Source organism: Erithacus rubecula (assembly GCF_903797595.1).
Source record: "Erithacus rubecula genome assembly, chromosome: 3".
NCBI lineage: Eukaryota > Metazoa > Chordata > Aves > Passeriformes > Muscicapidae > Erithacus > Erithacus rubecula.
The window spans coordinates 117,154,183-117,226,092 of NC_136689.1; the positions used below are offsets into that span (position 1 = coordinate 117,154,183).

Sequence of the window (71,910 nt, forward strand, 5' to 3'; positions counted from 1 at the left end):
GTTTAAATTTGATATCTACTTCTCCATTGATACACCCCTTGGATTGTAGCTGGTTTTGGTTCAGGGTGGCATTTCAGATGAGATGGGTAGAAGAGCAAAGAGTGAATACCATTGTTAAATGTTTCCTATCTGTGAATAGCTGCTCAGAAACTAAATTAATCCTTAAGCAGAGCACACTAATGCCAACCAACTATTTTATTGCCAAGAAATTGGCATCTTTAATCTGAAAACTTTGTAAGAAATATTTGCTTTAGTGACTTCATCTCTTTCTACTTGCAGAAGACTCTGAAGGATTTGCAGAAAAATGTCACAATATGCAAACCATATCTGAAACTTGAAAAAATGTGAGAGTTGTCCTGAAATCCATTCAGACATTTTAAGAACTGTCAAAGATTTCACCCTAAATTTAGCTGGTTTAGGAAGACAATGATAATATCTCCTTTAACATGTTGTGCCAAGGTGTGGGGAAACAAATATGTTGAGTTTCGCTCTGTGGATATCAGTGTCTGGAGGGAAGAAAATGAAACTTTCTTCTGATTTCTTCAGACAAGTTTATATAACAATCAAAGGACAATAAACTTGCTAAGAATTTTTATTGAATGGATTATAAATATGGTCATATTTCTGAAGAAATTAAACCATTATTAAAAACCCAGGAAGCAACATAATGTGATACATTGAGAATGTGAACAAAAGTTTAAATTAGCCCAATCTTCATACATGTAAATATTACCACAGTGAAAAATTAGAAGAAGGAATCAGTCCACAAAATACCTAGATTATTTTTAACAGAGTAGTACAAAATTAAATGCCAAATTGTGGAATGGAGATCTGAAGGACAGCCCAAATTTAGGCACAGGTTGAATTTTTAAAGTGATAAGATAATGTGCTGACTAAAAAGGCCTATAGTTAGGTAATTTATTATCAGGGAGATAAATTTTTGCTTGTCCCTGAAATATTAGATGTCAACATCTTTCAAAAGAAGAAATTGTGATAACTAAATCATTAGGTCTTGTCCAGCACAGAAGTTACATTTTGCTTCTTAAATAGTTGTTCTAAGTCAGAAAGTACATTTATTCCATTTCAGGTCAGTATCTATGGGTCACAGAAGTGAATGAAACAGGTAAATCCATGTAAATTAAGCTGATCATATGTAGATTATGCTGTGATACCTTGCCAGCTGCTATATAAATATTCATACAATCTGTTCTTTGTCTCTTATTATTGCAAATAAATGTGTTCAGGTATCAGGCTATAAACCTTCTGTCCTCTCTGAGAGACTATCCTCATGACTAAGATGTTAAAGCTGTGGGGCTTTGGTGGGGTATATTTTTTCCTTTTTCTTTTTATGTATTTTTCTTACCTCTTGCACTGTAGCTAAATGGAATACTTATGGATGATTTTCAAAACTGCCCTTAGGACATTTTGCCAATAAAGAGAATTCACTGGCTAACCAGGCCTGGATTTTATAATTTGAAAAACCTGTATTGTATTGTTTTAATATTTTGTCAACTGCCTCATGTATCTCAAGGTTTTCATGTACTTTCATCTGGCTCTGTTTCAGAGAGGGTGAATCTTCCAGGTGGATGTGGTCATTCTCTAACATATTGAAGGTTACTTGTATCAGTCTTTGACAAGATTTTTTTTTTTACTTGACTAGATTGCTACAAGTTTTAATGACATTTCAGTTTTGCTATCCTGCAAATATGTTGTATGCTTAATGAACTCTGTTTCTGTTTTCCTAGAGTACTTCCTCAAAAACTAATTTTTCTGTTTAGTTAAGACAAAATGAGAAAACCAATAGTTTTGAGACAGTTTATCTGGTCAAGACCCTGTTTTCAGAGGCCTTACCAAAAATTTTGTTAGCTTGTTTTGTTAGCTTCAACTAACAATTTTAGTTGAATAAGATGTCTATCTGGATCCGTATAGGGCTCTTAAACTGGGGCTCAAACCTGCTGCTTAAAACTGCTAGACATATTCTTCTTGTTTTTAAATGAATTTAACTAATTCTCTCTGACAGCTAAAATCCAAATCACCAACTGAAATGTAGATAGCTGCATTAGTTCCTAGTCAAATATATTTTGTTTAGTGTTTTCCATTAATGGGGTTTTTTTTTTGGGTGGGGGGGGGGATTTGGAACTTTGCAGGGTGAACCTCCACTGGTTCAGAAAACTCTTGAATATGTAACAAATATTTGAATGTATGGCCTGTGATATCATTCTGTTGCTGCAATAAAAGAATGTTCCTTCTCAAATATTTTATTAAGAGAGGTGGAACTGTTGTTTCCTGTAGCTGAATTATTTATAATTTTTCTCTGGCTTTCCCAAATTTCAGGTATTTATCTAGTCATACTCCCCCTTATCTATTTGGCCCCCTTATCTGTTATCTGCAGCATCCTGGAGTCTCCTAAGAAATCTGAATTATGATCAGGTCATCTTAAGCATCCTGAGGACTTTTTCCTTCCTGAAAAACTTTCTTTCCATTTGACACGATTATCTTTATCAAACAGAGTGCAGAAATCATTTATCCTTAACGCTGCTCCTGGTCCTGTGTGCCCAAGGCTTACCCTGAACTGAAGCAGTCAGCCAGGATGCCAGTGCTGCCCCTCCCCTGCACTTCTGCAGCCCCTTGGACTGTTTTCTCCACTCCATGTCTTCACTTTGTTTGAAATATCAGTCCAGCAGATCTGAGCCTGTGGCAGGACTCCCTGAACCAGGGATTGCAGCTGGTTGCACTTAACATTCTGCCCTGCACTGGGCTCTCTGGCTGTTCCCTATGACAAAGGACTTTTTTCTAGGAATTCCTCCTAGAATTTCTAGGATACAAATATCTGAGCATTATTGCATAATTATCCCTAAACTAGTTTTAAAATCCTGAGTACCCAGGAAAATACTTACCTCTTTAGCATGTTAGCTAAGATAAGGTGCAAAGCTTTTCCTTGGTCCCATAGCTAAAAGATCTAAATCCTTTACCAAGGCCTGAACTCCTAGATCTTTTTCTTGGTCATTTCAGCAGAACCAACTTATTTCATTCTTATAAAGACCTATTCCATAATTATTTGGATGAGTTTTTGGAGAGTTTGGTTTCAACTGATAGATCAAATTTGATTCATAAAATGGTATTTTTAATGCTTCAAATTGAGTGGCTTGGCATTATTAAAATCTGGTGGCTTTTAAACTTACATAGTTGCTATTCTCTAATCATAATAGACAATACAGGGAAAAAAACCCCAACAAAACAACATAATTTTGTCCCTAACTTTCTTGCTGGAATCTGGAAAATTGTGGACTCTAATTCAGAACAGCTGGTTCCAAATATGTCAAGTTTTGGTTGACTGCATTACCATTAAATAATATTGAAATAAATGGTTTAACTCAAAGAACCTAAGCAATCTGATGCCTTATTTGGTAAATAGTCTTGTGTCTCCAAAGGCTAGAATTAGATTCAGCCTTAAAATAAATATTTAAGAGCCCAACAATATTTTTAATGATTTTAGTTTTAGAAGTTGCTCAGAGCTCTCATGCTGATTCTTTTGTTCAAAGAGCACCAGCTCTAGTTTCATGCATAAGTGCTGTGGCATGCCTCTTCTGGTTTTTGCTAAACAAGGAAAACAAAGAATTGATAGACAATACATTAATATCCAAAAATAACTTTTCCTTGTCATTACATGGGCTTTTGCATTGACCTTTATTAGGCAATATTTTTTTATGTTTCAAAAGCTCAATACATTTTAACTGATAAAAATCTGATCAAGTTCAGCCTATTGGTTTTCTTGAATTTGTGCCAGCTGTGTGAGCTGAATCATTCTGGTTTGAGTTATTCACAAATAAATAACTGGCAACAGCATTTAGATTTAGTTGGATGACTAAAACAGTGAAAGTGCTTTAGAAAGACACCAATACATTGTTGTTCAAAGCTCTGTTCAAGTCATGTGAATTGTCAATAAAGAGAGAAAAGCATGTGTGAAAGGAGGAAAGGCAGAAAAAAAAAGAAACTTCAAAAATTTCAGTCCCAAGTTTAGAATAGGAGTGAGAGGATACTCAAGATGGAGGAGATTTAGGGAGAGTGTATTCAGATGATGATCTCATGGCAAACCATTCTGAATTGCTTTGGTTTGGTCTTTGTGACAGTGGAGAAGGACACCAGCTGTTGCATCCCTGACAGGGGTATTCTGTTAAAGATTAGAGCTGTGCAGGTTTCTTTCAAATTAAAATTATTTATTTGGAAAATGTTTTAATTTTAACCTTTTTTTTTAAAGAACTATTCACCTTCCATTTGAATGGAACACTACTTGAAATATTTTTGAATCCTATAGGTAAAAAGCCTAAAAACATGTTAGGCTTCTTTCTTATTGCTTCCCAGGCTCTTATTTCCCACCTTTAAAAAAAAAAAAAAAAAGTAAAATAAAATGCCTCTACCTTGTTATACTGTTGCCTTTCTTCTGCCAACTGTTTCTGTAAGGCTAATTTTTTTCCTCGCCTTCTACTGATATGTGTTGTTGCAAAGAACAGTATGGGGCAATAGCAGGTCATTTTTATGAATCTCTGGAGCTCCAGGGATTAACCTGGTTTCCATTTGAAAACCTGCCCTAGCAGCAGTGCAACCATGCTAGGGCAGTCCCATCTGTAGTTCATAAATCCTGGTAGTTTCAACCAATCTGACACTTGTCTATGTTATACCTAATCTACAGCCCAGAGACACCACTCAAAGATAATTCAGAAGTGAGTTGACATAATATACAATCTTTCTTGCCACATCTGTATGCAGCTGTCTTCTCTGTGTCTTCCTCCTACAGATAACTCTTGCTGGTCTCTTGCTTCTGCAGGTGACTCTTCCTGGTCTCTCCTGGAGAGTTATTTTGGTTTTGCAACTTTCAGGTGCATGAACTTCAGTGAAACATGAATAATATTTCACAACTCATCATAAAAACATGCAATCCTCATCACTGAACTCAGCCTTTGGTTATCAAGTGAATTTGTGGTACAGATTTTAAGCAAGTCCCAGGTGCAGAGCTTGTGTTACAGAGCCAGCTTTTATCTGGCTGTGCTTTCTGGTGAAGCCCTCACTGAGCTAATGCAGTTGTCTGGATTTCAGCACTGTTGTGGTTACAGCTTTAGGCTGGCTGTTCCATGAGCTGGTTCCATTCTCAGCCAGAGAAGGACACTGCAGAGGTTGGCTTTGTCAGTGCAGAAAGGTTCTGCATGAGTCCAGTTTGGAGCTCTGACAGATCAGCCTTGGCATCAACCCTGCTGGACATTCAGATGAGAGTCATTCTGCAAGAGACCTCTGTGATCATGTCCCTTGGTGTTTAGATTCCCAGAAGGCTTATTTATTCATGACCTCCATTGTGTGAATGTCTCAGGCAGCCCCAGTCTGGGATTCTCCATAAACTAATAAATATTGCCTTGAGTACTAGGCAGCATGCAGAAGAGCTACAAGGACTTCTCCTCAACACTTACCTCCAAGCAGCAATATTAAGCCAGAGCTAACACCAAAAACTCAGCTCAGCTTAACCCACCTCCATACGGGTTACTCTGAGGCACACATCTTGCTTTCCATAACCTTTCTCTGAGACACTACATTTTCAAATCTTTTCATAATTTGAATAATGGAATCCTTATTATTCTAGATAATAAGAGGCCATTACATGTCTCAGTACAAAAGTATAATATTTGCCATTTTAGGAAGGATTTTGTAAATACCAAACATTTCCTGTGTAAAGTGATGCAGAAAAAAAAAGAAAACACTGAACAAGCAGAAAGAGTTAACCTGATTCCACTGAGGGAGAATCTGCCTGTGAGAAATCTCTACAGCAGACTGAAATCTAGCTGCTGTTAGTTTATTTGTTGGAAGAAAACCAGACCATCATTTTGCCCACTTCCCAGAAGAGAGTGTCTGTGGGTGTTCTCTTTTCTTTCTCACCAGTAATAGATGAGATCTTGCAACAAGACCTGACTGCTAAAGAGGCTACCTCAAGAATCTATTGTCGTGGAAAACAATGACATCAGCCCAAGATCTGTGTTGTTGCTCTTGCACCCTTCCTGTGGTGCAACATCACTAAAGAATAGTTATTTGTTTCCTGGAACAAGAAATACAGCAGAATTACTAATTCTTTGCTGGATTGTTTTGCTTTCTTACAGCCTTTTTTATTCTAACCTCTAATTATGTTTCCCTTGTGTAAACATGGATAGGAGTAGAAAAATTATTACAAATATTGAGTTCTCCAGGAACATGTGGTATGAAGATGATGGGAAGTGACTTCTCCTACTTGTACATGTGTGTCCCAAAAAGATAGTATTCCTCTATTTTGGAAAGAGATATGTAAATTTATGTGAATCTTTTATCCTATATGACAGAGAGCCAGCACCATGACTTTGACTGCTAAAAGAAACCTGGATTAATTAATCTTTGTAGCAATCCTTATAATAGCTGGATACCTGACATGAGCAGGTAAATTCACTCAGTTCCTGTCCTGAGTCTGTTATGAATCCATGAAATAAAAACACACAATCTTTAACTGGGTTTCTATCCCCAGTATAGTTTATTCTGCTTCCTCCTGGTGCAAAAGGCTGACTTCAATGGATCATTGTTATTAGCAAGTCAGCAGAGAGCAAAGCAGGTTTCACTGTAAGAATGAAGGTAATAGAATGAAAATGTATACAGTGACTGAAGTACAATTAAAACACACAAGAACAGTGTATATGGTGTGGAAGGTGAAGGCTCAGGAGCAGGATCATCCATTGGAGGAGATGCTGGCTTTCTGGCAGCCAAGATGTTTCAGTGGATATATCACAGCTTGCTAACTGTCATCATTCCCTCCTTTTTCCATCTTTCATCCTGGGTAGATAACTCAAATTCACTCAAGTTAGAAAAAGGTGATGACTATGATGAAAATGTAACCACTCAGAAATAGGCAGCAAAGCAGAAAATATTAGTCTAGGCTTTCAGCCTCACAAAAGTAACTGAGTTTGACAGACACAATGTCACAAATTCTAGCCCCCAGAAAGCCAGCATCTCCTCCAGCTGACAAGCCTGATGATCTTCCTGGCTTCTTTTCAGTAGTTATGTTCTTGTCACTGTCATCATCTTCCTGAGATCAATTAAGGTCATTAATGCATGAAGGATGGAAAAATGAGTGGGTAAATGGTGGTGGGCAGGGAAGGCTGTTAAACAATTAGTGGTGTAACTCCTAAAAGCAATGGTGCAGAGTGCTGTTGTGCTGTCTACTGAGGAAGTGGTATAAAACATCCTGGGGTTGGTCTGCATTCAGCAAAAAAGGCAAAGTCTTTCCTACGATAACTGTGGTGGGAAGTCTATGTCTAGCATAAACTCTCCATAATGTACTAATACTAGAATTTGTATCATGGAAGTTGTGTTCTTCCTTCACTGACCCTTAGAATAAGCTGGAGTGTCATTGTATAGCCACAGGCTTTTTATTCAGCAGCACTCCTGCTTCCTTTGGTGCATCAGATGAACGATGCTCACTTAATGAACTATAATCCAGTGCTGTTTTCCCTTTGATACTCAGTGTGTGGCCCTCCAAATGATTTAATACATATTGTCTTGAAGACACAGCTATGAATTCTCTTAGGAGTTTTTCTCACTACAGTGCATGCATGTGTTCCACAAAGTGAACTATTTTCACCGTTGTTGTAAAAGAAGGGCTGTTCTACACAAAGGGTACATTTCAAAATACCTGCTGATTTTGGTTGCCTAATCTGAGGCGTGCTGGATCTGGTTTGTTCAAGGCACTTGCAGTGAGCAGTCCTTAATATGCAAAAATGCAGATCCCATTACTCTCAGTTTGAGTTCTCAAGGCTTTTGCAAGTAATAGCCTGAGATGTCCAGGCAGGTACAGTGAAAATTAGGAAACACGTAGTTGCAACCATTAAATGCAGTGGAATTCAATTCTTCATGGTAGTATGAACAGAGGCATTTTTCTCTTCCAGAATCCCTGTCTCTTACACACTGTTTTTAGATACCAGCAGTAAGACACAGGAATTCTGAAAGCAAAAGTGTCATTGCCTCCACAAACTCTAGAGACAAGGGCTACAACATCTTAGAGGGCTGAGAAGACATGGGGGAAAGGAGCAGGAAGGCCACAGCACAGAATTCTAAGGTCCCTTTGACACACAATGGCAAACCAGGGCATGTAGTCACATTATAAAGATCAACACAATTCCAAACAGGAGGCAACTGAGCTATGGGTGTGAGGTGACTGTCTGCAGTGTGTGCTTCAGATGTTCCAACGTTGTCAGCTGCTGGAAGTCACAAGGAGAGCAACTAGTTGAAGGAACAACAGAGGAGCTGAGCATACAGCAGCATCAGAGAGGATAAACAGAAGATAGGACCTGTGCAAAGAGAGACAATATCCCAGATGTGGATGGAGGAATAACAGGACCAGTGGTTCCTTCTGAGCTGGAAGACAGGGAAGGGAGCAGAAAGATGCCTCCACAAACCAAGAGAAAATTGTCAGCAACCTGCTACATCACTTGGACACGAACTGGTGACCCACTTAGTGGGCAAGGGAAAGGCTGTGGATGTTGTTCATCTAGAAAAAAAGATGAGATTCCTGGTGGACATGTGCCCCTGCAATGGTGAAGGCTGACTGCACACTGGCCAGAGTTAGCCAGAGCATGGCAAGTAGGCTGAAGAAATAGATTATTTCTCCTTACCTAGCACTGATGAAGCTACATCTGCAGTACTGTGCCCAGTTTTGGACCTTCCAGTAGATATGCCAGAACAAAAGGAAAACTAGAGGGGTACTAAGGTAATCCAGGAATATGGAACAAAGCAGGATGGAATCATAGAATCATAGAATCATAGAATCATAGAATCATAGAATCATAGAATCATAGAACGGTTTGGACTGGAAGCAACCTTAAAAATCATCTAGCTCCAGCCCCCATGCCATGGGCATATATTACAGGAGACTGAGGAACCAGGTCTGTTTAGCCCCTGGAAAACACTAAAGGGGAAGAAAGAGGGAGCTCTAATTGCAATCTCAAAGTACTTAAAAAGAGCTTAAAGAATGGACACAGACTCCATCATCACAGCACAGCAAAGGAACAAGAGGCAATGCCATATTGTGAGAGGGAAAATTATTTACGTGAGAATATTTGGGTGTCATGTAGAAAGGCTGTATCATTTTCATCCCAAGAGAATTTCAAAACTCTGTAGTCTGAACAGCTTGACTTAACTTTGAAGTTACTTTGCTTTAAGAAGATGATTGATTTCAAGAGCTTCCTTCCAAACTATTTTTTTCATTATTCATCTCTATTAGTTATCCAAGTTCTCATTTAAAGTTAGCTCCTTGTCACTACAGAGAACACTGTTCTGTTCACAAAAATCACATTTCATTGTTTCTCTGAGATTAAAGTTCTACTCTTTGACATTTCACTGTGAATGTTTATCTGGCTCTTAGTGCTTTGACAGGGATCATAGAGGAATGCCATGGTAGAAATAGAGTTGCCATGTCACCTAGTGCAGTTATCCATATTCAACAGCAGATAATGGCAGAGCCACTCTCTGCATACATTAGCCAAATTTACCTCATTCTCACTTTGCAGGTCACTATGATAGGAATAAATCACAGTAACAGATTGTGGGATTATTACCTTCACAATGCAGATCATGCTTGCAATTTTTCTATTAGTCAGTCCCATTATATGAGCAAAGATCCCCCACAATTAGGGGCAAAAAGTTTCTGGATCACTCAGCAAGTAATATTCTCTGAAAAGAGGAGTTATCTTGTGCAACGAAGTCAGAAATAAAATTATGTGGTGTGGGACTTTTAACAACTAAGATTACTTACTTGAATCTTTCAAGGATTAGTGCAAGAGGATTCCATTCAAGGCAAAGCTCATGGTTCTCACTTGCTTCACTGGGTATTCTGCAGCACCTGTGAGCAGGTGACTGCTGACAGTAACTGCTGGGATCTTATCTTTTTGCCAAGGAAGAAAGCAATTGTGAGGATGCAATTATCTCATGAACCTGAGATCGTGCAATGTAAGCAGTTTTTCACAGGCAGTGCAAAAAGCTGCATATTTGAGAGCTGCAGTTTTCTCCTAGACTTAACCCAGTGTGGCACAAACTCACAATATCATATGGCTCAGCTACCTTTAGCTCCACTGAGGCAGCAGGATAGAGGAGGCTCTGTGTCAAAAAGGACCAACCAAGCTGGTTTTAATTTGGTCAGGTTTTTTTCCCACATGCATCAGTTATCACTGTGACCCTGTGAAGTCACACATTTTTATGAAGTTGTATGAGGGAAAAATGAAAGGAAACACAACTTTAAAGAGTTTATTATTATATGGTCTACATTATGAAAATAATCAAGAATAACATACAAAACTGGTCAGGGGTTATTTTCCCTCAATGTATATTTGCAGTCTGCAATTTTTTTTCTTAAGGAAAAGAAGGTTTTAAGCATTGTTCTGTCCTAACCTATCAATAGATATCACAGACAAGAACAGTGCTGAAATTCTGAAGTCTGCACATATAACAAAGCTGGTAAATGCTTTTCTAAAATAGTGGGCCAGTAAATGACTAGTAAAAGAGATATCACACCATAAACAGAGCACCAAAAGGGAATATATGTGATTAGAGCTTATCAATGCTGACAATTCAGAAAATTGTTAATGTGCAGGCAAATATTACAGGACACATTGTAAGACTTTCCTACTGATTTTATGTATGTAATGAAGATCACGAGATAAGGGATTCTGATATTACATTAGCCATTAATATGTAGCAAAATTCCTGATATGCAATTTTTTAGACTACTGAGACTACAATTTTTTAGGCTTTAAGCCCTAAAAAAAAAAAAAAATCAGTAAGGAACCTCATTAATTTACAGGTGGATACAAAGATTTGGTATGGAATTGAATTTTTTCTCATGGCTGTAAGCCTTCAGTAGAAAACATAAGCTGTCTGCAACACTCAGGCATGAGATCTGTTTTGGCTCCATCTAGAGATTAATTTACAAACTGACTGTGATACTCTCACCTGCCATGTCCCTGAAGGCTTTGTGTAAGTGACCAAAAGGCACATGGTGTTGAGCACCTGTAACTATTTTTTGATGCTTAGGTGCCCTGCCTTTCCCAGTCATTCCTAGAATGCAGACCCCACCAAAGGACCTTGTTTCTTCTAAGTGAACTTTCAGAAAGTGACCAAATCTTTGTCAGAGGTTATAGCTTGACATGTGCTCTGATACTTCATATTCACCAGCATCCAAACCATAAACTGATTACAGGATCTGCACTTCACTTGTGGAGGCTCCAGATGGATAATGGCAGCTTTTGGACTGGGGGCTATTTTCTCTTCCCAGCTGAGGCCTGCTCTGGATGCAATACTAATGAAATTTCATGTAACAAATAGTAGTATTGTTGGATCTCAGTTTAAGCACAATTGCTTAAAACAAAATAATTTCAACACACTAGAGCAATAGCCCTCAGCTATGTGTAACTTTGTACAAGGGTGTTACCAGGAGGAACATTTCCACAGCATGTTCCTGCAGGAGCCTTTGTGTCTGATAGAGCTGTCACCACCAGGAACTTTTGCATCTCGATTGAGTCCTGAAGGTCCTAAAGACCCACAAGCAACTCAGAACACTTCTGTACTACAAATACACAGGTTTAAGTTTCAGCACTTCAGGAGCAGACTTTGCAGATGGCTAAGTAACAGGAATCCTTGGGAAAAATAATCTACGGAGGGAGAATTTCATAATCCTAACTTCCAGACAGAGAAATTACCTGCTTTTCTTCGGAGATATGCAGACTTTGCCTAAAAATTTCCATTCATTTCCCATGCAGGACAATTCACTCACCTTTATCTACACTGCTAAAAAAAACACATAAAAATAGGAAGAAAAATTGAACATATTTATTTGGTTTATTTCAGAAGTAACAGCTTACCATTGAAAAAAATGTATTCACTTCAAAAGTTCAGCTTCTCAGCAAAAGTTAGGAGAAGTTCATTCCCATTGCAAAATTTTGGTTCAGGAAGACTCAGATTGAAAACATAAGAAGAAACTAAACACAAGAATCAAAATCTGCATTCTGAAAAGTATAACTGAGGCAGAAATAGCCTCTTTTCACAATCATGCATGCTTTGTGAAAGCAAAAAGAAAGTGACAAGAGAGTGAGCAAGATCAGTAGTAATCAAGGCATTTAGCAAAAAGTGGATTTAAATCTAACTGCATAGCAATGTTTTTAATGTAACATGTTTCACTAAGGTTATATTTTAAAGATTACATGTATGCATTATCACTTATTTTACAAGTTCTGCTTATTTTACTTTGTAGATATTTCAGTACAACAACAGTCTTGCTAAAGGTTCTAGTACAGCACGCAGAACAAAAAGTCTGCAAATTTATTTCAGGTCTTTGCTTGTTACTCTGACACAACAATTGTTAATCTATACTACATGTATAGTGAAGAATCAATGAGCTCAGTTTAAAATAGCATGTTAAGGGAAGGGATAGAAATTAAAATGTTATTTCATAGCTTTTCACAAAACACAGGGGTAAACCCTGTAAGAAATCAAGCCAATTTAAGTTAAAATAGTCAAATAGTGAGCAATGGTCAAAAGAAGGTCTTGTTCATTCGAACAAATTAAAAAGAGCACAGCTAAGAAGGAGTACTCCAGGAATATTTCCCCTCTGCTGGTCCAGACCAACTCTCACTCCAGCTTGAAAACTGCTGGCTCAGACCTGGCTCTGGACACAGTTCCCTGTACAGATAGGTACCCAAACTGGTATTTAAAACATTCATACAAGCTCAGTCCTGCAGGACTACAGCAACCAAAATTTTCTCCTACAATTCTCTTACTGTGCCTGTCCAGAGTAAAGTACATTTTGGCAGACCAAGGAATCTCTGTATTTAGATCAAGTCTAAATTTATTTAACATCCATGATAGATGTCTATAGACCAAAAGATACTCAGGCCAGTAGGATAATTCAAACCATATGTAATGCTGACTTCAAAAGAAAGCATAGCCATTACTCAGAAAAAACTCAATTTGTCAGAAGTGTGGGTAATTTTTGCTGGAGAATTATACATGTGAATTTGAACCATCTCAGTCACAGAAAATTATTGAATATGCATAGACAACCTCACTGCAGCCTATGACTCCCTCATGAGGGCAAGAGGAGGGGCAGACACTGATCCCTTCTCTGTGGTGAACAGGGACAGGACCCAAGGGAATGGCCTAATATTGTATCAGGAGAGATTTAGGTTGGATGTTAGAAAAAGATTCTTCACCCAGAGGATGTTTGGGCTGGAACAGGCTCTCCAGGGAATATCCATGGATATTCTGGGGGATGGTGCTGTGCAGGGCCAGGAGCTGAACTCAGTGATCCCTGGGATTCCCTTGCAACTCAGGATACTATTCTATGATTCTATGGTTATATGATTCTGTGATTATTCACTTTCAGTTCTGATGGCTTCTCCCACAAAACAAGCATGGATGTGTGTATTAGGAGATTTTGTATAAAGAAAAGCCTCACCTACTGTATTTCAGAAGTACATCAAAATTTTACAAAAAAGTCTGTTGAACTCAAGTTAAAAAAATACTTAAAATTAGAAAATTAAAATTGACACCAAAAAAAAAAGGCTCAGTATTACTAGTTAAACGCATTCTCTTGCAGTTCAGTTGTTAAATAATAGCTAGCAAAAGAAGCTTAAAGAAAGTCTGTTTTATCTATAGGTACATGTATGCCTAGAGCCTTCCTTGAATCCCATTTTCCTACTTGTCTTGGCTCACTGTATCTTATTTCTTTTTATCTTGGAGATCTTGTTATAATGATGTGTGAAACATAGTATTAGTATCAAAAAATTAAACATGCATTGTGCTGAAATTATGAGGTACTACTGTGTTATTCTATTCATGAGATATTTGGAGTGATCAGGACTTGAAATCTTCAATTGGATTTTATAGTGCAATAAAGAACATAATATTGTGGATAACAGCTGCTATCAGACATGTCAGTGAGGTAATCCTTGCAGAGCTCCTAACAAAGTGCAGCAAGAGTGGAAATGTGCCACGGACAGCAGTCCATGACAGAGCTGCAGGGCCTGGGCAGCACACACTCACCAGGAGACATCCAGCACTCCAAGGGCTGCCAGAGCAACTCAGGATGGGAAGCATGTAAAGCATGTGGCATGCTGGCTAGTTAAACTGGATTTACAGCCCCTCTGGACTGCCAACACAGTGCTGAGCAAGTGAGGAGTTACACTGCTGCTTACGCCTCCCTCTGCTCCCTTTTCCTCCTCTGCCATAGACTTAACTTTGCATGTGACTTCCTCCCCAAATACACCCCATGGGATTGCACATGCCCTCATTTTTCACTGTTTTCCTCCAAGTACCTACTTGTTTCATCATGAAAGATATTTGCTGCAATTAATATTTTATATGAAGAAATACTTAATAGTATTCAGACTGCAAAAACACATGCAAAAGCAATTTTTTTAATTTTAGAAAAATAAATCAGGGAATATCGCTTACAGCTCAGGACTTCAAAAATTTGCTCTTATTTGCAAGATGGCCAAGAACACAAGTACTTAGCTTTTACCAATTAGGCTAGAAATGGCTGGTGTGATCATCTACAGACAGACTAAAAAATTGCATGTAGAAAATTGTTTCTGAACATCCTGAACATCTGAGCTCAGTACTTTTCCAGGCTTTTCACTCATGAAAAAGTGCAACATGTAAAAGCTTATATCTAAATCTGCATGTTTTAGGGATCTAAAATGGAATAGTCTGCTGTTGAACAAGTGCTTTTAGAAAAAATCAAGTATGCCAAGAATGGGAACATAACAGAAGAGATTGGACACAATCATGCAAAAGATCCAGAGAGACAAATTCTTACTACAACTTAGACCTGATGAAAATGGTAAAGCAGAACATTTTGCATGGAATTTGGGAGATTAAGGTTTAGTTCCATTCTAAACTTGACTGTTTTCAGATTCCTACCAGTCTGCTCTGCAGTTTCCTAATCTAAACTAAAAGTTTTTGATCTTCTGTCTGCCTTAGACTTCTGGTGCAGCTTCAATAAGGAGAAACATGCTGAGATTTTCTCACCTACAGCTCTGTGGCAAGGACAATATTCTGGAAAATTGGATGTGGGAGGAATGATTTGAATAAACTCACTGCCTAAGTGTAAGCAAACCTGTAGGTTGAAGCAGGAACACCATTCTGCTTGCTGGGGACCCAACATGGACAGTAATCATTATTCAATTCTTGAAACAGCACATGGGTCCCAGTTCTTAGGAGAGAGCTGCCAGATCTGGGTTCCAAACAGACAGAAGCAGCAAAGCCCATAAAGGTATATGAAGTCCTACCATCTCTCCTGAGCTCTGCTTATGTGGAGATTTGGGTGATTTACCCCTTTGTGCACTGTGCTTGGACTTTGTAGTCCAAGTTCCTTGTGAAGCACATAACACCATCACCATGAATGTCATTCTGGGTGGACAGACACCTTAGAACAAGGCTCTGACTTGCATCCCTCAAGCATCTGAAGGCCCTGCATTTAGTGACTTCTGCTGAGCAAGAGAGGCACCAGGACTGCCTTCAACAGATCTCTCAGAAATACAGCATATGCTTTAAAGAAAAAAAAAGAAAATCCAAGGCTTCTATTTAGAAATGACCACTAACAAAGAATCTGGCACACCGCTGGTTAAGTGCTCCAGTGTCTAATTATGTTCCATTAAAACTGTTTGCTTAAAGCCCAACATTTATCTGGATTCAATTTCAAGACATTTTATCCCATTATAGCTTTGTTAGATCAAAGAATTCTCTATTATCAAACTACTTTTCTTCATGGAGGCAATTATAGGTAGATACTCATTTTTGTAACCATGTCTGCCTTTAAAGTAAGGTCTGTGAGTATTACAAGGCATGTGCTTGATTTTTGGCACAAGAACTGGATACTGCATTTGGCACTGGTGTCAGCACTACTGGAACAAAAGTAGTATTGCCTCCCCCATACCATTTGATATTCCCTTTTTAATGCATCCAAGAATTGCATTTGGCCAAGTGGGGGCTTATGTTCAGCTGACTATCCATCATGCCTCCGAACTTTCTCTCGAAACACTGATCCTTGGGATGGGCTCCCATTCTGTTTCCAGATGTATGACTTTACACTTGGTGATAGTGAAACAGGCTGTATGAGCTGGATACCAGCAAAGAAAGGCATATCAATTAACTGCAAAGTGTATAAACCTTAGTATGCCTGAAAAAATTGTGATTTGTTAGCATTTCAGTCTCCTGTTGCTTCTCCAATAGCTATTAGGTAAAGCTTCTGGCTTCAGTTCTGAAGAACTAACAGGAAGATGTTGGTCATTCTGAAAGGGGAGAGGAGTTCACAGAACTTTTATTTCAGAACGTGTCAACAGCTGGCAGTTATGGGCAGTGAACTAGTAACATGTTTCCAAGAACCTGAACTTCATCATAGAATGTTGACAAAGGACCTGAATTATTTTTTGTTTAGTGATTGTCTTTGTCTGCTATGTTTTTAACTTACATTGACTCATAAATGCTCCAAAATGCATGCATTGAGTATGTAGGCTGTGCCACATTTCTAGTGCAAATTCTGACCTTCTTCTGACAGATTGTGAGCTGTTTCTGTAAACACCCAGTATGGGACATACCTGAAAAGCAACACCAAAAATCCTGAAAGCTATCCTATAAAAGGTGACCAATTACACCAAATTACTGCCTCGAACACAGCTACACTTTAGTATGGTTTCTACACCATGTATCAACACTTTCCAGCTGTTACCTGAAAGAGGATTTCAGAGGTGAGCAACAAAAATAAGTTGCTTAAGTACCATGAAAACTGAATTAACATTCTTCTTACTAATGCTTTAGCCCATGTACTCCTTTAAACAAAATCTGGGACCTATAGGGCACTCTTATCAGACAAGCAATGTCCTATAGAACTGATTAATTTAATAAGCTAATATTTTATGCTCTATACCTATCACACAATGTCTGTGATCCATTTGTATGGCTTCATTATGTTCACAAAATGCTTGTCTGTTAAGATACTAGAACACGTGTGAGTCAGAGGAAAATAAGTGAAAATGTTGTAGGGAAGTAGTGGATAAACTACCAACTGAAGCAAATAAACAGGGATATCAAGGTCAACAGACTTTTCTTGGGAACATCTCCCCCTCAACATGCAAAATCCATCACTCATTGGTGCAGCTCTAAACTGAAGTAAGACTGCAGTCTTACAAAATCAATTTCATTAATTATGAAAAGTGATTATTGTAATTGTCACTGTGAAACTTTTCCCTTAATCCAGTAACTTTACAAAAACGCTTTCCTTCCTTGTAAAAGAACTTATCATTTACTTTGTGAAGATGCCCAATGGCATACTTTTATGGCTTCCAACTCATTCACTCATTAAAACTCTTTTAAGCATGTAGTCCCAGTACTTGCACTGAATAGTGGCAAAGAAATGATATAAAGAAATTATAATTTTTTCTGATTTAGTGCAGTTAGCTTAAATGGACTAAGGTGTTGGTAACTTTTGTATTTAGACACAAGCAGCTGTGTTACTACATTTTGGAGCTTGACTCACAAAAGAGGAATTATTAATTCAGGTTTTAGAACCCTTTTGGTTCAAGTAGCTGAAAACAGTGACCCAGTGACTGGCACTCAGCTCTTTTGCCAATGTCCAAATGCATTCACAAACAAAAGCACTCAACTATTTTTAGTTAAACTGTCATCATAAATTTCCATGTTATTTAAAAACTAGCCTCTAAGAAACTTTAATAAACTAGCGTTAAGTTTTATTTAAACAAAAGTGCAGAAATAAGCTCTTGCAGAAATTGGCACAAAAATCAGTAACAGTGAATTTTATATAGAGATCCTTCACCAGTGCTTTTCATACAGCTTGCCTGTAGCTGACCTGAAAAAAAACATTTCTGTCAAGAGCAGATACAACTTGTTCATCTCACCAAATGCCTCAACAAGCTAAGACTCCTCCAGTAAAGTGCTTGCAAGATGAGAAATCAGTTTGAATGCAGTTACATGTGTTACTAGTTCCCAGCTTTCTAATCTATTCTCCGCTACACCTACACATTCATCAGCAACTGTTCATAACCTCATGAATCCTGTGCTCTCTACAGCATCTGCAGTCCTAACACTGCAAACAAATTATGTAATTAAACTGAGCTATTACCTTGAGCTTGAAAAAATATTACCATTTTGTTAAGTATTTAATGCTTCCTTGGTAAAAAATACCTGAAGATATTCAAAGCTGCAAGTAATTATCCACCTAAGAGGTCCCCAGCACTGGAAGGACATCAACCCATTGGAGAAAGTCCAGAGGAGGGTCATTAGGAAGATTAGGGGGATGGAGCACCTCTCCCATTAGGAAATGCTACAAGAATCAGAATTATTCAGCCTGGACAAGAGAAGACTTCAGGGTGACCTGTGGCCTTCCAATACCTGAAGGGAGCCTACAATAAAAATGGAGTGGGAGTTTTTACCAGGGTATGTAGGGACAGGACAAGGGGCCAGGCTTGAAATTGAGAATAGATTTTGTAAGATTTTAGGAAGAAATTCTTTACTGTGAGGGTGGTGAGGCACTGGAACAGGCTGCCCAGAGAAGCTGTGGATGCTCCATTCCTGAAGTGCTCAAGGCCAGCTTGGATGGAGCTCTGAACAACCTGGTTTAGTGAAAGGTGCTCATGGCAGGGGCATTGAAACTAGATTTTAAGATCCCCCCCTTCCAACTTAGGCCACTCTGTAATTCTCTGATCTTAAGATGTTAACAGATTACACTTGCTGCTTCCTTACATAAAAAATAAAGACTTCCACACAGCTTTCTGGTTCACTGCAGACAACCAGGAACCCTGTGCATTTAACAGCACACAGCTCAGTTCATAATTTACTGTTGCAACTCAAAACCTTATCTATTACAAATCCTTCCAAATTTTCTTCCTCCAAATGAAGGTTAAGCAGTATCTACATACTGCTAATTTAAACTATATCTCTTTGAAACATGACTCCAAACTGAACCTGGCACCACCAGTTCAGGAGAGGATCACAAGAAGAGACCAATTGAGACAACAGATTTGTTTTGTGCAAGATTGTTTTATTAACAGACCAGACTTTGAAATATCGCAGCTGGGCATCTTTACCTGCAAGGCAAAAAAGAAAAAGGTATCATTAGGCACATGCAGATCTGAAACAACTCTGGCCACGTGAAAAAGTAACACATTTTTACAGTTCATAAATTTGGCTGAAAACACTCATTTCACTGGATTTAAGATTGCAGTAGTCTCACACACAGTAACTATTACTGAAAACAGGTATTTTGAGTACCAGACCTAACAGGATAAACATTTCTACCTTGAACCATTGATACCTATACTTGATATTTAAAGACAAGCCAAGACATTGTGCATATTTCTAACATCTGCCTGCACTCTCATTTTCGGCACATTTCAGAGACTGTTTACATACAAAAATGAAAGCAAAAAGCCAACTTGGGTCTAGTTCCTGTAGAGTTTGCTTGAAATAAATTATGAAATTCAGTATGTTGCCAATCCTGATTATCAACATTTACTTTCAACCACTATGCTCTTTTCTCCCAGTCTACATGAAGGAATCAGTACTGGAAATCTACTTTTTTATTCACTTGAGATTATCACTTAAGAACTAAGTGACAAATAGATAAGGAATAAAGACAACTAGCAGAAAACTATCTACTTATAAGAAAGAGGAATAGTCTACTTCAGACACACAGGCCTAATGACATTACCTGGAGAGTACTGCCAGTATATCACCTGAACCTACTACTCCAGTTTGCCCATGGCCTCAGTAAAAAAACTACAACATGCTTTTACTTTCTACATGTAGGATACTCAAATTTTAAACATGCATTCCATTCAGGACCGCAGGAAAAGAAAGTTGAAGAGAGAAGAGTAATCTTAGTTATCTTAGATTTAGTTCGCAGGAAAAGCGTAACAACTGCTTTTAAGGATAAATTAAGTAACTGCAAGGTCACTTCCCAAATTAAAAAGGTGAAGCTCTAATGTATGCCACTCATATGGGATGCTGAGCTGCAAGTCCAGTAAAAGGCATGAGCAATGAGATGAATGAATATTCCTTGTTCCTCTGCCAATATACCAACCCTCATAGACATTTACAACAACAGCAATAGTGAACAAGAAGCTTTCCACATGTTGGAAGGCTCCTGAAACAACACTACCAGTATACATCTGATATAGAAGATGGAGGAGAAAGGATCTACATTAACAGAAAAGTTGCAGTGCTTCCATTAAAAACAGCATCATGCTCAGAAATCATACAGGAGCATAGGGTCCTCCTCACCCTTGGTTATGCACAAACTTCAAGGACACATCTGCTGGTACTGAACTTCCAAGTATCCGCTACCAGCAGCAAAATTTCTCCAAGAATAGTAGTGGGAGTAACTTAACATCACCCCAGGCACCAAACATTATAGCAATTCTGCTTCTCAGAGTTACCAGTATCTTCCCATAGCTGAGCTAAAAAGCTTTTCAAAAACACTGTCCCCAGGTAGCAAACTGTTTTCCTAAAGCTGGAATTTCCTCATGCCATGTAACTGGCACTTTAAAACTCTGCTGACTTCACAGATGAGAGATAACAGCACAAGATGCAAGGAGCTTGAACTGAGGAAATCAGCAGCCTACAAAAGAAACTTCAAGGTTTAATGCTGTCAATCAAACAGAAACAATTTCCTAGATCTCCTTTAGCTCCTTGGACAGAAAGCAGACCCCAATGAGTTCAATTTGCTGTGCCTTGGTGGTCAAGAATATTTTTAAAGGACTTAATTTAAAAAAAAACAAAAACAACCCAAAACAGCAAAAACAACATAAAACTTCCTTCCCTTCAGGAACTTTAATTTCTGGATTTCAGAAATCAATTTCTGAATCATCCAAATGCAACTACACCTGTTTTAAACTGTAAAGTCACAGCACTACCTATTTTTATGAACCAGTCCTCTGAAGCTAGAAACTCATAAGCAAACTTAAGAACTTATCTGATCAAAAAGAAAAACCAGAAGCCAACCAAAAAAACCCAACCAAACAACAAAAACCCCACACCAAACAAATCTTAACAAGCCAACCAAAAAAACCTATTATGACTTTGCAAAAATCAGTTTGGGGAAAATTTGGTCTTTATTTGAAATCCCTTCCAAACACCCTAAGACAATGAAGTGTTCTTAAATTTCAAACCAAGAAGATATTTGACTGAAACTAAGATATGGGCAACACTGAAGGTTGTTCACTGTCTAAAAAGCCAAGTGAAGTACAAGAACTCTGAAAAAGAGCTAGCTGTGAATGGCAGAGACTTCTCACAAAAGCAAGAACAGGAGAGTGACAACAATAGTAAGACATTGTTTGCAGTAGGTCAGGACCTTTAGGACTCATCTGCCACTGTTAAATCACTTTTTAAAGTGTTAATAAACATTCTCATTTCTAAAGGACAGACTACTCAAATGGGCAAATCAGTCTTTCAAAATTACAAAGTCACTATACATTAAAGCTTTAAATGAATCATTCTGAAGCTTGAACAAGCTGAAAATTTAGACCAGTCCTAATCAGACTTTTTCTAGAAAACACGATAAAACCACAGTACTTGCAATCACAAGACTTCAATCTTATTAACAGGTCATTAATAAGGCTACAACATAAAACCAAATAAGGCTTTAAAATAAGTTACTGGTAATGTTTGTATTTCCTAAACATACCAGCGACACTGACAATTTAACTTTCCAAATGTTTAAGCTTTAGTAAGACTTCTAAAATAAAACCAGAACACTGTATTGTTCAAGCAGCTTTATACTGTAGGTACCACCCAAGAATGAGTGAGCATCTATTAAACTTGAATGTCTGACAAATAATGACAGCAGCCTGCAGAGCTGAACAGTTGATTGCCTTGGGCCATATCTCACCATTAGTTCATTCTCCTTATGAGTCTGTTGATCTGGTCTTCTCTGTTCCCAGCATCCCCACCTTCCACAAAGTGGATAGTTTTCTTCTTCATACCACCCCGAGGAGAGGATAACTTGAAGGGCCAAAGGAAGTTGTTCACAACTTTGAAGTTCTTGCCAACGGTGTAAATTTCATGGATCACATCTTCCATGCAGATAATGCCAAGCTTTCCTAAAATTCAGACACAGTTTTCAGAAAGACTTCAGAGGCACTGGTCAATAACAAACTAAAAATTATCACATTGTTACTGTCATGCCTACTTATTTTGATAAACTTCAGAAAGTCAGAAACCATTCACTTTGTCATGAAACCAAATGACTGGCTTTTCCAATTAAAATGGATCAGCTGCAGCTGAGTAAAAATTTAGATGGGACAATTGGCAAGAGGCATCACTTTCAACTGTTAAATACTTGCTGCAAGCAGTGAGAAACAACAAAAAACAACCAGCACTTACTGAATCTTAGGAAAACAGACTGTTCTTTGGAGAAAAGCTAGATTAAATACACCCAAACCGCTGCAATGTGGGGAACTCAGGGAAACTCACTGGCTATTAAGTTAGGCTGCTGAATAATACTACCGCATGTTTCCTTGATGACTTTCCACAGTCTTTGGCAACATGTTATAAGTTAACTTTCCTAAAACACAGTGCTGAAAAGAGATTACAAGAGAATCCATGTACCCTCAGGATGTTTATCCACTGAACAGGAAAAGAAACACACCTGACACAGCCTAATCTGAAGCAAAATGCAAATCAAGTGCCAAAAAAGGGAGAGACTTAAGTGGTCACTTTCACTCATTCTGGCATGCAAGTGAAGAGAGCTTCCCAGAGCAGACCATATCCCAACTGTTCACCATGCTTTGCTTTTACTGAATACACTGATCACTACCAAGTTCTTTAAACAAGTTTAAAAAGTCTGTTTACCCAATCACAAAAGTCAAAAACAAAATGTCTAATATTAAAATCTAAAGTTCAAAGCTATCATGACTCTTTCATGCTACAATACTTATTTGTTACCCTAAGACCTACTGACCCATAAGGGTCAAGGAGGCTACATTTAACATTACAAATTTAACAGGCTAAAAATTTGATTCTTTACACCTTGCTTTGTATTAAACAGTTAAGACAGAAGCAGAGATCACACCAGGGTACTCCAGAGACACTTAAGGACTCTGCCCAGCTGAGCACTGATGCCCCCAAGGCAAGCAGCAGAGTTTACCAAGGCGTTTCTGGATCAGGCGGTTGTCAGTCAGAGCGATGCGCTGCTTGTTGATCTTGCCGTAACCTCGCTTGTAGATCAGCTCATGCACAGACTTCAGGTTGGGGTAACTGAAACAGTCACGGTCAATAAAAGAATTTTAAGTGTTTGAAAAGCCGCATGTTAGGATAACATTAATATCCCTGATTTGGACTTCCAAACAACTAAAGGTCATTTTAGCATGTCCTACGTGTAAACACAAAAGCAACAGAGAAGCAAATCTCACACCAAGTTCCCAAGAACACCAGCATGAGAGTGCAATCATATCTAGCAGCCACTACCTTTGAAGCACTGCCTTAACCACATTTTCAATTCAAAGGCAGGAAAGCACACAGAAGATAAAAAACTCCTACAAATCTAGCATAGCAAAATTTGCAAAACCCACTCAACACTTGCACCCTGATTAGGTACAACTGGGCTTTTCACTCACCCCCAGGCAATGTAGGGTTCAACAATCCTCAGCATGTTGATAGAGGCTTTGTTGAGTTTTACAAAGGTGCCATTAAAGATCTGCCTCAGGCGAAGAAGCTGCAGAACCTTGCGAACCTTTGGGCTGACACCATTGGTACTGGAGAAGAAAGCACAACAGCCTGAATGACCAACATCCCAGAAACACCAGGTATCACGTTAAAAAAACAACCCCAAAACACAATAGCATCGTTCCCATATGAACACACATTTCATTAATCACAAAAAGCAAGCTTAATAAATTAATTTACTACTGTTATATATTTTAGTATAATGTTAAAACACTTATTTCCATGAAAATAACTGAAATAAGTATTACATTGAAACAATTTAGAACTAGCCTTGCATTGTCCTGAGCATAATTCTTCCAATCACACCTTTTTTTATTTTCAGTTTTCTGTAACACTTTACCAGAGTAGAGTGAAACAAACACTTGAAGCTCAGCAGAATGTTTGGAAATAGGGGGCACGTAATTTTATCAAGTTAAAGGTGAGAACGAATAACTGTCTTCATGTATTTTCAGCCTTGTCTTCTTAAAAATTAGAGATTCCTTAAGACAGTAGGCAGCAAAATTATTTAGTCCTTAATTAAACACACAAAGGCATGTACAATATCTACCAACAACTTCTCAAGCCATTGGTAGAAGGCTTTATCTTGTTAAAGTATTTATGCTCTGAAAACAGAGAGATAACAGGAAAGCCAGCCCCAGTACTTTTGAACATAAAACTGCTTGTGCCTGTATCCAACCTTACCCTCTTATCCTGATGACAAATGCCAGTTTTGGCTCAGCTGGGACATAGTAATTGCCAGCTTTCCGGGCCATCCTGGCCATCCTGATCTCCTGCCTGTACATGTGCCTGTACTCCTTGTGGTAAGCCTGGGCTCTTGCATAGATGAGCTTCCTTTGTGCCTTGCGGTACTGCAATAGATTGGAAATTGCTTAAAGTCAGAAAATGCCTTTTAACACGTGAAAATCACCTGCAAGTAAAATGCCTCATTCTAGAACTTCCCCCCATCAGTATCACAGAGCTCAGAACAACCCTCAGTGATGCTCCAGGGAACCTGGCAGGCTGTAACACAGGAACCCACGTTACCATTCCTGACTCTTCATCAGCACTCTAGTGATGGAGTAATGGCTACAAACTGAAACATGGAAAATTTAGCTTAGATATGAGGAAGAAATTCTTTATTGTGAGGGGGGTGAGACACTGGAACAGACTGCCCCAGGTGGCTGTGGAAGGGCCAACCCTACCTCTGCTCAAAACCAAGCTGGATTGGATCTTTGAGCAACCTGGTCTAGTGGAAGGTGTCCCAGTCCACAGCAGACTGCAGCTAGATGATCTTTAAGGCCCCTTCCAACCCCCTACAGTTCTAGGATTCTCTGATTACACATCAAGCTCCCCCTCACACAGGCCCTGTACAAGATTAACATCAACATGACAGACAACTGTACACTTCACCCTTAACTCTGCCCAGAACTTTATCAGCCACTAAAAGCGTGTTTTAGTTGAAAACATTAAGAAAATATCAACATACTGTGTTAATAGCAACATATCAATTTCTTGCAACACATCAGTAGTAGCAGCAGCTACTCCAGCAAATAAGGCACCCGAGTGCAGGGATCAGAGAATACTCACCTTTTTTATAGCCAGAATCTTCTTCTGGCGTTTGGCTTTCATGACCGCATAGGCCTGCCGCTTCTTCAGCAGGCTCTCGGGCACAGAGGGCACCTTCTTTGCTCTGAATGGAAACAGAAACAAAAGCTTTTAGTGGCAGAAAGAAAATCAGTAATGTTACACATGATAAACATCAAAACTCTCAAACACAATGTGCGCGCAAGCCTTGCTACCTTGAGCCACTTCACTGCATCTTCCTCATCCTCACTGCTCCCAGGCCTGGAACAGCATCCCAGGACAGTTCCCTGGGACTGAACTTGGTGATTTTCTGGTTCAGAACCTGCACCATTCACATTTTGTACCAGACAAGAAACCCTGACAGACCAACCAGAGCTGTACACAACTATAACCACAAAGACTTGTCCTACTTTGCTACAACTAGCAAAAAAAAATTTCATGATAACTTCTCTCTGATTAATGAACATTTCAACACGTGTTTGAACACGAGAAGCTTATTTACCAGTACTGCAAAATTTATTTTACAGGATTCTCAACTTGCTCAGATTATCAGAGTGGGTGATGTTGGACGGGACCACAGACGGTCATTTGATCCAACTTCCCTGCTCAAGCAGGATGGCCCCAGAGCACAGGGCAAAGGATTGCACCCGGATGGTTTTGAACACCCCCAGTGAGGGAGACTGCATAATCTCTCTGGCCAACCTGTTCCAGTGCGCGACCACCCGCGCAATAAAGAAGTTCCCCCTAAACTTTAGGCAGAACTTCCTGAACATCACTTTCTGCCCCGCTCCCTCTTGTCCTGTAAGGGTTTAAAATCCTTACACGCGACAAAACTGTTACAATCACCCCGACGAGCGCCTACACCAGCACGGCGGACAATCACTCCCTGCTCCAGCCCCAACACAGCGCTGCACGCCCGCCCAGCCCGGGGGAACTTGCCGTCCCGGCCCCGCATTTCCGACGGCGCTCCGGGCCCGCTCTCCCTCCCCACGCCGCCAAGGGCCGGCGGCCGCAGCAGCCGCCGCCGAAGGGCCGGGCCGGGCCCGTGGCGGCTCCATCTCCGCCGGCCGGTCCCTCCCCTCCCACCGCTCCCAGCCGCGGCGGAGGCGCGGCGGCTCCGGGGGCGGTGTGGGGAGGGCTCGGGCTGCGCGGCGGCCGCGGATGGCGGCGGATGGCAGCGGGCGGGACGAAACTTACTCCTTGTCCGCCATGGTAGCACCGGAAGAGAGGGGCGTGCGCGTGCGCGGCGCGCTCTTAGCTCATTCGCTCGCGTAGGTGAGGGCCTGCGCGCCGGCAGGACCCCGGTTCGGACGTCCTTCGTTATGCCTGACCGCGGGCACCGGGGTGTCCGGCGAGTGCCTGAGGGAAAAGTGTCCGGGAATCGCTTCTACCCACAGGGCCGGCGCCGGCTGTGTCCCGGGATCGGCAGTGTCCCGGAATAGGCTCTATCCTGGCACCGCCTGTGTCCCGACCACCGGATGTGTCTTGGGACCGGCAGTGTCCCGGAATCGGCTCTGTCCTGGATCCGACTGTGACTCGGGACCGGCTGAGTCTTGGGATCGGCTGTGTCCCGAGCACTGGCTGTGTCCAGAGTACTGGCTGTGTCCTAAATACCGACTACGCCTCGGGCACTGGCTGTGTCCCGACCACGAGCTGTGTCCGGAGCACTGGCTGTGTCCCGAGCACTATGTCCTGACCACGGGTTGTGACCCGGGCATGGGCTATATCCCGGGCACTGGCTGTGTCCCAGAGCCCGCTGTGTCCTGAGCACTATCTATGTTCCGAGCACTGGCTGTGTCCTGGGCATGGGCTGTGCCCCGGGACCGGCTGTGTCCCGGGACCGGCTGTGTTCTGAGCACTGGCTGTGTCCCGGGCACTGTGTCCTGGGCACTGGCTGTGTCCCGGGCGTGGGCTGTGTCCCAGAACCGGCTGCGTCCCGAGCACTGGTCGTGTCCTGGGACCGGCTGTGTTCTGAGCACTGTCTGTGTCCCGGGCATGGGCTGTGCCCCGGGCACTGGCGTGTCCTGAGACCGGCTGTGTTCTGAGCACTGTCTGTGTCTCGGGCACTGTGTCCTGGGCACTGGCTCTGTCCCGGGCGTGGGATGTGTCCCAGAACCGGCTGTGTCCCTAGCACCGGCCGTGTCCTGGAACCGGCTGTATTCCCAACACGGGCTGTGTCCCGGGCATGGGCTGTGCCCCGGGCACTGTGTCCCTAGTACCGGCCGTGTCCCTAGCACCGGCCGTGTCCCTAGCACGGGCCGTGTCAATAGCAATGGCCGTGTCCCGGTCACTGGCTGTGTCCGCTCCTCCACCAGACCTGGCTTTCTCTACAGGAAGCTGAGAACGAGCTTTGGGGTGGTGGGGCTGCCACCCTGTACGAGGCAGGATTTCCCCAATTTCACCCTTAAACTCCGTCCTTCACGCCTACGGGACGCCACCTCCCGCCCGCGCTCAGTACCGCGGCGGGGATGGAGGCAGAGGGGGAATGCTGCCCGCAGGATCGTTCACCGGGATGCCGGGCAGATGGGAACCACGGGCTCCGTTTCTGCCCTGATATGTTTTCATTAGGCTGGGCATCTTTTCAGCTCGCCATACGGAATCAATGACTGCGCTGCGGAGAAGGGAGGGCGGCCCGGCAAGCAGCGCTGCCCTGCACAGCAGTTTCGAAGGCTGCTAAAGGCTGTGGCTCTTACCCTGTGCGCGCCTACCCGTGCTCCTAAAATCACCAAGGGAGACACCGGCACATCATCACACGCGTACGGGAGGAAGAGAAATTAGCAGAACTCTGAGCGGCAAAGGACTGTCCGGTGTAAAAAATCCTGTAGACAGCTGGACTGGGGATAAGGAATGCCGAGCTCTGTGTTTATTGACTTTATTTGTTGCCAATTAACAGCACGCAGAGGTGTCGCACAGCACTAACGCCTGAGGAGGTTATTGAGAGTGCTTTGGATCCTAGTTAGAGGTGTATCAATGCTCCTTTTTTTACTATAGTGTTGTTTTATGCTAACACAGACGATTGTATCACTTGATTTCATTAGCAGTATATTTGGGGGGGGGGGTGGAGGGAGAATTCAAATCAGCACGTAAAAACACCTGCAATATTTACTGACGAAAGAGGTTGTCTGCACTTTCTTCCGAAACTTTTGAACTCCAATTTCTTCTCAATCCGGGAGGCAGTGTTCACAAAACTCCAACAACTTTTCCGAAAACCGGCGGCTACTCAGGGAAGAAAGACAGCGTCGTGCACTTAAGGCACAGGGCTGCCGGCGAGCAGAGGCAGTGGGATGAGTCCTGCACACCCAAGTGTGGGAAATCGCAAGGGCACACTCGGGCCCTCATCCTCTGGAACTGGCAAATGCCCAGGAGCAGGATGCTCCGGCGCCGGGTGGCCGCGGGGTGCCCAGCTACAAGGAGCGGCCGCTGTTATCGCAAAGACGAAAATACTTTCCGTGTGCCGGCACCTGTGAGCTCCTATTTCAGTGACTGGCGGGTGAGATATCAGCGACCTCTGTACCTGGCTGCCAGACCAAGATGCCATGGGGGTTTTCTTTAGCGGTTTCTCACAGCTCAGCAGAGGATCCCCGGGCACACGGGCACCGTGCATCCCGCGGGGTCCCGGCGGTTCCGGTGCGCTTCCAGCACGAACCCTCAGCGCCCGTGCGCGCTCCTCTCGGCCCCGCACTCGAGATGGCGCTGCGGCGGGCGCGGCGCACCCCGGGACTTGTAGTCCGCACGCCGGGGGCGGGTTGGAGCCGCCGGGAGCCGCCGGGCCGCCCGCCCCGGGCCGCGCGAAGCACCGGCCGCCCCGTCCCCGTTCCCGTCGGGAACCTCTCCCGGCGGCGGGGCGGAGCGGAGCGGGGGCGGGGGGTCCCGGGAATGCGGGGCGGGATGGGCCGGCCCGGGGGAGGGGCTCGGCCGCCCGGTCCGCCCTATATAGAGGGGCCGAGCGAGCAAGATGTTCACTGCCAGTAGCGGGGCCGCGGGCGGGACGGGGCAGCACGGGGAGGCGGCGGGCAGGCAGCGCCGTGTCCGGGCTCCGTCCGCGGCGTGTGTGGCTGAGGCGGGGCGCGGGGCTGCGAGGGCGAGCGGCACGGACGGGGGGGGCTCGGCGGCGGGACCCCCGTGAGCGGAGCCTCGCTCGGTGCCCGCAGCGGGCGGCCCCGGGCAGCGGCGGCTGCAGGTCGGGGAGCCGGGCGGCCGGGAGGCTCCGTGCCGCCGGCCCCGCGGTCCGGCAGCATGAACATCCTGCTGGAGTTCTTCGTGGTGACTTTCCGAGTGCTGTGGGCGTTCGTGCTGGCCGCGGCTAAGTGGCTGGTGCGGCCCAAAGAGAAAAGTGTGGCGGGGCAGGTGTGCCTGATCACCGGGGCGGGCAGCGGCCTGGGCCGCCTCTTCGCCCTGGAGTTTGCCCGGCGCCGGGCGCTGCTGGTGCTGTGGGACATCAACACGCAGAGCAACGAGGAGACGGCGGGCATGGTGCGGCACATCTACCGGGAGATGGCCGAGGAGGCGGCCGCCGCCGCCCCCGGAGGTAAGCGGGGCTGTCCCCGCGCTGTGCCGCCGCTCACCTGCCCGGCCGGGCAGCGCTCACCTGCGGCGGGCCCCGCTGGCCGCAGGGCTGTCCGCCGCCCCGACGGTGCTGCTGCCAGCCGGAGCCGGCCCTGTGCCCGCCGCGGCGAGCGCAGCTCTGCTTCGCGGAGCCTCGGGCTCCAGCAGCGGCTTTAAAACCTGCGGCTTTCCCTAAAACACGGAGCAGCGATTGCAAATAGCTGACTCCTGGTGTACTGCAGTGACACCGAAGTAAATAGAAGTTTTGGTGGTTTGGAATTGTGTTTGCTGTTTCTGCTTAAACTACTTGTTTGAATGTCAAAAATGAACAAGAACTTTATTGCCCCCCACCCCTTCTGTTCTCTTATCTGTGTTCTTTAGTAGCTGGAGATGGAGAGAAAGATGTGCTGCCCCATTGCAACTTGCAGGTTTACACGTACACCTGTGATGTGGGCAAGAGAGAGAATGTCTACTTGACAGCAGAGAGGGTCCGCAAGGAGGTTGGCGAGGTGTCTGTCCTGGTTAATAATGCTGGTGTGGTCTCCGGGCACCATCTTCTGGAGTGTCCCGATGAGCTTATCGAGAGGACCATGATGGTTAACTGTCACGCACACTTCTGGGTAACTATAAACTCTGCCGCCCTCTTTGGTAATTGATTTTGGGAAATGATCTGATGCTGCTGAACTCCTTGAGGTTTGCACTTGTTCTTTTTCACTTGTAGGGTCGCTGCTTTGGATATTTCTTATTCTGAGCTGACTGTTCTGCTTCATAGGAATGCTGGTTTTGAGATTGTTAACAAATAGTTTTAAGTCAACTGTATCCTCGAATCCAGAGTTCTAAGTCTTATGGCCATTTCTGTAGCTTTGGATATTAAATTCTTTACAAGCAATAATCCCTGAATCTGTTTAAAAGTTGTTACTGTTAATGAATGACATCTCACTCTTCCTCACATACTCTTCTGCCAGCACATTAGCAGCTTTTTAACATGCTGTTTTAATGATGGTTACAATAGCAAACTTTCACGTTTGTGGAAAAAATCTTTAAAACCCCTGCTGAAAATGTTGTTTGAATTGCCTTGGAGGCAAATTGTTCCTTTTGAAGGCTGGGACGAAAGGCGAAAAAGATTTCTCAAGAAATCAAGCCAAGTACACTTTTTCAGGAATCCTGTGTATTTGTCCTCATAGCTTTCTCTGGGGGCTGCCTGTAGAAGTAAGACAATCTTAACTATGGTTTCTGGGATGGTACTGTCTCCACAACTAGCAGGCAAACAAGTATGTGGTCTTACTCTTTTTGTCCATCTGAACCTTGTTTTCCCATGTGGTTTATTTTTAGACCCATAGTGGTGTGGAGTTACATAAATTGGAGTGTTGAAGGAGGGCATGATGCACACTTGGGTTAGCATTAGCTGTCAGACTGAGACCATTGTTAGTATTAAAACTGTTCTTTGATTCCTCAAATAAGGTTATGAAATACACTTGCATAACAACAAAAGGATTAAGCAATCTGAAATATACTTCAACTTAAACCTTCTTTGACTGATCTTACCTTTTCATAATAAAATTTTATAAAATGCCTTATCTTCAAAACTTGAAGACCCTCCCAAGCCAACTTTTTTAACATGGAAATGAAATGCTGTTTCATAACCCTAAAGGAGCCCCTTCAAATCTGCACTGTGAAACACTTAATGGCAGAGCAGTCTCTTTCCAATGTATTGTAAAGCTTGCAGAGAGTGCACAGGAGATAGTATGTTTAGAAACTCTTTTAAACTCTCAAAGTATATATTTTAAAGCCATCTGAGAGGTTCTGAGAATGCTCATGTGGCTTCTTATAATTAAGAGCTCTATGTGCTCCCCTTAATAAAAGTTAAATTGGTGCTTAAGCCAACAGAGATGTGTAGTAGATTTAATGACTGTTATTGATGTGGCTTAAATGTTGAATTGACAGTTTCCAAGAACTCTAAATTATGACATCACCATGAGTTAAAATATGGGAGGATCCTAAATTCTCCAGCTGTTCTTCCTTCAGGCCTAAGTCATACATTTATTTGTAACAGTTTCAGAGATCTTTTTAAAGCACTCTGTGTGTTCTGAGTCTCTTACAGTAATAGAAAACTAAACTTAGTCTAGTATTGCTATCATTGGGTTTCCATAACAGTTCCATTCATCTTTAAATGTTAGCATGAAGTGACTTTTAAAAAAAAATTACTCCAAGAAGGTAGAGCTATGTCTGGACTGCGGAACTTGAGATTTTGGCTTAAGTTTTAAAGGAGTAGTCAACACCCTTTAGATTTAATTGAGGATCTGTTCATATGTAAACTTCCTGTAGATTCTGTGTCCTGCTTTGCTTTTCCTTTTATTTTTTTTTTTGCTGTTGGCAAAGCTCTTTTCCTTGTATTCCCCTTCATAATCCCAGAAAAGATTGGCTTGACCAATAGTGGGTGGACTTCTGTTGAAAGTAATACTACTTAATTCATAAGATATCATCTGAATCAGCTGATTTGAAGCCAACTTTTTTGAAGCAAGTCAATGCTGACTTAAATAGAACAATGTGTCTAGATGTGTGAAGTCTTATACAGCTAGTCTTTTCCGTGTCAGCTAAACTGGTGGTCCAAAAGCAAAGCTAATGCTCTGGAGCATTATGTAGGCTTTTAAGTATTCTTGGAGGGTGTTTAGTCCAAAAAGCTGTAAATGGATTTTGTAAAGACATGGATTTTGCATGTAATATTGCTTCAGTAGTTAAGTGTCTGTACTTTCTGGGGTTTTGGTGTCTTGTGGGGGTTTTTTTGTTGTTTTTTTTTAAAGTGGTTCAGGGGAAATTCTTTTTCATCCCAGATCATTAATCAAGCCTCAATGTGTTTCTATGTAAAAACTGAAAATAAGGCTTTAGTCCTGTCCCTTGAAACATTTGACATCAGATGAATTGCCTGTTCCCCATGCAGAATGCAGGTGTTCTGATATTGCTTTTATGTTAGCAGCTACCATCAGAGGGCTGCCCAACTTCTGCAGTAGGCAGTGACATGAAAATCTGTCACTGTTTTGCTGCTGTGACTCCAACTGGGCTGTGTACCATATCACAAACTGGCAGTCAAGAGAGCCTTAGCAGCATGCCACAGCCTAAACAGATGCTTTCCATTTTGCTGACATGCATGATTTGTGTAATCCTTCCTATGAGTGTTCTATATAAACATGTCACCACTGCATCATGTAGCAATTTCCACAGCATAAAATCCACTGCAGTATTAAAAACCTGTTATTTCATGCTGTGATAACTTGAATGCTTCTGATATTGAAAACATAGGGACAAAATCCATTCCTGATTTGAAATAAGCCAGCTCTGGTTTACTATAATTTGCAGATGCATAAAATTGTAGCAGAAGTGTAACACTATCTTTCCTGCCGGTCTGTTGCAAGAATAATAACTCGACTGAACTTGTCAATTATTAGAACTGAATTTCTACAGACTGGGAAATTTTCATTCTATGATGTGTCAGGGTTCATATTTTTAAAATGTTGTCACAATATAAATTAAAGCTGTTGCTAAATTAGATTTTAGTAAATATAGGAATCAGATTTTTTTTGTAGTTTTATAATAAAGCTTAAGTATCAGAATACTGTGGTTTAGAGAATGGCAACATATTGAGTAGAACTACAAACTCCTAACTTTGGGACAATTTGAGAGCTTTGTACTCTTTGTACTCTAATACTTTTTCTGGAAGAATAATATATTACTGGATAAATAAATAGATTTTAATACTGGTCATTGCTATTATACTTGGGCAATCCTTCTAGTTTTGGTTGCTGGGAAGGGGCAAGGGTAGGGCAATGAGCAGGTTCTGAAGTTCTGTGACATAAAGAGCCTTCTGTACAACAGGTCTACAGAACTCAGCTTTGAGAGATTAGTGATCTGTTTTTCCCTGTCATGTGGATACTCCAAATATTTCAGCTTAAAGCTTTCCTCCTACAGTTCTCTTCAACTTACCATAAGGGGGAAGCAAAAGCATTCTGCTCCAGCTCTGTCATATTAAAAAAAAAAAAAGTAAACCAAGAAACCCGTATAGAGAGAGACCAGGACCCAGAGTTTAATGACTTGTGTACTGCTTTCTTAGACTGAGTAGTTTTGTTCATTTATTTACAGCTGCTTGATTTTTAGGAAGGTATGCTGACGTGTCTGTAAGAATTGAAGTAATTTTTTAGATGGCCCAACATTGGTACAGGGGAGATAAATACTGATTAAAAAGAAACAGTACTCAGGTATTTAGGGCATTCATGAAAACCTTGAAAATTTAGATATACCTTAGGAAGATGGTTAATACAGTTACAAAATCAAGTACCCATTGATGCAGCTCCTGTACTTATTAGTCTCCTTAGACTGACAGCGTGGCTAAAATCTTGGAGAGGCTATAGTTATCTATAATGTATCAGTATTTATGTATTGTCTTTTCTTCAAGCTCCCTAGTGTTGAATAAAGCTCACTTATGCTTATACTTGGTTTAGTTCAAATGCAGAAGTGTTGCATGTAGTCTGCACACTGAATCTTCTGCAGAAGAAAATACAGCTTATGTTATTTGAAACTATACCCTGCTAAATCTTGTGGCCTGTTTGCATAATTTTTAATTATTGCTACCAGGTTTGTTTCTAGCACCTATGATCAAATATAGACACAGTATTCCACTGACAGGCCACACAGCTGTATTTAGTATTTGAGATGAGTGAACTTAGCTTTAGTTGGTTTTTTTCCTTCTTTTTAGTTTCATGATTATATACCCCAAGATGCACAATTTCACTTACAAAGTTTAATCTGCATGTTCTTGACTTGTTTCTTTGAAAAAATGTGCCGGATCAAGTTAGAGCAAAACATTTGTATGTGATTCAAAAGTATCATCAAAACTAGCTCTTCCTTTACTCAGTAATTCCAACTCCATGCCACCAGTAAATTACCCTGGACAGCACATGTGTTTCATATACTGTGGTAGCATGCTGGGTAGTGAGTATGAAGGAAAAAGCAATCATTCTCTTAGCTATGGAAACAGTCATATTAGTCATACTTAAAACTTGTAAGTACTTTGGTATGGTTCTGCTGTTCATGTGTTTTTGGGTTAATTTCGCAAAAAAAATAGAGGGAATCTATCAAATGAGAAGGCATATTTGCCAGATGCAGGCCCTAGAAAACTGCACCTTCCTATTCTATAAAGCAGTGTACTTAGCGCAAAAATGGAAAATAAAGGGGTGGATATATATTTCTGGAGTTAAAGTGGGCACAATACTGCTGGTTCAGAGCTTTCCTCATGGGTTTATTTTATGGTCTATGAGGACTAGCATTGTGTCAAGCACAGTTGTCAGTCACCATCATGCAGTCTTTAATTTTATATCGTGTATCTTGCAATTTATGTATATCTGTATCTTAGCTTTGTAATCATGTTTTAGTTATAGTGATCACTTTAAAAACTTTCATGTTTTTTAAGTTTTTCTCATCCCCTTTTTGATGGGGATACCAGCCCAAACCCTTTTATTAGATGCCTGTATGTCTGAGCTTTGACCATAGTACCAATGTTATACAAGTTTCAGAGCAGTAATGGAAGAGGATAAAAATGCAATGTACTCATCTGAAGAGTTAACATGCATAATTGAGCCTGTAGGGATGGGGTGGTAGGTAGGTCGTAGTCTTATGCAGAACGCCTCTTCATTTGCCTTGTGTGGGAATCATGAGTTTGAGCATCTATAAATGGGATTCTACAGTGCTACCCACCAAACTGTAGTTGTTCCACATGTTTCTCAGCTCTAGTCCCTAAAGTCTATTGAGTCCTGGTTCTTCATTGTGTACTGTATACTGATGATAAATAAGTAGTTACATATAAAGGAGTGTGAGCAGAATAAATTACAGCACTCTTGGTCAGTTAGCAATGCTCAGGGCTATGGGAAAATCATATTGAAGATTCTTTGCATGCGTTACAACATCAGCCTTCCTACATATACTTTCTGTGCTAGAGCATCTTCCTTGTGTGATGGAGAACACTGACTTCTTTTGTTCAAATGACAGCTGAATTTGTTCATTTCCCTTCCTTCCCTTCTCACTGATGTAAAGTATTTGATTTTCTCAGCTAACAACTCTAAAATGACCTTCCACAATGTTTTACTTGAATTGCTTCAGTTACACCTAAGCTTTTGTGACAGCTTACCTCAGACATACTTTGGAATATAACTTACTGCACCATTTGAAAGGTGCACGAATCTTAAAGTCTCAAGGAACAGAAAACATTCTCACATTTTGACCCATGGATTGTTTGTTGCCTATAGATTTGTGTCCAAAGTGGTAGCACAAAGTGTGATCAGATGTTTACTTCTGTGCACTAAACTGTATTGAGCTTGAGGAATTTAGGTGAAAACTTATGTTTCACAGCAAAGCGTTGTGAAAGTTCACTTAAGGAAAGGGAAAGTTGTCCAGAAGAGACCATGCCAAGACTACTTGAAACATACCTGAAGTATTAAGTGGCTTGCAATTCTATGTCCATCTAAAATGAAGCTGGAGTTGCAGTGTAGCTTGCAGAGCTAAGGCACTTGGGATAATCTTGCTATTTAATCTCCTGTGATTTTTTTCTGAGGCTTGGAGACTTTGTCAGCAAACTGTGTGAATGTTTTCAGGATTGCTAATCTCTGAAGGCATGGTCCTGGATGAGTGATCAGTGTGATGGTTATATTCCTCCTTATAAACACAGTAGGTCAGCTGAATAAGCAAAAACCTCTGACCTGGCTTTGGTCTGCAATTATGCAGTTCCTTGTGAAGGATGTGGGGAGGCAGGAAAACCTTGAATGTGACTATGGTCTTTGTTAGTATGGTGCCTAACCTTGCCATAAGTGGAGAGAGTGACTCTTCTATGTTTCAGTGAAATACTCATCTAAAAGACCATGTGTATGCCTTTCTTCTCCTGTAGAGGTTAGGAGGGCAGTGGAGTTTAAAGTTCCAGATTCTTCCATCTTGCAGGTAATATCCACCTTTATTTTATGAAAACAGCTAAGTTAATATTATGTCATTGTTACTAACTTTCTAATAACCAAGTGGCCGTAGCAGAATTGTTGAAGACACCTTTGTGCACTCAGTGGAGAAAAGCAATCCTAATTATGATGCAGCCAAGTGTCCTGCTGCCTAAGACCTGTCTTAACTGATCTGGATGGGTTAGCAATCCTTTTTCATAGCCCTCAGTGTCATCAGTTACTCTGGCTAGACAGGCTGAGGAAAGATGAATGTTATGTTTTCTAGCACCATCTCTGTCATTTTAGCACTGCACTTCTTAAATCTTTTCTACTTTTATCCTTATCAGCTGTGAACTATTATTCTCTCCCAATGCTTCTCATGCTTTGATTTCACTTCCGGGGCTTTTCTGCTGGGAGGAAAGGTTTTTGTTATGTATCTCTAGTACTAAATCTTTCCACAATTCTCTGTATGTAAAAGCCAGTGCATCACTCACTTGATAAGCCTTGCTCCCTTTGACCTTTGAGGTTTTCTGGTTATTGACACTGATGGTAAAACTGAGTTACTGATACCTCTGTCTTTTGTGAAAAACGGCAGATGCCTTTCTGTAAAGGCAAACTGAAGCTGATTTACATGTGATGCTATATGCTTTTATATGGTCTTAGACTTCTTTGTCTGCTAAAAATTGAGTCTTTCAAAATGCAGTTACAGTGTAGGTGAGCAAGCATAGACTTGGAGATTAGTAGAATCTCGGGGGGTTGAGAGTTTAGTTTGGAAGCAGATATGTCACAAATGGGAGGAGATTTACATCTGTGCTTTCACTTCTGAATGAACACTGTTCTTGTAAATAATTATATTAGTAAAATGATTTATATGTCAGTCAAATTAACAGTTGATACGAGTGAATTGTCACAACTGGGATAGGAGGGCATGGTAGGCCAAGGAATGCTGGAACAGCTGTGGAACTGAGGTTGCTGACTTGGTGTGAGCCTTTTGAAATTCAAGTTTGTTTGGCTGTTGAATTCTGCACCTAAATGTGCCCTGGTGCTTGTTGCTACTGCCATCTGTTTGAACTTGTGTGACAGCTTCTCAAGCATTCCCCTTTTCAGTGTTTTTTTGAAAAAGCTCATGAGTGTGTGTTTTAAAGTAACTTGTCCAAAAATTGTGTTGATCTAGGATGAAACTAGAAGGCAGCATAGTGATGGTAGTCTGTCTTGTGGGATCATCCCTTGAATCTGCATCTTACCTTGCACTAGTTTTTATATTCAGCTGATGTTTGGGTGAGCTGCTTCAGCTCACTAATTTGTCTGCAGGGTGGAAAACAATTTTCTTGTCCAAGTTGATCCATTTTTCTATTTGGAGACTAGAACCACCTCATCAGCATTTCAGTCTTGGAGTAGCCAGTGTGTGGGAGAAAAGGTGAAGAGGAATAGGATAAAATCACATAGCTGAACAGGGCCTCTGATTATCCTAGTAAAACCTCATTCTTGGACTTTTTTTTGGTAGGATTTATATCCTCATAATTAAGTAGTCATAAATGATTCCAGGCTGTAGCAAATCCTCCACTGGCATAAGTCTGAATATAATAACTTCAAAAGCGATGGCAGTATTTTAATTACAACTATTAAAAACCCGTAGATAAAGGCAAGCTAGTTTTCTGTACACATCAGGTAATGTTGTGTTTAAAGCTTTAGCTTTAGCTGTGTTTAGCTTTACCTTGAAACAATGCTATGATTGCTCTGATCTCTGTGCCTACTGCACTGTTTGACTTCTCTGGAAATCAATTTTACCAACACAGAATGTGGGAAAAAAAACCAGACTGGAACCATGTTTCAGCCTGTGGGAAATAAGCATAGTTTCCACAGACAGGCAAAGGAAATATTTCTTTCTCTCTCTGGAAACTCACTCCTAAGAAAGTGAGTAGTTTGCTGGTGTTTAAAATGCCTGTGCAAGCAGAAACTTTGAACATTGCATTAGTTGCTGGTTTAGTCACTGTATTAGCTGGAGTCTTTTGATCATTTGTTGGCTTATGAAGCAAAAATTTACCTGCTAAGATTATTTGGTTTTTGTGCACCCTTTTTTGGGAGGGTGGGGAGTAATATGAAACAGGAACACCTAAGCTTTTAAAAACCTAAAAGCTTCATGCATTTAAAAAATGTTACTTCTTGTTCAGTGAGTTATTTTGCAGAAAGTCAGTCTTTTAGGGTCATTCTGTCTCCTAAAGAAATACTAAAGCTAAATCTCTGTTCAGCTGTATCATCCTCCCTAGTTTTGTTTCCACTAAGTAACACTGCTATGTGGAAAGGGAAACTTTCCTTCTAGTCTTGTTCCTCTTTTGAGATACTTGATTGTACCATAATTGTTTTCCTTATTATGAAGGAAATTATTTGAAACAATGACTTGGGGACTGAGTTAGGCAGGATGAGTAAAATGACTCAGCTTTTATCTGCCTGCATGTACTCTAGCAATTGCCTTGTTACAGAGGTACTAGCCTTAAGGTATCTATGAAATGACAGTCCTTTTCTGCTTAGCCACTTCTTAAAAAGCCTACTACATAAATCATAAAACATGAATGATGACTTCATATTTTTGTAAGTAGTTCTGACAGTACTGTTCTCTAGTAATGTTTTGGAAACCTGTAGACTAAAATACCAAGTTTTACTAAATATTCCAGGAGATGACTAAGCTTATGGCAAGCTGGAGAAAAATGTGTATTTAAAAGTTGGATTGTGTTCTTGTTCACTGAACAAAGTATTCTGAGCTCTTATCTAATAGTTTTTTTCTAAAATTAATTTGTTATGTGGATTTTTCACAAACTCATAGGGGCATGTTTTCATTTTTGTCAAGATTATCAAATAGCTGGCAATAAATAACTGTTCTCCAAATGGTTGGACATTTGCTGCAAACTTGTGCTAATGAAGGTGAGGGACTAATGTGTTTGTTACACTAATGTCAACATAGCTCTGAAATGCTGCAAGTCCTTTGACACAGCCATTTGTCAGTATATAAACAAAGTAGAATTTCTAGTCACTTGACTTCAGCAGGGCTTAAACCACCTTTTGTGGAAGGGAGTAGGCAAGTGTTAACTTCCTGTTTCACTTGAGTAGAAAAACTCTAAAGTAATTTCAAATTTGACATTTGAATAAAAATATTTTTAGGTCATCTTTACTGGTAGATGCCTGGGGAAGAATACAAAGTTGGTGCTGCTACCTACTTAGGCAGTAACTTAAATTTCTGAATTTGCAGGAGTGTGTCTGTGCTGTCACAGCCACATTGGAGCTCTGTTAGTCTTGGCTGTATTTCTAAGATGCATTTTACTTTTCAGTGGCTGCCAACTGTGTAATACTTGATTTAAATGAATAGTAATTGTGGTTTGATAGCTATGATAGTCTGAGAGTAGAAAGAGATTAATATTTATGGAAAATAAATATCAGCTTGTCTAATAAAATGCCTTTGACCAGGAGGGAAGACATTAGCTTTTGAAAGTGAGTTCTTTGAAACCTTCAGTTCTCATGCTTAGTTATGCCCTGAATTTGTGCTGTCTGGAGAAGTCTGCAGGTATGCATTTGTTCCACTTTGTCTAGACTTGCTTGTTTTTCAGTATAAGGCAGACTAAACACATAGCTGGGCCTCCATCAGCCCTCTTACTATGCCATCTTACCTCTATTATTCAGTCTGATCTTTTAGATTACTTTGACATTTACAACAAACATCATTGGCAATTGTTTTGCACTTTTATATGGCTTAGGCAGAGATATTTTTTCTCTGTTCATTGCTAAGTGTCAAGAATCCACTATGTTTGGATTGCTCTGACCAAGGCTCAGAATGTCCTAAAGAAGCTGGCATGATAGTATAGTTACTGGAGGACTTCTGATAGCCAGGGGAACATAATTAATTTTTGAAAGCAGTATGGTACATGTATGTGCTGAACTTGGCTGAAAACATGTTAATTCCACACAAAGTTCAACTGGGTGCTCTGCATTGCTTCATTGAGCCCTCCTCCAGCTGGAGAGACTTGAGACCAAAGGAGGGGGAGAAATGGAAGTAGAGCAGACACTGTTTCAGAGCAGGATAATTTATTGCAGGCAAGAGCTCCTGTCAGAGATACAGGAGAGATGTAGCAGAGGAGTTTGCATCCTTTCCAGTTAAAGATTGTGTTGGTAGACTTGCAGTTAATACAGTGATGGTCTCTGCTGGCTTATGAATTTCTTCCTCTGTGAGAGGAAGAGGCAATGGGCTGTTGAGCAGGGAGTTGCTGTCCTTAAGTGGAGATTCACAGAATGAGTGAGGTGGGAAGTGGCCTCTGAAGGTCATCAGGTCCAACCTCCCTTGCTCAAGCTGGGCCACCCAGAGCCTGTTGCCCAGGCTTGTGCACAAATAGCTTTCTAATACCTCCAAGGATGGAGATTTTCACCACCTCTCTGGGCAACCTGTGAGGGTGTGCTTTGTTTTTCATAGCCACATGAAATCAGAGACTTGCAGATGACTCTGGAGGGAAGAAGTCCAAATATATAATCAGTGATTGAAGCAGTTGTGTACTGCTGCATATATAGGAAGCACTTATACATCAGCCAAGCAATATTGGCAAATGCAGGTGGACAAGTCAGTGTGCATTTATGGTATTGTATATATACAAGCATGTCCTTTAAAAAGCTGCATATTTGCACAGAAATGACTGGTGGCATACAGACATTAGAAGGATTGGACACTTTACAAGACAGGCCTGGCATATTAGGATAGAAATAATTTTAAAAAGTATGTAAATCTAAAATGCTTTAGGAAGAAAAAATACAGAAGTTCTCAGGAGCAGAAAGGTGGAGACTGAATACCAATAACATAAAGGCTCTGAATTCCATTTGCTAATAATAATAATATCCAAAATGCCTTCTCACACACCGAAGTATAAATGCAGATAGTGATAAGGATAGTTCAGCTTGAATACCTGAATTTCTTCATGCCCAGAAACTATATAAGGCAATTACTCCTAAACAGAAGTGAAGTGTTCTTAAGGAGAAACTGGGACTACCTTTGCCTATGTTCCATGTACTTAAACCCCTGCTCTAGGTTATGGTGTACATAAAATCTAGTTTGATGCAGTGGTGGGGGATGCAGAAAACCTGGTGAAGAGACCTTTGAATCTGCTTAGCAGCAGAGCACTGTAAAGGTTACAATGACACCTTTTCCACCTTGGTGCTCAGGAGGCAAGTTTCTGAAGTCAGAACTGTGTTACTTTAGGTAGTGTTCTCGAGTACTTAACCTACACTTTAGTTGAGAGGGAGAACAAAGCTGTTTTCTGCCCCAGTTTGGGGTAAGACTGGAGGAAATTAAGCCCTTAAAAGGAGGAGGAGACAATGTACTGATGTGCTAAGGCAACAGTAATAAAAATTTCTTTTGCAATGTCCTTCTCTAAGCATTTTTCATATCCCTCACTCTGTAGACACAGCCTTTTACAGCTAAGCCTTGTTAACAAACTATACAAAAGGCAATTTAGTCAGGCAATGTTCAGTTGCCCTAGGCATAGCATAATTAGCTCTAGTAGTAAAGAGTGGAAATCAATGATTAATGTTTGAGAGATAACTAGTGGTATTAGTTTCCTGTGTGCTCTTTTTGTTTAATAGCATTACTTATCTTATCTTTGCTGTCTACCCATTGTAAACAGCTTTGTGGCACTAAGTTCTGATTAAGGAAACTATTTAATTCAGTTTCAGCTTTTGTCTGAAACTCGACATGAGTTAACTTCATGTAAAAGAAGAGCCACTCTTCATAGGAGAAGTGGTGACTATTGGCTTTGAAAACTGGGGAAATTCTGGAACTGAACCCTAAACAATACAAATGCTAAACAATATAGTAATGTAAATGTGGGCTGTAGCATAGTTGTTCTTCAGCAAATAGTGTGACAGATGCTTATTGCTGCTAAAAAACCCACTTACAAACTTCCATAAATAAGATTTAACCTAATTTTCTACAAGTTTGGTGCTTCTCAGCTGATTTGATTTGGCTATTGAGAAGCAGGGGATTTTATGTATGTAGATTGGTCATGAGGGTAGAGAAAATTACTTCCATAAATTAATAATAAATTATAAACCAAGTGAATCAAGTAAGAGCTTGTGGTTTTACTAATCTAAGACTTCATGTAATTCAATGCAGTATTTCATGCAGAGCTGGGAGAGAAGGAAAGTATGCTTATTTCTCAGTAAATTAAATACAGTTTTAAGTTGACTGTTTCTTTTCATTTGTGACTTATGTCTTTAGGATATTTACTTTATTTTATTATCATCACTTCTTAAACTGAGTAGATTTATCTGTAATTTCACTCTGTCTGCAAATATAGGCTATCCAAGGTATTGGGGAGTGTATGTGTGGAGCTTCTGTGTTACTCATCATTACATACTTTTGTTTAAGTCTGTCATGCTCTTTCATGGGCTCCTGGTTGTGAGGCAATCGTAGCATTATTAGTGTGCATGTATGTTTAGCATTAACTGCTGGTGCAGCTCAACATTAAAGGAATCCCTGTGGCCCCAAAACAGTGGGTTTTTATGTGAAGGACAAATAAACCTTCAGTGAGAACTTGAAGGTTATGTTGCCTGCCAAGAGATAAATAACAAAGGGACTTCTTTTGAGATGAAATATTGGAAGGTCTAGCTTTTTTGTTCTGAATGCAGGGCCTGTGCAAGGCACACTTAAGGACAGTCCTTGAATAGTTTGCCTTTTTGCTTTTAACAAAGCCACCTATGAAAGCTTGGCTTGAGTAAGTCATGTTTATCTCCTGATCCTTTTTGCTTCATAAGGTTCTGGGTAGTCCATAAAATTGAGAAATATGACTTTATCTTTAAATTTATTACTCTAGGAGGACTGTAGTTTTGACCTGTATTTCATTTTTTTTTGAGAATAGAAACCAAAGATCAAAAATAGTTCTAATTTCTACAGCTATTCAAATATTTACTTAGACAGTGGCTAATTATCCAGAAGGGGCCCAGCAGTTCTTGAAAACAGTCAGCAGAGACATCTGAGGTCCTTTAAAGTACAGCTTTGGTCCCTTGTGTTAACAAGGTCAACAGTAGTTGTAGACTTCTGTCTGCCTGCTGTATTCAGCCTGTTACTGTCAGAGCCACATCCTTTGCATTGTGTGGTCTCTCCAGTCTTCAACTCAGTACTGGGTGTTTTTGTGTAGTCATAGTGCAGTTACTATTCCCACCTTAAGTGGACATTTCAGAGATACTTGTAGAGGGGAATTCAGGAAGGATGTGGGGGCTATATGGGAAAAGTAATTGAGATTTGTGCAGATGACAAGTAATTATTCTCAGTTCTTTGGAACCAAATTTAAAAAAGCTATAAGGAAAGTAAATGAAGTTGCAAACCTGCATTTATGCTTTGGTGTGTGAGAAGGCGTTTTGGATATTGCATTGCCTAACTTGGATAAATCCTCCTAAGAAAGAGTTCTAGGATATATTTTTGAAGCCTATTCTTAAACCATTTGATGAGAACTTCCCCTGTAATCCTGAAAACAAGGTTTTAATCTGTGTTGATAAACTGTATGTAAAGTGGCTGTCTTCTGAAATAATCTGGGCTATATGGCTATAGCTGAAAATAACTTCACTGTGTTTACTGATAAGCTTGCCATAGGGGTGTTCTGCCTTTCAGGCACCTTCCTTTCCCTTTCAACATACATAGTGGTGCATTAGTGCAATACCACATAGTTTGGCCAAACCTACTACAGGTAATACTGCAGAAAAGTTAGAGGTGCTCTGTTGCCAGACCTTGGTGCATTTCTTCTCAATTACTGGAATGGAACAAGAAACTGGACTGTGTGGAAATCTGTTTGGTTCTGTGGTGGAGTGGCCACATGCTGTCCTGCACAGGAATAAGAGAGCTCTGTGTGCTCTGCTGTAGTCTGTGAAGAAGAATAGGAAGAAAAGAAGATTGCATGTCCATGCTAAGGGAGAGACAGGATGTAACATGTATTTTAGATTAAAAACTTTTTTCTTGTCACTGTTACTTAAGCTAACAAATCATCTAATGTGTGGCACAAGGCTGCTATGGTCTCTGGTACCTTATTTCCCAGAGATTTCTGGATGTGAGTGTCCTTGCCTAACCACACCATTTTTGCTTCTTGGATCTGCCTGAATAGTTTTTAACATGAAGATGAAACAATACATTTACTCAAAAGTGCATGTATTTGTGCTGTTAGGCAGTTGCTCTGGCAATCAGGAATAGCTGTGGCTTGGGAGAAAATGTTTTCTGTTATACTAATACACCACTGTTGTGTATAACTAGTGATGTAAAAACTCACCTCTTTTGTTAAGTCTCAAAAAAAATAGCCATGCTCCTTACCTGAAGGAGCTGTATGGAAAATGAGTTGTGGCATAAATATATTTCAATCTTACAGTGATGCAGCTTGTTTATTAAAATAGTTTTAAGAGACTGTTGTCAGAAGGCAGAAAGTATGAAAAAACTTATTGTATTGAAAAAGACAAACTTAGAGGACCTTATGTGTTGGTACCTGTTTATTTCTTTCTTTGCTATAAAGGAAACTTTCTAAATATGAGGTAGCATATACTTTTCTACTTTGGTGTGCTTTCTGCATTCAGTATCTGTTGTTTTGAGCTGCATACAGCTAACATTGTTTTCTGTGGATGCTTGCTTTCTTCTTTAAAAATAATTAATCCAAAATTTAATTAAAAAAATCACTTTCCCAAACACAGTATTTCTTCATATTCTCATTTGCTGTATTTAAACTAATTTGTCTTGACATTGCAGCTGTGCTGCTCTTTGTGTTGCACAATCTTTGGAGTTTTGTTTCATTAAGAATGGAACTAAAGAATTTGGGGAAGGGGAGGGAAGAAGTGCTAGACTGTTAGAAGTTAATTTGCCGTAAACCAAAATGTTGAGAACAGATTACGAAAGCTATGAAGTGACATGTAAATGCTTGTTCAGTTTCACACTTGTGAGAAATAAGTCATTTGAGCTGTGTGCACATGAAATAGAAGTTTGGTTACAGCTACTGAGAATAGTTTGGTCTTACTGGTATATTCAAAAGCATAGAGGAAAATGCTCAGAAGATTAGAAATTGATCTCTAGATTCCAAAAAACTTAAACCTAGTTGTACTCTGTCCACAACAGCTTTATATGTTCTGTCTATCCTACCTAGTTTCTGTCTATCTACAGTATACTGCAAGTTAGAAAATCCATGTTTTCACTATGCTTTTGGGGTTTGCTTTTTGCTTTTTTTTTTTTTTGGGGGGGAGGTTTCTTTTCCTTAAAAAAAAAGCTCATGTTAGGTAAAGAAGATGCTTAACTTGCATTTCTTCATGTAGAATACTGCAGAACTTTCCTGACTGTTTACTTGATGCATCAGTTCCTTTCATCCTCTATATTCCACTTACTGGTTTCCCCTCAGTGTTGAAAACTGCAGTGTGTTTGTCATGAATAAATGACCCAGCTCTGACTTTAAATACTTTTATGTTTTGGTTAAATGTCTTCTTCTGCAGCTGTGAGAGGTAAAACTGAAGCTTCAAGGATCAAACCAGAAGGCAGATAGTTCAATTAAACCACTTGACTTGATTTGAATTATTTTGGGGGCCTGGTTCATGACCTCTAATGCCATGGACAAAACCATCTTTTTCTTGGTGTCTTCTAATATACATTTTTCTTTTTTTAAATGGAGGATTAGCATGTCCATGCTTCACCTCAGAAGACTAATGTGGTCTGTGTACCTGTTCAGACAAACTCCAGATGGGAAGGCCACCCAGGAGGCATCTTGCCCTAAACCAGTCAAACTCTCAACTAGTTTGTCAGCAGCACAACAAGCACACAGAAGACTTCAGGTCTGGTAGGCAGATGTAGCTGAATGAATCTGAAAGGAGCTAGAAACAAGAAACTAGGTTGATCTGGTTTATGTAACTGGTAGAAAAACTGGGAACCAGAGTATGGAGGGAGCTGCTTTGATCAAGGAGGTGTACAGTGCCAGAAGCTCAGTAAGAGCACTGATTTATTTGGGGATTGCTTATACCACGAAAGAATAACTTCACTTTGGGATTGTTTTTCCCAGCGAGAGGAGGCTGGGAGGAGCAGTGGGCAAGCCTTTACTCTGAGCCTGGAAATGCATCCCCCGGTAGGGTGTGTCTGCCTCTGACAGTGCTTGTTTTCAGTGCTGACTCCCAGCTGCTGCAGATGGCTGGAGCATGGCAGCAATCGAGATGACTTTCTCTGACATCCATTTAGTGGGGATGTTGAGAGTTGACTGCTGTTTTCTACATATGATAGTTAATGCTATCTTGATAGACTCTCTCAGCTTCAGATTTTAAATGGATTTGTGGGATAATGTGCCATGACAAAGTGTAGGAGCTGGCTCTGAACAGGCTGTCTCAGAACACTGAGGTCTCATGCAAAGATTTCCATGAATTTCTAATTGTCTTTAAAGCAGAGGAGCTGGTTGGTTTTTTGTTTGTTTTTCCATCTTAGCCATAAATGACCTTTAAGAGATTACTTGCATGAAGTCTCTGTAGCTCTGCTGCTTCAGGATGTTGAAGACATCACCCAAAAGTGTCCTCAATGAGCTGTGTTTTTTGTGTGCCAATTTTATCTGGTTGAAAATGAATTACTTTAGCCACAAGCTCTGAAAACTCTGTTTTAATAATATTTATGCCTTGAAATAGTATAGCATAGTTGAATGGGCTTTCTGAAATTTACTACTCTGGTTATGTTGCTTATTCATATATATACATATGTACATATATATGACTTTGAAAGTTCTCTTCCTCAGCCAAGCTAAACATAGACACTTACAGACATGTAGTTATAGTTCACTATATTAAAAACAGCAAAACAGAAAGGAAAAAAAAGCAGTGCCATAGTAAAGATAATAGCTTGGTGCACTTGCATGTTCATCTCTTGGAAGACAATACTGATTCGTGCCTTGAAAGTGGTAGGAAAAAAATCTGTTACTATTTCTTTTTCTTTCTCTCCCCCAAGACAAACTTCAAGGCCCCTTTTCTGTAGTTGCTGTGGTTTGCAGCCAGAGCTTCATTCTGCATTATCAAGCTTTCTGGCAATGTGAGGTGGCAATCAGTCATTCCAATGTGATGTGGACAGATAGCCGAGACATAAGTGGGAGCTGCTGATGGAGCTGACAAATGTTGGGGAGTGGAGTAAATTGTTTAGCAGGACTGAGCTGGGAGCATGGATTACAGGGATAGCAGGGGGGATCAGGGTGAGTGTGCACACTGTTGGTGTTGCAGTGTGCAAGGCAGGCTGCAAATAAAGAGCACTCTGAGGCTTCAGTGCCGTGCAAGCGCAGCCTCTTTCGGGTGGTGCTGCCCGATGATGACTGGGCTTTGTTGCCATGCAACATGGGGAGAGAGGCTGAAACTTTGTGTGCCTGGCACAGATTAGTTTAACAGCAAACTGCATTCTTGTCCGAGGCTCTGTGTAAGAGGTTTAGAGATCCCTGCCATGAGGAGAGAAACAAATGCAAGGCAGCTTGCTCTCAGATTATTTTTTTATAATTAGCTTTGTTATGTAGTTATGACAGAATCTAGGAGTTGTATGAATCAACAGTAGAAAAGGCAAGGAGTCAGGAGGTCTGTTAATCTTCTATCATCTGCCAGCTGTCCAGTGAAAACACTCTTTTGTGTGGTGTTAGGAGGTCTGGATTAGTCATTTAACACCTGCAGGCAAAAATGTTGTACAAGAACATGTGAAAATCATTAGAGCAAAACTGTCCTGACGTCTGTGATTGGAAAATGCAGACAGCATAAGAATGGAATTAGATTGATTCAGCTGTAGTTTGCATGTCTTTTTAAGAATGCAGCTGACAAGACTCAGACCAACAATTAAGCAAGTAGAAAATACTTAAGGGGCATTTGCATGCTCTGAGTTTGGATACAAATTACATGGGAAGAATAGGTTTTTGGGAGGATAAAGCATTCATGGTACTGAGTGAGTTGGAATAGATTGGTAGCTCTGTCACTAATAGATTAACATATTAACTAGGCATGTCTGTGATTAAAAAGCATTGTCTGAAGTTCTTGGGCAATTTAAAAGTGATCTAGTATAGCACACTGACAACCTAAAAGCTGAAGTACATCTTAACTACACATAGCATTTTACTTCATTGATTTTTGTTGTAAATATGATACTCTGCTTAATATTTATTTAAAATGGGGTAGTGTTGAGTCAGCTTAAGAAGAAAGTTAGGTATTCTGGTAGGGGTGATTTTCCAGCAAGTACCTTCAATGTGTTGCTGAAAACTTATTTTTTTAAATGTGTTAACTCTGACTCAGGCTTTTAAACAGGAACAAACCTTGTTAAAACATAAAAATTGGAGGCTAAAATTAACGTTTCATCTTGAGACTTGCTTTGGGGTTTTCTTGTTTTGTTTTTGAACTTTTAAGGAATTGGTAACAGAAATGTATATCTTTTTTAGCCACAGCAGTGCTATGGGTACTAGTAAAGGTGGGAAGTAATTCAGCCTTGCAGATGTTGGCTCTATTGTGGGTAAAAAGTAACAACAGCAGAAATTCTACCTGTAGTACTGTTTTTAATGTAATATGCCTAAGGCATTAAGTTACTTGGACAAAACTAGCAATATCCAACTGAAAAAGCACTGTAAATAATTAAAACTGATAATTGGTACTGGTCTCAGATGGTCTCACTGGATGGTGTAATTAAACACTTGGCATTTCTTTTTCTGTCTTTAAAAAAATGTGACTTCCATTTTAAGGTCAAATTATCTCCTTCTGATAACTAGTCTTTTCTGGAAAAATAAACATGTCTGAGCTCAGTTGATCCTTTAACCTTAGGACTTCTGGAAATATAATCCTTGCTGCCTGGCTATCTGGATTCACAAACAAGCTGTACATTTTCTGTTAGCATTTTTGACAAACTCAAGTTCAAAACCTGTACCATGATTGCATTTCTATATTCTTGATAATAAACTAAGATTCTGAGAACTCATTGCTAATCTAACTTGTTCATGAAATGGTTTTTTGTTGTTTACATGTGCCTTTTTTTTTCTTTACTTTGTAGACCACTAAAGCATTCCTTCCCAAGATGCTGGAAATGAACCATGGACACATTGTGACAGTTGCAAGTTCCTTGGGATTATTCAGTACTGCTGGAGTGGAGGTTTGTTATACTATAATGAACAAAAATATTGGCACTTTTTGCCAAAGATAAGCTTTAATATTATCAGCTAGAGGAAATAAGGTCAAATCTCCAAAGATATTTGGAGGTTGTAGTGCTGGGTGCCATATCAACACATGGTTCCCTGTGAGTGGGAGCCACAGGACTTGGGCAGGCATTGCATTCACTTACTTGCATGGTGGAGTTGGCACTTAGAGTAAAAGCCTGGGATGTCTGGGGATTCCAGAATGCCAGGTGATCTTGGAGTTACCTGATAAATTTAGGAACCTGAAAGGTGCCATTTAACCTACTCCTGTAAAGATCTTCAGTGCTAAGCTTGAAGCCAAAGGCAAGGGCTTTCAAAAGCAATATTTCTTGTTTCTATGAGGAAATGACTGCAAACCCTCTAGAATGTATGGCTCACCTGCTTCACTGGCAGCTCTTTGTGGGACTTGTCTAGTGCATAAAAATAGGTTAGGATTAGAGCTGGTCTTGTTTCTGGAGTCGTTAATATAAATGCAAGTGTGAACAAAAAGCATTCAGTTAGTGGAAATTAATTAAGGTGTCTAAAATATCCTATTACCCCATAAGCATAGGCTTCTTGTCTATAGGTAAGGCTCAATCCAGGACCTTAAACTGCAGTGTTTCATAACATAATAAATGAAGATGGTGTAATTTAGGGCTTTTTAGAGTGTTCACTGTCTTGAGAAAGCTACTAGGAATTTCCTAGACTAGGTGTGGCCACCAGCAGAGATGGACACATCCAAGTGAAAACACAGAGTTCAGCAACAATAAAAAAATAATTGCATAGACAGCAGTAGCATTCGAGCTTTTTCTGTATCTCATAGAAAAACTCAAGTCTTGGTTGTGTCTTCTGTTGAAACTAACATTAAAAATAACACTTTTAAGACTTTTACACCTATGCCCTGCCAACTCTTCAAGCTCTTTCAAATCTGGCCAGAGGTAGTATTAGGTATCTCAGTCCTTTGTTGCTCCATTTATTATTAAGCAAACTGGTAATTGGAGTAACTTGTTATGTGAGCCTGCCTGATTCAAAGATTTGAATCCAAGGTAATATCCTCCTACATTCAGCTTTCCTGCTTTCATGGTTCTGTACTAATTACCTCAAAAGTAAAGTGATAAATGAGTTGATGTGGTGCTCTATTCAGTGGGTGTCTTTTGTTGTTGCTTTGAAAATCTGTGCAGAATCATCTCAGGTATGCTGGCTTTGAACATCATTCATATAGTCATATCGGTCTTTTTTTTGTTTTTCTGCTGCTTCATTCATTGCCAACACAGGATTATTGTGCCAGCAAATTTGGAGCTGTAGGCTTCCATGAGTCTTTGAGCCATGAATTGAAGGCTGCTGAAAAGGATGGAATCAAAACTACTTTAGTTTGCCCTTACCTTGTAGATACAGGAATGTTTAGAGGGTGCAGGATCAGGTGAGTAGAATTCTCCTTCTGCTCTGTGCTTGTAGTGTCATAAAAGTTTAAAGGTAACTTAGGTGTTACCATAAATATATTAAGTATTATATCTGCTTTAGTATATGTTGGTGTTAGGCTCAAAACAGGACTCTGAATTCATTGCCTTCTGTCCTTTTGTACAGAGGCAATAAAACTTTTAAACTATAGTCTTTTTAACTTAACAGTGAATATAAGCAAGTTCCAAAGAAATTGAGTTAATGAACTTTCACTGGGGTCTATGGTCCTTTATGTATCATATTGATCTGTTGTAATCAAATGTTCCAGAAAAGAAATTGAGCCTTTCCTTCCACCCTTGAAACCTGAATACTGTGTGAAACAGGCTATGAGAGCCATCCTTACAGACCAGCCCATGATCTGCACACCTCGCCTCATGTATATGGTCACCTTCATGAAAAGGTAAGAACTGAAGTGCCAGTTATTTGGGAAGGCAATCCACAAAATACACAAGCATGTCTTGATACAAGCACCCTCCCACCCACACAGGCCATAGGTGCTGTTTTGCTAGAATTCTTGAGTCTCTCTTGGCTTGCATGCTTGTTGGTTGCTTGCCTGGGGAAAATTCATTTAGCTGAGATCCCGTGTATCTGTACATCTTGTTTTTAACCTTCTTGTATCTTCCATCCTCCTTGGATTCCTGTTTTCTTTTCAAGAGACTTTTTTAGTTCTGCTGTTTGAGTTCCTCTTTAGCAATGGAGCATGAGGCAACTATCAGCAGAGGAATCTCTACCTGCTTTTTTTTCTAGAACAAGTGTGTGAGAAGGCCTCACTACCTGCAGATTCTTCAGAACTTGCACAGATATGGTGGATAAACTAAAATTTATCTACCAACTTTCAGAACAAATTTTCAGAGCCTAAGTTTGGTAAAAGGTCTATTTAAAGGAATTACTTCTTTCATTATAACACACTGCAGTTTTAGGATAAAAACTACTTCAATCTATAACCAGGCTGACATTTCAATGATTCAGGATAATGCAGGAGCTGCTTCAATCCCTGTGATATGACACCACTTGAATTCTAGTTTATGGAGAACTGCTTCACAGGTGTCTTTTGTTTTAAATCTGTAGTGTGTAGGGGGAACCTATAAAATACAGCATTTTATTATTTTCTTTCTGCAAGGGATGGTTGAAACTGAACACCTTGGTGATTTTTTATTCTACTTATTCTCCTCTGGCTTGAGTGTTCCTTGGTGGACAGGCTTACTGAAAAATAGAGGTATCTTTACTCACTGCTCACCTCTTTCCTGGAAGAGAGATGTGTGTGTCTCTTCTGGCACCAAGGGAAGGCCACTGTCAGTATATTTAAGGACTAACTCCTTCACCCAGAAGCTCGGAGGGCGCTTCCTGCACAAGCGGTGCCTTACGCAGCAGCAGCCACATCAAAAGCCCTTTGGGTTTTCTTGGTTCAACACTTCAGTTTCCAACAGGGAGATCAAAGCTTCTGCATAATCCGTGCCCCAGGCAGCAGCCTTTAGATCAAAGGCCCTCCAGTCACTGCACAAGCAGTACTGCTGGCACTGAAGACACCTGTACCAGTGTCATCTACTTCTAGGTGGCTTCAGTGGTCATTACTCCTAATGGCTGGAATTGTACTGCTTGCCACTGAACAAGTGCCTGCTGCTGTTCCCAGGGGCTGAGGAATCCCATTTGATTCCTTTACTAGAGCTCCTGGGTATTACACTTGAAATAAAAACAATATTTTCTTCTTGTGAGAACAAGGAGAGGATCTGTAGCCAGGTATCCATCACATAATCACCTCTTGGAATTTTATCTAAAGGGGAGAAGGAAATTGCTCTCTTTACTTTGGACCTTTCTTCTTGAGGATGGATGATTGAGTTTAGAATATAAATCAAGGTTGTTAGACATCTGGTGATCAAAGAATGGCATTAACTAACACTAATCCCACATTAAAGAATATCTTAAATGTCTGATGACCTCTGCTGATGTGGCTTTTAGCAGATGCTTTGCTTTTACCAGGCCTTCTGTGATACCCTTGCCTCCTCCCCCATCCCCCCACCCCTCTTTTTAAAACAAGCTATCACACTGCTTGTGAAGAAACAGAAAATCTGGTCTAAGGTGGAAGCACGTGAATGAACATCTTCCTTCTCCTTGCCTGTGTGGTTGGAACTCTAGAATTTAAATTCTTAAAGTTTTCCTGTGAAATAAAAATCCCTTAAGTCTTTTTAAAAGACTCTCCAATAGGTATTATATTTTTAAGGAGGCCAAGTACATGTACTTACAAGTGTATGTAAGCAGAGTTTTTGTTTTATGCTGCCTTCTAACAAACCTGTAACCTGTGTTTCCCAGCATTCTGCCGTTTGAAGCAGTTGTGTGCATGTACCGGTTTTTGGGAGCAGACAAGTGTATGTATCCTTTCATCGCTCAGCGCAAACAGGCTACAAACAACAACGAAGCAAAAAACGGAATTTAACAGTTCTGGATGGACTAACATTTATAGGTGAATGCAATAATGTTACATGACTGAATTGCAAAGTGCACTTGCATCTAACGGATGCAAATGTCAACATCTTACTGTGGCATTCTCTTGGGTCCTAAACCTGTGTATTGAACTCTAAAAATCAATCGATTTTTATATACTGTAAATAAAACTGACTAGAGTACTTGGGAAATGTGATAGGTAACTCAAATGAATTTACAATGTAGCTGCCACCATTGTCCTTTAGAATATCACTGTATTCTGTATCACTGTACAGTAAACTAGTCATACTACTTGTTGTAGGGATGCACTGTGTGATATCTCTTCCTTAGTCTGCTAAGGCTTCTAAGAGCTGTCTCCAACCAGAAGATGGAATGTTTCAGAAATGGTTTGACTTTGCCTACATTACTTAGGAGAGAAATCTTGCAATTCAAGCTACTGCTCATGATCTTACAGCAAATTCAAGGACAGTTTCTGAATGCATCTCTTCAACTTGTTCACCCAAGTTCTCTAAAGGACACATGGCCAAATTGTGGTGTAATTCTCTTTTGTTGCAACTGTGTGTGTTCTATTTAAACAAAGATGAAAAGAAATTTGTAAATCTCTGCCAATTCAAAGGCGAATGAATGTCTTACATGCTGTCAGAGCAAACTTGTAATTGGATTTTTTTAGGAAAGCAGTCAGTGATCTAATTTGACTTTTTTTCCATGTTGACTTAATTTGAAATGCTCTGTTCCATCTCCCTCTATATGTCAGAGTCCCATTTACTGTTATGGACTACATGTTTCATTTCTTCTTCCTCATTCTTGCTTCTGACAGTTCTCCTATCCCAAGGAAACTGTTGTGTTAAATTCTCTAACTGGACTTGTGCCTAAAAGACAAAGCAACTCAGCTGAGATACAAATTGTTTATGTAAGTGCTGGTCATATGCCAATTATTAGCAAAGGAAAAATAGAATAATGCCTGATGCAACTCTACATTCAGAATATGAAAGGGTGTAAAGATTTTTTTGAGTTGTACTCATGTTGTAGAACAGCAAATTACATTTTTACAGTATTTTTTGTAAAGCAAACAATTTTGTGCCTTGAATTTGGTAATCTGTATTAGTGAAGCATTGTAAAAGTGAAATTCTACCTCTGTATCTTAATGTATACCATCCACTTGTAAACTACTATCAGAAAAATTGTGATTACTTTTTTAGAATGTCTTGTTAAATAGTGACCAATGCCTGTGGTTATTAAAGTGAGCCACCTTTTCCTTAAAATGGTGATTGGAATGTTTCCTTTAAAGACTGTACTAACACAAACTACTTATTCCACAACTCTTTGGTGTCAACACAGATCAAATATTTATGGCTCAACTCCTGTATCCACTTTGTCAGCTACATGGTTTACAGTGCAATCTCTGAAGGCTATCAGTAGGTACTGTGAAATTTGGGCTTTAGGAGCTGACAGTTTTGTCTTCTAAACATCACTGATGAAGTAGCTGATCAAAGAAGTTGTGAAGAATATTAATTTTGGTGTTCTTATGGAACATTCAGGTTCTAAAGCTCCATTGAGGTCTGCAAAAAAGTAGTCTGGTCTGGATACAGTTTTGGTGAGTTAAAAAGTAAATGCAGTTTCAGTACAGCTGTATTTATTACTGCATATACATAGCACACAAAATAAAGAAGTGATATCTCTGTCAAGAACAAAGTTGTTAACTAACTCTGTTTAGAAACTAATTGAAAGTAGAAAAAAATGTTTACATTAACCCTTACTCCAAATTCCATGCTCTTTTGAAAAAGTCATTAGAAGATTTCCCCTGGGCCAAATTACCTTCCATGTTCTTACAGCAAAGTCACTAAAGCAAGTACAAACAACTTTAATTCAATTGCATAGCATCACTGTATTGCACTTTTGTTTCCTAAGATGTCTCAATCTTTGCTGCTGTGTCAGACTAAAAAGCAACTTTTAAAGTTTGATATATTGATACTTGACACTTATTAGCCTGACAGAAAAGGAAAAATAAGCTGACCAGCAATGCTAAAGTGTTCTATAAAGCATTCTGCCAATTTACAATGCTTACTTAAAAAGCAAGTTTCAAGACTTGCAGTGTTTTACTTTGTTATTGAATGTGAAATGTGAATATGAAACCATCCTGGTTTCTCTAAATTTACTACCTTTTCTCTCAGTTCTTCAGCTGTGTGGCTGGGGGGTGGCTTGTGGCTGTTGCACTATGTGAGCATGTTTCTGAAACTCATTTTCTTAACTTTTCATCTTCTGTTCAAAAGTCACTGATACACATAGAGAAAGGGAATACCAGATGCCTTGTAGATCTAATGAGATTTGCTTGGGGGGAGGATCTTTGAGGCTGTACAGTGTTTGTCTTGCAGAGTGGGAATCTGAGCCTAAATTCAATTCAAGCCTCCAAAAGAATTTTTGTTAGTGTTTCTGATATGTATGAACTATTTTGGAAACAATCCCAAAACTTCTGTTGCCTCTAGTCACACCTTTAAAAAAATATCAATGTAAAGAAATCAATCTCAACATCTCCAAGATGGTTTGCTGATGACTGGGTGATATCCCAGTTGCATGGGTGATTCCTATGAAGCAGGAAGAGATTTGTGACAGGATGGAGTGGGAATAGGTGTATCCCTTATTTATATTGCCCTAAAATGCTGCAAATACCATGTGATGGTGAGAATTTCCTATAACAAAACACTCAAACTGAGAACTGTCTCTTCAGGACTGTGACTGATAGACTGTGCTAATTCACATAAAGCCAGCCATAAAGTAGCTCAGGTTAAAGCTCTAATTTAATATTTTAGACTAGTAGCTTAATGTAGGAAGTTTTTTCCTTCATTCTGTAGGACAATGCTATGAAAGTTAACTTTAAACCCAGATGAGCTCATGTAGGTGCACCTCTTGGTATTTTTTGTCTTGCTGTAACAACCTGATGGGATATTCAGCTGATGACAGTTTTCTCAGAAAGCTCCTATTTTAATAGTGCTAATTTATAGCTATGTAAACAAGGTGTTTGAAGATCATTCTGTAGTACTTTACTTCCCAGTGAGTAGGTCAACTTACATCACTGGTTCATCAATAGGAGGTGCTAGGGCTTCTCCTCAAGTATCTTGGGTTGCCAGATCTCTAAACTTGGTGTACCCACTCAGTCATTGGAACAAGATAAACAAGTTTAGGCTTCTAGTATCCTTGCTTTTGGTGTTAATAGTTTCCTGTACCATGTGCTTGTATGTTTTTTTGCATTTTATGTATTAGTGTAGTTGCAGCTTGGAGCATCTAAGCTGGATGCCTGTTGTAGTATAAATTGTTCTTCCCCCGTTAGGCCTGTCTGTGTATGTAGAGTTGGTAACACACAATAAATGTGTATTTACCTTACATCATAAGGACTTGTGCAGAAGTCCTAAGTGAGGTGAGCTAATCAGGAAAAATACCCTTAACTTCATAATGAATAAATAATTCAGCAGCAACCATTATTCTTAACATTCAAACACCATCATAATCAGTCCTAACTTTTGTGTATAGACAAACCCTTCTGAATCTTGTCTTCAGAAGCAATTTGGGAAAATTCAGAGGAATCAGAGCTGTGGATGCACATAAAGGGGTAAATCATGGACCACTATGGTTCTGAAAGGGTGTGCCTGCTGAAGAATTTGATGCATATAAAATCATTGATCTAACCTCTGAATTTTATTCTTAATTTTTCTTGTATCTCTGGCTAGATAAGTCTTCTGTTGAACAATTGAGATAACTATAATGCAAATGGTATTTGGGTAAGTATTTAACCTCAGGAGTTTGTTTCTTTCCATTAAAACCAAGGTTTTCCAAGTATAGAGGCTTTGGGGCTCTGCTCAGTTTTCCATTGCAGCCAACTTCATAGCCCACAAACAGGAAATGAAACTATCACTGAGATGAGACTGTTAGATGTCTTCTAACAGTCCCTGAAACAGCAGATCAGGAAGAATGGTTGATGAAGGCACCTATTTAAGTGTTACTTTGTTCTGAAGTTCCTAAGCCTAAATTCCAGGTGTTTAGCTCATACCTTGCAAAAAAGGCTGAAGAGTCTAGGGACAGTACCCAACAAGGTTAAAATGTAGTCACAGAATCCCCAACCTCCTGGTATTCTAATTAGCCTGCCATGTTTTTTTCCCTGACCATTAAATGCTGATAATATCTAGTGACAGAAAGTGTGGCTTGATAATGGCTTCAGTGAAATGAAGAAATTAATAGTAACTTTATTTAAACATTGCTTAAGTAGACAACCCAAATATTTAAAATAACTTCAGAAATAACATTCCAACTTACATACTTATCTATCTGCTTAGTGCTGACAATAAACAAACAATTAATTTCTTCCACAAAATTAAAAAAAAAAAAAAAAAGCTTTTGAGCTAAATGATGAATGTTCAGAAGTCAGGATCAAGTGTTTGTGTGTTTGTGCTGAAGTTAAATTGGCAGGATGTTTGGTTCTCTCTTCCTAAGCAGGGAAATTGTAGCACTTAGCTAAGGAGCCACAATGTATTTGGAAAAAAATCAAACCTTTAAACACATCCCTGTCTGTACAGGCTGACCAAACTGCCTTAAAAATGTTATCTACTCTGATTGAAAACATTTTGGCAAACCATGTGTCTGGGCCTATGGCACTGGGATGACTGGAGCTTTTCTCTCCTAATCCAGTTACCAATAAAAGCTGCTGTGGCAGTAAGATATGGAGAATAGCTGGTGCTGAAGCATTAGGGAAGCTAGTAGCTGTATCCAGGGACAGGTTCTTAGTGGGAGAGGAAGAATGGGGTGCTAAGATGGCTCTGGGGATCTCCCCTTTGTGCGTGCTCTAGCAGCTCCTGTTGCAGGGTGTGTGCATGCACTGTCTGCTCGTGCTGACATCCAGCCCTCCCTTGGCACTGCAGCTGCAGCCAGCCCCAGTCCTGAGCTCTCCACCAGGGCTCTGCTGCACACAGCCCTGCACAGGGGTCATTCTGAAATACCTGCCCTTCAGTGAGTGGGGGTGGGGGTGCTTACCTTCATATCTTGCAATAAGCACAAACTGTTTCAGCCCAACTTAAACAAGAAGGATGCTCTGGGACCTGGGACTAGCCAAGGCTTTGGAGTGCCTGTCATACTCCCATTTCCATCAACCTTCATATCTAAACAAGCCCTTAGAAGATAATTACAAACTTTCATTCGGATGTAACCACTTCAGATACAGATAAGCAAACTTAGCTTAAACTTGTTCTCTTTTCTTAACAGGCAAGTGCATTTGGATCCATGTTTAGAGCAAATGTTACTCAATACAAGTTAAGTCTCTACATAGATCAGTAGTTAACGGGCAGACAGAAGCATCCCACAGTGATTAAGGATGTTAGCTTTTCCTTCCATGCTGAGAGCCAGGAATACTGACCTCTGCACTATTTTAAAAGAGCTTCTGCCTAGTTAAATCTTCAGCTCTAAAGGAGCTGTATACCAACAGTGGGATTGGAGAGTGGAATTAAGGTCTCCCAAATATCTCCAAATTTAACTCGTGTCAGTGCTCTTCATTTTATTGCTGTCTTCAGGGGTCTCACCACCAGGTCTTGTCTTGTGGCTCCTATTAATTTACTATGGTAGCAGCAGTGGGAGCCCTCATGCAGATAAAGCTCCAAGGGCCCAGTGTCTCCTCAAGATTTCTGCTTTCCCTGAGCTTGCAGTGCTTGAAATGCTGAGGGTTGCCAGCTTCTTGTCCAACAAGTCTTCACCTTTCCTTATGGTAGGAAATAAACATGAGGCAGATGGAACCAAGGCTTCCATTGGAGACATCATAAACTAGAACAGTCCAACAAAAGTATTGATGTGGATTTCCTCATCTCTTGTATCCACAATCCAAACAGCCTGATAAAAAATGCCAGCTTTGCTGTTTGCAGTGACTCTTAACAAAGTTCATTTAAAAAATTGTCTTCTGTATTTTATTTTTGAATTACAGAAGTGATCACCTGTTCAGTTCTTTAAAAATTTTGACATTTAAAACTAACATGTGACTTATGTTATGCATCATCTGTTAGCACGTGCAAAATAAGGCACTCCATTAACCCCAGAACTAACCTGGGAATTTTGGAGGAATATTAGAGTGATTCTGAAAATCCAGGTTGTTCAAGCAGTCATTCAGTCTCTTAAATCTTTGTGTAGCAAACTAGAACAAATGAAGCAATTAGAAGATGTGTAATTGTTCTTACTAACAACAGGTCTATGAAGAGTTTATAAGCTTTGGGAGTAAGTTTTTAAAAATAATTTAAACTATGTTTTAATATGGAATCCTTATTTATGTGCAGAGCACTTCTGAGCTGCAGCTGTTGGTAAATGGTGTTTTCTGAAGGAAATAATTAATTTCTCCTTTGCTTGAAGGGAACAGTAGTAACTTTTACCAAGCCGCTCCAGGCCAGGTTGGGGCTGGGATTGCCACGGAGACAGGGACCAGAATATAATTTGTCTCCAAGTTCTTCATACCTGGAAAAGATGCTAACTTTTAGCTGAAATTAGTGACTACTATAGACTTGGAGGTAAGTGTTCCCAGAGTCTCCAGCAAGCAGCTTTTACCTTTCTCTGTCTTTTTGGTATTATAAATTTGCAGTCCCCTGTGGAGGTTCTCCTCTGAAGACCTAGAGCATCTAATAAAGCAGTTCAGGTCAGCCAAGGTAACCCCTTTTTACTGAAGGGACAAAATTGCACATGAAATTCTACAACCCTTGAGCTTGTGGGACCCAAGTTTCTTGTTTTCTAAAAAAAATCTGCATTTTAAATTTTTGTTTTCCTTCCCCTGATGGTTGAATGGTCAGATGTGGAGATCCTGTCAGTGTTCCTGGGATTCACCTTGGGAAGTCAAACCTTTGTTACTAAATATTTGGAAACGGACCTAAAATTATGCTCTCACTGGGGACTCATAACACAATCTGCTGCCTCGAAAATTCTTACACGAAACAGCTTGTGGGACTGGGATGGCTGGGAAGCAGAGAAACTAATACAGCACTCTGGGCCAGAGGGAGCAAGGCAGAGCAACAGCTAAAGCCCCACTGGGAAATTCATTAACCGCAGCTCCTACAGCTGCTGGAACTTCCTGCTCTGTCACTGTCTGGAGCTTTTCCTCGAGTCTCACTCCCTGAAGACAATTCCAGTGTCATGGTCAGGATTCTGAGCTTTCTCACCTGCTGAGGTGCTGCATCCTGGCCTCCCCTTCCTGCTGGGGCTGCCAGGTCTGATCCCAGGGGAGCAGGAGCCCAGTCGCATGGGCAGGGCTGGAGCTCCCCATCTCCCAGGGGGTTTTCACAAGGGGAAAGGGGAAGTTATTCACCATCATCTTTGTGCTTTTGCTTCTCTCCCAGCCTACACTGGGAAGTTTTAAGTTCCCTCAACAAAGCAGGAGAGGGAGTAACCACTTGCAGTCTGCTCCATGCATGGAGATGATTTTTTGGGCCCAGTCTTCTAAGCTGGAGAAGTTGCCCCTCAAGCCTCTGTGCTGCATTGCCCACCTAGAGCCCTATGAAAGCATCTTTAGTCCTGGAAGTCAAACATGAGGACACAGGCAAAGAGCACACACCTGCAGGGAGCCCCAGTGCCCATGGGCAGTCATTTTCTGTCAAGAATATTTGATTCCTTCCCAGCCAGGAGCCTGTTGCACATACACCTTTATCAAAAAGAAATGCACCACACTTGGGAGAATCTCATCCATTGAAGAGAACCAAGCAATGCATTGGTTACTGAACTTGGCAACAAGTCCTTCCCAGCTTCACCAGTACCCTGGCCTCTGAATGGCATGACATGCCCAGTTGTGCTATCAGCCATGTGAAGTGGTACCCTTGAGGAATGGTTCCAGACCAAATTGAGTCTTTCCACATAGGAAATGTGGTTGAACTGTTTTCACCCATTAAAGTTGTCAGGCCAGAACTGGCATTTGAAGCCAACCAGGCAGAGTCCCATTAAAATCAGCAGGACTCACTGGAGCTGGACACATTCTCTGATGAAGCAGCCATTGCTTGTATGCCAGCAGCAGAACTAGCTGAAAGGATTTCTCTCTCACTCTATAAATAGCCATCTTCTCATTGAGTGCCCTGGCTGCTGTCTGGACTAGACAAATTGTTGACTTTCCACCCAGTGTCCTGTGCAGGGTTCCTACTGCTGCAGGGCTGTGTAGCTTTGCTCTGCTGTGCCAATGCTGAAGTCCCTGACTCATGGAAATCCAGCCATGAGTGCTGGCTGCAGCTCCCCAGCTGGGCAGGAGAGCTGAGATGCAGAGGGAAGAAAGGCCTGAAGGCTTGCAGGAGACTCTCCTCAAACAGAGCTGTGTGGTAGCAGCACTGTGACATTAAACCACCGTCTGCTGTTCATTTGAGTGTTCCACTGGTTTGTTCCAGCTACAGATTCCTGGAAAAAATTGTTATTTGTTCTCACACATTACTTAAAAAAAAAAAAAAATTCCATTTTATCTTAACGACTGCATCATTTTTTTTTTTGTGCAAATCCTCGCTGCATGAGTACCTCTGCCTTCTTCCTTAGACAGTCATGCTGTGTTAGGTCAAACCACAGATTTTCAAACTGATCTAAGTCTTTGAATTTGTAGTTTGACTCACTTGAACACTCCATTTAACTTCTAAATCTGCTTCACGTGGCAGATCTGTAGATCTCTAACCAGTGAGTGTGCTTGCAAAGAGCAGTGATTATTAGTAAGCATACACACAAAGCAAACTGGAATTTGAAAACAAAGCCTGAACTCAGGGAAACAGAATTTTATAGCTGTCTACAATGCATGAAAAGCAGATCCAGCAAACAAATACCCCCCTAGTTCTTAAATCTGTATTTTGAACTGACTTTCAACCAGGTGTTTCCACTTTAATTTGATCCCAGGCATTCCTAGAGGTGATGTAAGATCCAGATCCACAAGGTAATAATGAAGTCAAGAGTTGAAAAATTATCAAGGCCTAATCTGGCAATTTAGTCCCTTGTAAATCATTGTGGTTAGTTATTGCAGAGCCCTTCTTACCAACCAAGTTCTCTTGAGGGTTTGCATTAACTTCACCACCTGTTTGACTGTCAAAGAGATAAATTTCCTTGAAGGGAATCTTCCACTCCTGACTTTATTTATGTCAGGAGTGGGGGGAAGAGGATAGATTGACTGGGAAACTTCAGCAACAAGGGTCTACATGTGCTGAATCAGGGATTGATGCAATTCACTTACTCTGTTTGATATTACACACAAGGTCCCAAAATGAAACTTAGAATTAAGAAGTTCATCTGGCCTCTTTGCTGGATGAAAAGCTCTAATGAAATATAGTAATTTGATACTTTTTTCTTCTCTCTTTTTTTTTTTTTTTTTTTTTTTTTTTTAACAATCAGATGCAAAAGTCAAAAGATCACATCAGTTGCTCTGTAACCCAATACTTCATGTTTTTCAGAGCACCTGTGCATTCAGTATCTCAGTAGCTAACACCTAAAAAGTCCATCAATGAGTTTGAATAAGATCATCTACTGGGAAATAAACAAAAGAAAACAGAATAATAAAAACAGATCAGTGGGATGGATCCTTCAGCTAACTCTTTGGATTGCAGGAGCAAACCATGAGTTAACTTGTAGGCTCTGATATGTGTTAGTGAACTGAGCAGCCTGTGTCTTGAATCAAAGATAAAGCAAAATACTATCACGAGTTCAAGCTAGAGACTGTTATACAAAGCATAAGCTCAAATTGCTGGTCAGGCTTTTTTTTGTTTCTTTCTTTCTTTCTTTGGTTTTTTTTCACTTCTTCTTTTAAGTCCTTTGAAACAACTGAAACTTGAGTGGACTAGAAGTAAAGAATGAAAAAGGTTTTAAATCTGTTATTTCCTCACAGAGCAGTTGCTTATGGCTGTATTTGCTAGAGTTTCCTCTGTTTGAAATGGTACAGCTTCTAGTTTGGGTTTTGTAGTGAGGGGTTTTGGGTATGGACACATCTGTCACAGCTCTCATCTTTGCCTCCTCTCTTTCAGCACCCCCAGCCTGCATCCAGAACCCATGGCTTATTCTGTGTAAAATCACCCAGTGCCAAGCAGTTTGCTACTGCTCACAGCAGTTTTCCATACATCTCTCCAAAGTGACACTATAATAAACCCTGTCAGTTGATGCTGTCTCTGCTGAAAGGCAGGAAAACAGCTTCCACTCCTTCCTTACCCCATCAGTATTCCCAACTGCACAAAGCAACTAGTGTAAAAAAACCTTTTACCTGAATTTAGACAGTGTCACATTTCCTTGGCTCTTTAGGGGTACTTTTTTTTTGTTATTCTGTACTCTTGGAGACTGCTGGCAACAGTGGAAGGGAGGCTGTACCTCCACTGGCATGAGGGTAGAGAACTCCTTGTTCCTCCAGGCTGGTTTACCTGCCAAGGCAGTGAGAACAACCAACAAGCTGTTCTTTATCAACAGGGTTTTTCAAATATTTATGAGAATATGTAGGCTTGGGAGGGGGTGGAGGGACATCCTTTCAGCCACAGACAAGATCTGTATTGAGAGATGTAAACTAAGGAACTACTCAATGCAGGTAAACCAGCAGAGCTCTGGAAGATGCTGTGAATAAAGCTGCGAATAAAAATGCATCTGAGGAAACTGGAAAAAGTAAGTAAGACGATACAGAGTTTAGAGAATACTCAGGATATGATTCAAAAGTTTTTATTTTTTTTTCAGGGTGAGAATCCTATGTGTTCTTTATGATCAGCTGTAAGTGGGCAATGCCAGGACTGTGGTCTCCAGCACTTTGTCCTGTTCTCCTCAGTGGGAAATGGGGTAGAGAGATAAAACCGGAACTGAAGCCCTAAACCACAAATTTTGAGGGCACTGGAAATGTGGATGAAAGCCTTTCTAGTTCACTGGGAACATAGTGTCAATTAAGTTGTAATTGAAGGTAAACTCTATATCCTAAATGCCCACTGGCATTTTTGGAAAAAACTGACATGTTTTAGGTCCCAAATCCCAACAGTCCACAGCCCAAAAGACCTTGGGCTGTTTAGAAACCATCCACAGAGTTAAATCCATTACATTACTTTGATTATATTAATGTTACCCTTTTTTTGACCCAAACTTTAGCCAAATATGTGGAGCTGCAGGTGTTGCATGGGAAACAGAAGATGGAGTCAGCTGTCTCTCTGAGACAATCCTGTTTACTTACAAAGGAATTCAGAAACTATCCTTCCTCTGGAGGTCTCAAGCTGCAGGTGACAGTCCTTTTGCTCCCTGTTTCACATTGCTGTCAGCCAGTGCTCCATTTGGGATGCTGCCTCTCCCCAAGCTCTTCTGAGAATCACATGTCTGGACAAATTTAGCAAAGCAGGAACCACCCAGGCAACATAGGAAGTGGTATGACACTGTAGCCTGTTTTTGGGGAGTCTTGGAAATGCATTTTTTAAACTGTCTTGTCACTGAATTAGAAATGAAAATATTGAATAAGCGATCAGAATTCAGCTGCTTTCCAGGCAAGTCCCAGAACATTCAGCTGTGGAGCCATGGTCAGTCCATGCTGCCTCATTCTCTTCTGGCTCAGCTTCAGCTAGGGGAGCCTCTGAGGAGCTATGTGCTGGGAAAGGTCCTTTTGCAGACAGGAGTGGCACAGCTTTGGCTAATGGCTCCTTCTTCAGTCAGAACATTCAGGTTTGTTTCCTAGAAGAAAAACCTACTCTTTGGCAGGGACCCAGTTTTCTTCTTTCTATTTTTGGCCTAAGGGCCAAATGAACATTCAAAGCAAGCTGCAATGGGACATCTTTATGCCCAAGGAAAAAAGTGGGTGGGTAGAAGGGTTTAGAGTTCTGATTTCTTGCTCTTTGCTGAAGTCAGGCCCTCCATATCTGTAAGCCTTTTCCTTCGTGTGACTAGAGATCTTCCAATTTCCAAATGTAGAGCAGCTCAGGCAACCAGATGTGCACAAGTCCCTGACAAATGGCTGAGTGCAGCAGCAGATAAACAGTCAGGTCTGTGTGGTCACAGGTTGTCCTGTGTCCAGGCTGTTCAGCTCAACCTAATGTGGGTTGGCTTTCAACTCTCATCTCCTGTCTTTAGCCCCTACATCCTTCCTTTGCCTTCATCAGCAAACTGGAATTAGTTGTGTCCTCTAGTGACTTGGGCAGGCAGCAGGTGAAGTGTGTGGGAGACTTGTTGATACACGGTGTATTTGTGTATGTGGAAAATAATCACCTGATCTACAGCCAATTTCTCTCCTCCGTGATGTGCCAGTTTTCAGTGAGAGCCACACTTTGGGAGGAGAGCTGGAGATTGCTCTGGCTTTTGTGGGCCAGGAGCTTAGGAGAGACATGGGAAAACAAGGCAAGAGGTATGAGAGGCTGGCATGTGATGAGCACTTTGGATGACTGACCTTGACTGGCCAAGGTGACAGTGACTGAGGAAGACACAGAGGGCAGAGGGATCTGGTAAGGGCAAGTGCCAGAGAGAATGTGCATTGACCCTAAGTGGAAGCCATCTCCTTGGACATAAGTGTAAGAAAAGTGAACAGACTTGTGCAAGCAATTTATTCTGGCATTTCTTAACTGTTGAGTCCTTGGATCACTTAATTACAGTATCTTTTGCTGTGTTGATAAGAACATATAAAATATACACATGCTTAAGATATATTAAAATGAAGAAAAATACCCCAGCACTTCAAAAATAACACTCATATAGAAAACTAATTAATATTTTCCCAAACCCTTTTTTTAACTGTTATCTTTCTGAAAAATGGGCAAGAACCTCTGTAAAAGATAAAGCTGAAAAAGAAAGAGCCAATGTAATCAGAGCTGCACAGAAATTCGGGGTTAAGTCCCACTGGCTATTTTTAAAATATAACCCTACAGGGAGAAGATTTTGTGTGTTCAAAGGTATGAATTAAGACCATGTGAGACCAAACTCTGAATTTCCTGGCTCATGTCAGCCTAAGCCATTATAAAAATGTGTGTATAGAGGTGTGGGCACTTACAATTCATGCCTTTCGGCTATCTGGGATACGCTTTCGTGGTATTCCTATATGAAATTTAACAAAGAGCTTGGAAGAATAAAGCCTGAAGAAGTAAATTTGCAATTATAATTTGAATACACACACTTCGTTATGAGAAAACAGCCAAATCAGCCAGTAATTTTCCAAACATGTGAGTTTAAGATAATTTACTGGCACTTGGGTGTGCACACATGTACAAACACACAGAGTTGCTTGCATCCAGCTGTACAAGAAATCTCGGAAAATATCCCAGTCTGCTTTACAGAATTACGGTAAGAAGAATGTGACACCCTTTGCCATTATGTTTGCTGCCAGTGATTCAGGCGGGGGTGGAGGGGGAAGGGGAAAGCTTTTGGCAGAACAGCTCAGGGTCCCCCTACACTTGAACTTTGAATAAGCAGTGACTGTATCTTCAGGAGAACTGTGGGTGTTAGAGCAGGACAGTGAGATAGAGTGAGAGTAAAAATACCTCAGCAGGGGTTTTCCTTCTGCTTTATGGAAAATGATGCAAACCCATTCGTGAGTTCCTTGTAATGGGAGTGAAAAGGAAAACAAGATTATTTTTTTTTTTTTTATTAAGGCAGACAGTGGTCATCATTCTTAGTCACAGATATCTCACAGCAGCTGAGCAGCTCTTCTGTCTTCACCTGGCTTCATTGCTCATCCAGTGTCCTGGAAGACTAGTCTCAACCAGATTTGAAAGGGCTGTTGGATGAGAGGAGCCTTTAAAAACTAAGTCTCATTCCTTGTGATTAATCCCTTTCTGATTTCTCTGGAGCCATCTCAGGCCAAAAGTGTGGCTGATTCTGCATCTACTGATACTACATCTATCTATCTATCTATCTATCTATCTATCTATCTATCTATCTATCTATCTATCTATCTATCTATCTATCTAATCTATCTCTCTGATTTGCTGTCCTTGCCCTAGAGGAACAGCTCAAGAAATGTCTGAGAGAGTTGCAGCCTTTCCCATCATCTTCACATATGCAGGACTGTCTGAAAGTGAGGGCTAAAGGGCATTGCTGTCCCAGTGCAATTTCAGAATACCAACCTTTGCTGAATCTGTGGGGCTGGGGGACTAAACCCAGTGCTCTTGAGGCTTTGCTGGGACAGAGCTTCCTGCCCATCCCCATGGTGAGGGGCTTCACTGCAGCTGGGCTTTCAGCATGGTTTTCCCCCAAAAAAGTTCCTGGGAGGAGGTGCTGAGCAGCTGAACCCCATCCTGCACTGGCATCATACCTGCCTCCATCTGTGCTCAGGTCACTGAGAACACTCTACTATTGCAGTTCCCTCGAGTGCTTGAAATGAGGGCTGAGGAGCCCCAGTGTGAAAGAAGAAACATTCATGTCTCAAAAAACAGAGAAAAAGCTCCTTCACAGACCACAGCCTGTGAATAACAATGGTTGCCTAGTGAAAAAACAGAAATGCATTTACCTGGGCACTTCATGGTACACCTTGTTTAGACAATCAGCACCCACTGGGTCTTTTTGTTGCCTCCTGAACTTAACTCAAAATATGAACTTATTTTCCACATGGACTTTGTTAAAGATAGGGGCACTTCAGGTGTATCTATCTCATATCTTATGACTAAAATCCACATTAGATCAGCTCATATAGCCAGCTGAAGTTTTTCCTCTGCCTTTAATGGTTATTTAAGTTAGTATCTAAGAGCTTCCTGATTGCTTATAATTAAACTGTATCCCTGAAAATATTACTAAATCCTATCAAATTCTTCTCATATTTCCTTCCAAATCAACTCTACCCTTATGAGCTGAGAATTACGTATTATGCCTCATGGCAGGTTTTCAAATAACATACCAGAACTGTGTTTGCCACTTGCTAGCCCTAGTAAATTTGATATTTACTCTGTCATCAGCTAAAGTGTGTTGGGCTCCTGTTGTGTGACTTTGGGGATTTGCTGGGGTTTCTATAAAACACAGGCCAGCTGCAACAGTGAAGGCAGTTCACTTTAATAAGCTAATAAATACATTTAATGACCCTCATTATGTCTCACAGTGATATCTGGTATTAAAGTGCAAGTGTTAGCCCGAGAAGAATGTAAAATAGAATGTCCCCTGCTGAAATGATGCAGTCTGTGTGTGTGCATGTGTGTATACATAACACACACATATATGCATATAAACCCATTGGAAGGTTCCTAGGGAAGATTGCTATGGCATTTATTTTTCATTAATTCTTGAGAGATTTCAGATGTCCACGCAGATTGAAAGAAGAAAATGTTTTAAGCTGCAGGAGAATAGGGTAGATTGGAATCATAGGATAGACCTGCCCCAACAGGAAGGTAAGTGGTTCTTGCTGGCCAGCAGACACACTGCACCCAGGCTGTGCCACTGGTGGGTAGCCAGAATAATCCCCCAAAGGGCATCTTATGCTTTCCATTGGACTGGGGGAGCAGGGCCTGAAATCCCCACAACTTTGCACTGCAATGGTAAAATCAATCACCAAGTCTGCAGTGGGTGTGTGCACCAAAAGGCTCCCCTCAGGGCTGACAGACTGAAAAATAAACCAGTTACCTTCATTTACACAAGCTGCAGATAACACAGGCAGTGGAGGCACCGAGTCCCCTCCACCCTGTGGAGCTGTTGGCTTTCTGGGCACTCTCCTAAAAGGATGCCAGAGATAATCCCCCAGGCCAACATCCTGGGGTGATGCTCCAGTGAGACTGTTCTCTTGGTGTGAGGGAGGGGGGCACACTAAGGAGCATGGAGAAGCTGGAGGTCCATGTATCCACTTGCTTAGTCAAACATGTATTTGCAGCAAAGAAAGCCAAGGAGGAGCTATGACTGTGAAAAAGGCTGAGTGTGCCTGCACATCGTACAGTGAGCACCACGGAGGACACAGCATCAGCAGGTCCCCAAGAGAGCTGAAAGGAATCTCCTCCAGGGCTGGAGCTGCCCGAGTCAAAACAGCACAGCCTCAGGAGGGACACCGCTATCCCCAAGGGATGTCTCTCCTGCTGACTGCTACAGACTCAAACACAGCACCAAGACTGCTGTTGGAAGGGCAGGGAGGTTTGGCTCCTCAGGCTAAGTGGATTTAAAAATCCACTCCCTACTCAGGCTTGTGAGTTTGGATGGACAAAATGAAAGGGAGATGCTATATGGGGAAAACATTTGAAGTAATCACATTTAAAAACGGACAATTTTTTATTTCAAAACAAATCTTATGGTAATGCATTCAGGATTGGGTTGATGAATCAAAATATGCCAATCACTAGATCATCTGTACCCAAATGTCAGCAGGTGCTCTAGGCATAGACATCTTTCTTATGTACAGTATAGATAAACTCATGAATTAACAGGCTAGAATGAATTGGAGCACTACAGAAAGCAGAGGAGAGAGGCTTGAGTTTTTTCTATTGTCACCAGAAAAGCAAGATTATCTTAGAATTCCAAATATGTCCAATCTTTATTTTTAGTTAATATGTTAATCCGCTTAACAAAATCTCCCTCTCTTGCAATGCCCCTCTGCTTTCCTGCTTGTGGGAGAGAAAATGATCTTGATTATGAAAGAATCCACTCAGGCCTTGTTTTTGGTCATTTTTCCATAAACACAGAAACTTTTCTGTGTCAGTCAGGCGATGCACTTCACTGTGATTTTCCAAGCCAGGCCACATTCCTGCTGTAAGTGGATGGGAGGGAGCTCTGAGTGTGTGCCCACATGTGCTCTCAGCTCCGGGCCCTTTGCAGAGGGTCCAGAAATGCCACGGTGAGCTTTGTGTTCCTTCTCTCTCCATGCAGTCGGTGTTTTCACCCCACAGGGGTCCCAGATAGTTGTCTGGCCCCAGCCAAGCCCTTTCTGGGGGCAGTGTGCATCTAGCCATGATTACAGCTTGCCTGGCTGCTGGGAACATGGGTGCTCACATCAGATATGCCTTGTGGGATTCTCTGATAGTGACAAGCACAAGGAGCCACATTTTTGCTTTGATCAGCGACTCTCATCAGGAACAAACTGATGAATGATAGCTTTTGGAAAGAGATTTTGTAGCAGGTCAGGAAGATGCAGGACAGCCTGTAAAGCACTGGACCACAGGGTTTCAGGGACAAAGGAAGTGTTTGGATAACGGGCTGCTGGCAGGAAGAGCCAGAGATGAGGCTGGGACCTGCAAAACAAGCTGGTCACCCAGCAGCAGAAAGATTGTTCTCCTCAGAGTTCACTAACACTGTTACTCACCAAGAAAATATTGAAAATGTAAACTGAGGGTGAACTTCTCATGGACTAGAAAGCTAAGCTGACTCCCAGAGCATCCCCTCTGAACGGGAGGTGGGAACAGTATGAAACTGCTCTGAAGTCAGCCACCCATGTTCATTGACATGGCCTGAGTTTCTGTGTCCTCAGGCAGAGACAGGGGGTTAGAGCTGAATGTCTCTAACAGCACTGCTGTGTTTTCCTTTGCATCACCACAGATCAGTGTGGCCACATGTTGTGACTCATCCTGGGAGAGTCCATACTGTTTCTCCTAGAAGCCTTGCAGCAAGAGAGGCTGTGAGAAGCAGAAGCTGTGGAGGATCACAGCCTCCAAAGGCACAGAGGAAGAGATCAGTCTTATGATAATAGTTTAAATCTAATAGTTTGTGGGATTTGAAGTGAGACTTTGTGACCCTCACAATGGCAGTAGGCTAACCAGCCCTGGTTTTGGCTCCCATGGTGAACTCTTCTGTAGATGGACATGGATATTGCAGCTCTTTTCTCATGTCCAAAATGTGTGTGTATGCCCTCACAGCAAGGCTGGTACAGAGGCTGCTCTTTGGCAGGGTGTTGGTGACATGCCAGGACACAAACCTTGTAAGCAAGGGCAGCTGGGGAACCACACCTCCCATGGTCAATTTTTCCTGTCATGTGTTACCAGGTAATCCAAAATCTTCCTGCACAGCAGCACTGCCCATTCCCAACTGCTGTAGAGAGTTCCACACCACAAATCAGGAGAGCCTTGGAGACTTGTACAGCCACAGGGGCCACGTGCAGCAAAATGATAAAAGCTGGCCATGTCTATCAAATGTGACAGCAGGAT

General features: G+C 40.9%; 2 protein-coding genes across 3 annotated transcripts; one reads left to right on the forward strand and one right to left on the reverse strand.

The window, feature by feature from the left end:
- Positions 1–19,087: 19,087 nt before the first annotated feature.
- Positions 19,088–26,700, reverse strand: RPL7 (ribosomal protein L7). The gene is made up of 7 exons (XM_079299532.1): positions 26,551–26,700; positions 25,357–25,459; positions 24,472–24,638; positions 23,682–23,819; positions 23,213–23,322; positions 21,956–22,166; positions 19,088–19,154 (listed from the first exon to the last, which is right to left on the reverse strand). Exons 1-6 carry the CDS (start codon positions 26,562–26,564, stop codon positions 21,958–21,960), a joined length of 741 nt encoding a protein of 246 aa, XP_079155658.1. The 5' UTR covers positions 26,565–26,700; the 3' UTR covers positions 19,088–19,154; positions 21,956–21,957.
- Positions 26,701–29,439: 2,739 nt separating this feature from the next.
- On the forward strand, positions 29,440–55,170 carry RDH10 (retinol dehydrogenase 10). Of its 2 annotated transcripts, none has more exons than XM_079301563.1 (6): positions 29,440–29,881; positions 30,280–30,518; positions 49,891–49,989; positions 51,286–51,431; positions 51,738–51,869; positions 53,777–55,170. In XM_079301563.1, the coding sequence occupies exons 1-6, from the start codon at positions 29,590–29,592 to the stop codon at positions 53,898–53,900; spliced, it is 1,032 nt and encodes a 343-aa protein (XP_079157689.1). In that variant the 5' UTR covers positions 29,440–29,589; the 3' UTR covers positions 53,901–55,170. The 2 variants fall into 2 exon arrangements, with proteins under 2 accessions (XP_079157689.1, XP_079157688.1); XM_079301562.1 differs by having other exon boundaries at positions 30,283–30,518.
- The last annotated feature ends 16,740 nt before the right edge of the window (positions 55,171–71,910 follow it).

What these genes read in the sequence shown, in the direction of transcription:
- RPL7 (XM_079299532.1), bottom strand. An exon ending in AGATTCTGGCTATAAAAAAG is followed by an intron (nt 24,639 to 25,356) that starts GTGAGTATTCTC and finishes AATCTATTGCAG; the next exon opens with TACCGCAAGGCACAAAGGAA. An exon ending in CCTGATCCAGAAACGCCTTG is followed by an intron (nt 22,167 to 23,212) that starts GTAAACTCTGCT and finishes TCTGAATTTTAG; the next exon opens with GAAAGCTTGGCATTATCTGC.
- RDH10 (XM_079301563.1), top strand. Translation starts at nt 29,590, where the DNA reads ATGAACATCCTGCTGGAGTTCTTCGTGGTGACTTTCCGAGTGCTGTGG. An exon ending in TCAGTACTGCTGGAGTGGAG is followed by an intron (nt 49,990 to 51,285) that starts GTTTGTTATACT and finishes TTGCCAACACAG; the next exon opens with GATTATTGTGCCAGCAAATT. An exon ending in ATGGTCACCTTCATGAAAAG is followed by an intron (nt 51,870 to 53,776) that starts GTAAGAACTGAA and finishes TGTGTTTCCCAG; the next exon opens with CATTCTGCCGTTTGAAGCAG.